Source organism: Equus przewalskii, chromosome 4, assembly GCF_037783145.1.
Source record: "Equus przewalskii isolate Varuska chromosome 4, EquPr2, whole genome shotgun sequence".
Classification (NCBI taxonomy): domain Eukaryota; kingdom Metazoa; phylum Chordata; class Mammalia; order Perissodactyla; family Equidae; genus Equus; species Equus przewalskii.
Window position 1 is genome coordinate 37669975 of NC_091834.1, and position 72089 is coordinate 37742063.

General features: G+C 38.9%; 1 pseudogene; it reads right to left on the reverse strand.

Annotated features, from left to right (window-relative positions):
• Window positions 1–13889: 13889 nt before the first annotated feature.
• LOC103542027 (S-formylglutathione hydrolase pseudogene) lies at window positions 13890–15094 on the reverse strand (annotated as a pseudogene).
• Between the last annotated feature and the right edge of the window lie 56995 nt (window positions 15095–72089).

Here is a 72089-nt window from a genome sequence, read left to right on the forward strand (position 1 = left end):
TGGAGATGCTGTTAAGATCATCTACTGTTGGAGAAGGGAGGAACTGAGAACACAAAGAAAGTTGCGCTGTGATACGGTCACCCTGCTGATAGAGTAAGCTCTGAAACTGACATGACCCTTTAAAGTTATCCCAAATTGACCATTAATTGGATATGGCTGGCTTGGGAAGCGGATATGACCATAGGCTACATGACTCTGCAGCTAAAGACAATTCCCCAAGCGGCCTGACAGAAGAAGGCTGTGAAGCATGCAACACTCCCAGTGGGTGGGGGATTAAGTCCTTCAATCCTGGAGCAGCATGGTGTCCACCACAGCCTTCTCTCTGTGGACTAGGCTAGCCCATCAGGACAAAAATGTGAACGCCATTTGCCACAGAGTGTTTTTGGAAACTATAACTCAAGTTGAAGAACCGCAATGGAACAGGTATCCCTGAAGAAAACACTACTATTGACTAAATGAAAGGCTGCCTTTATGAAAGAAATTATTTGCCATAACGAAGAAGGATGACTAAGGGTTCCATAAGTGGGACACAGCTGGAGGTCTACAATGTTTCCTCCTGGAGATATGAGTACACGATTGAAATCAGATCTCAAGAGATGCAAAAAAAATAAGAGCATAAAAACAAGGGAACCTCAAAGGGAAGGAGGTATAAGATAGCAGATTTTTTTTGTGTTTGTTTGTAAGTGTGAAGATGAAAGTGTGCAATTTGGAAGGTGTAGACAGTAAAGGGGGCTTATTTGGGTATGCAGGTCTATGGTAATCGTCAAAGCTCATTAATCATTATCATATCTAGTGAAACAGGACTAAATTTTATTTATCTCAACTGTTTCTCTTGCGAAGAGTCAAATTCTTCTCACAGAGATAGTGATCAGGCTCTAAGTAGAGTTTAGGACGTACTGCTTTTGGACAAATAATTCAAAAATCAACAAAATTTTCCCAGAATATGTGAGCGAGTTAGTGGAAACATGTGGAATCTATTATCTGGAGACTGGAAGGGACTTTCAATATCAGTTCACCCAACCCTCTTGTGTTAAAGATGAGAAAGCCTATGAGTGGGGGCAAATGGCTCTTCCAGCTCCATGGAAAATGCCTACTATGCATGGGTGCTACAATCCAAATGTCATTTCAGGCCTGGCGTTCTTCATGTGACACCACACCAGCTAAGCAGCCCTTGAAACCTTAAGGGAAGTTTTAAGAGTGTCATAGGCCTTAGAATCTCTTATTTTTGGAGGCTTCATCTGCCTCAAAAATATTCAAATTCAATGTTAATTCCAATATTAAAATGCAAAAAAATTTTGCATTAAATAAACATTTTATATGTATAAAAGTTTCAAACAGATTTTGTAATTTATTTTAACATGAGTTACTCAGGCTGAGAGTAACACATGTAATTGACTATAAATAATTGACAATTGTTCATGCTCAGAAATACTCTGGAAATCAGAGTAACTCACAAATTACCTTACAAGATAATTTTTAAATGAACACTAAAGTTAACAATGAGTCAAGTTGGCATAATGTTATGTTTTTTTTGCAGAGCTTTGTAGTTTTTTGCGTTTGAAGCAGACAAGTAGATAGATATAGATGATAGAAAGAAAGAGAGGGAATTTCAAGGTAGACATTGTGGAACCCAATCGCACAAAATAAAGCCCAGCTTCTTTGTGGAAAGCCTCAAGCAGCTAATATTGTCTCTGTGGGGCTATGTGATGTCTCCCCTCTGCATCTCTCATCTAATTTATTCTCTCTGAAGATTAGATTCCCATGACTGTCCCCGAATGAAAGCCTCAGCCCTATGTATCTCTGACTCTCCAGTTTGATCCCTGTAGCAATCTGTCTCAGGCAGTGTCCCAATTCCAGCTTCCTGGAAGAGAAAACCTGATTGGTCAAACGTGAGTAAGGTGTCCATCCCTGGCAGGTCCAATCAGTTGACACTGAGTGATGGGGGTTCCAGGACTTTGGGCACAGCAGATCTCTAAGAAGTGGTGGCAGGGGTAGAGGAAAATATTATTTATTGGTACATTAAAGCATGTGTACGGTTTGAGTATTTGCATAAAAGCTCCTGTCTCTGTTTTGAGCAATAAACAGATTTCATGGAATCACTTAGAAAAGTAAAGGCTATGCGCTGACTCACATCACTGGGGACTTTATCTCTATCATAAACTGGCCATGAAAGTTCTGGTTTGTTAGTAAAGGCAGTGATTAAGGCTCCTAACCCAGGTGAGTTTGGCCCTGTACCTTCACTCCTGTTTATTTTATGTTATTGAATTTTCTTTATTGGGATTAGAAGCCCATCTCTCAGGAGGCAAGGATGAAGACCTGATCTTGTTTGAAGCACACTGAGTTCTCTGACAGTCCCTGTAGTGGAGGTGGAGACGGTTGTGACTTCCACACAGACTGTCTACAGAGGGACGGTCCCCATTCCCTCATACCTCTTTAGGAGCCCATTCATTATCAACAGGAATTCTGAAATCAAACCAAATGCCCACATTTTAATGAAGTAAAGCATTTCATTAATTTTAAATTCTTCTGTAGCAAGTTTTTGGGTTCTTTTCTATAGGAAGACTTTCTGGCATAAAAAATGAAGTCATAATTTACACTCTTTGAAGTTATAAAGTAAATGTCATCTTTGCTTCATTGTCTACACACCTATAAAAGCTGTTTATTGCTAGATGGGACACTATGAATTTGATTTCTTCTCTTGCCAAAGTACTTGTTTTTTCCCTAAAATTCTCTTAAATAGGCCTCAAGTTCAAAAAGGTGCTTTGATCAGTGACTATTAGCAAGGAGTTATACAGAAATAAGACTTCTTACAGAGAAAATTAGAAAATTGATTTCCTAGGAGTGGGGGATAGAGAATTTTCCCCACAGTCCCATCCCCCCAAGCTTTATTACAGCGTTAATGCGGCTCTTTGGGCACTTAGCATGTGTGCCTAATTCTAGGCTAGCATGAATTTTTATAGCTCAATTAGAAAGCTTTGAAAAGAGAAAAAAATGTTTTTAAATGATAATGTTTTCTATAAATATTCATGATTATGCACTCCTCTGAAATCTGGATCATTTAAAACTTCATTCCATTAAAGAATGACTTTTTTTTTTGCATCCAGGTGCAATCCATTAGAGGGATGGTGGCCAATGACATCCATCATGCATGGCTGTGAATATTTATCTGGTGCCTTATGCCTGCACTAGAGAGAATAGGAAAAGAGGAGTTATGAAGAGGATTTTCTTCTAGACCAGATGATTGGTGTCCTCCTTTAGCCCAACTGACGAAGTTAAGTCAATTGGTCCTGAGGTGTGGCATCATACCCTACTAATATTCTAGTGAGTGAGAGTTAACTTCACTAAGAAAGAAAGTGCCTAACAGATTATAATGCTAGTGAAACAATAGAGTGGCTTGCCAGAGTCTATTGAAACACCTCTTTATCTAGAAGATCCTAAGACAAGGTTAGTTCAAAATTTTGCTCAAAATTCTGTGTGATTTAAGAATTACTCACAGGCAGCCCTCAGCAGTTGTCAGTCTCTGTTAATATCAGCACTTGTCCTTTCCCCTCTGTTCCAAAACCAGCCCAGTGATCTGCTTATGCAGATGACAGCACAATTGTAACTCTATGAATGGATGTGAGAGAATTGGGACAGACAGTGAGCGGCTATGTGCATCCACAGACACTACTGACATCATACACCATCACTCTAGGCCTGGCCCTTTCTTTGCTTCCAATGACTTATTTCTACCATTTTTTTAGTATTTCTGTTTGGATATGCCACCATCATCTCAAACACAATAATTCTCTCTCCCAAAGCAGCTTGCCTTCCTGATTTTCTATCCTTGTTAATGATATCATTAGGGCTCAAAACCTCTGGGTCATTTTGACTTTTCCCCTCTTTGTCCAGAATATCAACCCAGCTGCCAAGCCCTTTTGAAAGATCTTTTTGATTTGCCCCTTTATTTCCATTCTAAAACTAAAAATATTATTATACATTTCAAAAAAACCTCAGATCTTGCTGGACTTTTGAACTTTCTTGCTTTCAGGTCCACTCCCCTCAAGTACACTGGATGAAAATTTCCAGATTTCTAATCTTATCTCCTCAGTATTTAATGGCATTTAATGAATTCTCTATGATTTACTGGGGGGAGGTGTGAAGAGTTGAGTTTTAGCTTCCCTGAAGTCATCTAGCTGGTGATACCCCACACGTGGTGGCTGTTTATAATCTTCACTAGTCACACTTTTGAGGAACAATGTAGTAGATATCTGAATCTTTCCAGCACTCTGAATTATTAGTGCTCTGTCATTCACATTTATATCTATACATTAACTGTAATTAATTTTGTGTATGGTATGAGATAGGAACAAAGTGGCATTTTTTTCCTGCATTTTTCCCAATTTTTCCATTATCATTATTATTGGAAATACTGTCCTTTCCCCTAATCCTTTCTCATAAATCAATACCTCTATATCTGTTACCTTTCCATAAGCTCTCTACTTAATCCATTGGTCTATTCTTGTATCCTTGCACCAGCAACACACTGTCTTAAATAGCTTTATGATAAGACTTAATATTCAGTAGAACAAGTCCTCTTACAATGCTCTTTTTCTTCAAGAATGTCATAACTAGCCCCCTTTTCATTTCCATATAACTTTTAGAAACAATTTGTCAAGTTTCACTTTAAAAATCCTATTGGTGTTTTGACAGATATTGCATTAGGGGTGCAATGATATCTTTGCAACATGGAGCTTTCCAATTCTTAAATACTATGTATTTCTCTAATTATGTTGGGTTTCCTCAGTTTCTCACAATAATATTCTATAGTTTGTGTAGAAATCTTACAAAATGTTTGCTAGATGTATCCCTATGTAACGATATTTTTGACGTTATTATAAATGATATCTTTCTTAAGAATTTCATTTTCCAACTGTCGCTGGTATATAAAAATGAAATTAATGTAAATTTTTATAGATTATTCACTGATTCAAGCAAAGTTGTCTAGAAAAAGTGGACAGTTTTATTTCTTCATCTACAATCCCTAGTCTTCTTATTTCTTTTCCTGTTTTTTTTTTTTTTTATCTTTACTGTACTGGCTAGGACTTGTTGAACAGTGGTGAACTTATTTCCAAAATCAAGGTGAAAGCTTTCAGTATTATAAAATCAAGTATAATGTTTTCTTAGATACTTTTTATAAAACTTTGTCAGACAAAGAAGTTTATATTCTTAGTTTGCCAAGAGGGTTTTTTTTTTTTTTAATCATTAATGGCTGCGGGATTTTATCAAATTCTTTTCTCTGAATCTATTGAGATGATCAACTTTTAAAATCTTATTTTATGTGGTGAATTAACTGTTTTCAAATGTTAAACCAACTCTGCAATCCCAGAATAAACTCAATTTGATCATGATAGTATTAGTATTATTTTTATATACTATTTACATTGATTTGATATTTGTGAAAGGTTTAGATATCTTTATTCATGAGAAAAATTTGCCTATAATTTTCCTTTCTTCTAATGGCTTGTCAGGTTTTAGAATCAAAGTTATGTTGGGCTAATTCTTTACCATTTGAAAGAATTCATTGGTGAAGCCATTGGGTTCTGGTGATATTTCACCTATTTTCTTGAAAATATTCATTATGGATTATTAATGTATGAGTTCGATATCTGAATCACCTGTGGGTCTACTTATATTATCTTTTTTCTCTTTGTTTTCCAACATTGGTCTTATTTCTTAACATCTCTATTAACTCTTAATTGAATTGTAGGGTATATGTAATGCCACTTCATAAAATTTGAATTGTTTTTATTGAAAAAACAAAAATTCATCATTTGCCATCTCAGTATAAAGAATGTTGCATTTTCTGGTCTGTTCAATGCTTTTAAAGCACAAAATGAGCTCTACTTTGAAATATGCATGGGCCTGAAGCATCGAAGATTTAGGTAAACAGATGAGAGTCTCATTAAAAATTAAAATAGAATAAGTTAGTATGAAGACAGAGCAAATCTAGTATACACTTGAAAAGTAAAATAGTCATAAAATTGAAATCTGTACAGATAAAATGAAACTATTCTGAAACTGATCCACCACAAGTTTCTGAAATAGTTCTGTTATTTTTGTATCAGAATGAAGTTAGCAAACTAGGCTTAACTTTTAAAATCCAAATATCAGAAATCCAGCGTTTAAAATGTATCTATTTTCTCTACTTTATGGTGAGTCTAAGTTCTTTTAGGACCAATTATGAAATGTTTCAAATAACTACAAAATAAAAAAAACTATTTCATGAATATCCTTAAGGCAAAAACATAGAACAAAAGTAGTTGTTTTCTCCCCCATGTCCCATAGGATTTAGTCCACTTTTAAACATGTTTGTAATGTTTATATAAATGCCCAGCTAATTTTAGCTGGATGAATGGATGCTCTAATTTCTGTGTGTGTGTGTTGGGGTTGGGGGGAGTGGATTCTATTCCAGACCAGAGAACTTGTTTTGATGCCACTAAGGAGCCTAAATTTTAAATTAGACCCTTGCTTTCTGCACACTCACTCACACATACACACACAATTTAATTATAACATGCCGCACACAAGCTGAAATACGATAGGATGGCAATACAATGGTAGAAAGGACTTATACTATTTTTGCTTCACCCTCCATTTCTAGAATCTCACATTATATTTCTTAAAAATCCATTTTGCTTGAGAAATAAAGTTGATTTACTAATATATAATGAGAAGTTTATTTTTTTCCCTACAAAACACCTTCTACAGGCAGGCTCAGTCCCTTCTAGAAGCATAAAAAGTTTTAGCGTTTTTGGCCTTTTCCCTCTTTAGATGTTTCCTAAAAAATTTAAACAGAAGTTATTCACAGAGAGTAACAAAAATGAGTTTTTTAAGTTAAAAATGTGATCTAAAGGGGCTGGCCCCGTGGCCGAGTGGTTAAGTTCGCGCACTCCGCAGCAGGCGGCCCAGTGTTTCGTTAGTTCGAATCCTGGGCGCGGACATGGCACTGCTCATCAGACCACTCTGAGGCAGCGTCCCACATGCCACAACTAGAAGAACCCACAACGAAGAATACACAACTATGTACCGGGGGGCTTTGGGGAGAAAAAGGAAAATATAAAATCTTTAAAAAAAAAAAAAATGTGATCTAAAAACAAGGAAGTTAGCACATTTAGTGTTAATGACAGAAAGCAAGTATGGAGCATGTACAGCTGAGAAGTAGAATGTATTTTTGCCCCCAGTTATATTTACATTAAAATAAAGGAATGGGACTATATTTTCATATTAAATACTTAAATTAATTTCTTGTTCTACAATTTGTTTTTAAATGGCAATAGTAAATTCTTCATTTGTAAAAATTCCAGCTTGTAACCAAAGCCAAGTCAAATGCAAACCACCGACTATTCCAGAATTGTAGGATTTCCATGACTCACAAAAGATAAAAAGAAAGAAAGAAAAACATTTTTCTAACATCCCACAGAGGCTGATTAACTCATGGCAGTACAAACAAATCGTACTCTCTGAAAAAAAGTTTATTTAATTAATAAAAAACAATCTTACAACTCCAAGGCAGTGAGCCAGCCTTTTTTCAGTGTTCCAAGCAAAACTAAAAGATGAAAGGAGGAGAGGAAGAAATATTGAATCATTCCAGGTTTCCTGTAACTGGTTTATCACTCTAGTCATAAACAGATACAGAGAGCTTTTAAGTGGAATTGCCAGATACAATTTTTTTCCAGAGATTTACTTTTATTCTGGTAGGCAGTTATATCCAGTTGTACTATTCTATTTTTGATCTGCCCTTAGTCCTGGAGCATAGCTCCTTCAGGCTCTCATTTCTCCTGGGCCTGGGTCATTCCTCCTTGGTGAGCTCAAAATTCTGTCTTCCTGGCACCGTCTAATCACTACATTCTCTGCTTAAATGTTTAGCTTTTGAGAAGCTGCTTTCTGCATGGTTTCTCAGAGCTTCTCACCACACTTGCCCTGGTTAGGGGTCAGCAAACGCATTGAGGGCAGATTATATTCAGAAGATTGGCTCTTTTCTCTGCAGGTCTCTTTTTTCTGGGATCTTGGTCCTGCAAGTCCTGGTTCCCTTGGAAGCTCTGAATTCCAATCTCTGTCTCCACAGCCTAATGAGAAGATTGTTACAAGTTCTAGGCTACTGCTTTCTGCTCAGTCTCCGTGCCCCTCAGCCAGTGAATCAAAAAGTATTTTGCAAGGAAAAAGAATGATGGATTTAACTTCATAAAACTTAAAAACCTTTGCCTGCCCAAACATCTCAAACAACTTATGTCAGAAAATGTACCTGTCCCCTGAATTTTGTTCATCCTTTCTATAGTAGACAGTTGTAGATGGGAAGTAACAACCCAGCCAGGGAGTAAATTTCCCTGTCCCATTTACTACTAGGTATAGCCAGTGAACTATGAGTGAAAGTAATGTATGTTAACTTCTGGGCCAAGGCTTATAAAAGGCAGGCCTGATTCCTCCATGCTGTATGTAAACTCTTCCCACTTCCAGCTGGATGTAGATGATGATAAAGTGGGAGTAGAAAGTAAAGTTACAAGAGCAAAGGTATCTGGGCCTCAAAACTACTTCATTGAGGGGCCGGCCAGGTGGTGCAGCAGTTAAGTGCACACGTTCTGCTTCAGCAGCCAGGGGTTCGCTGGTTCGGATCCCGGGTCCTGGGTGCGGGCATAGCACTGCTTGGTAAGCCATGCTGTGGTAGGTGTCCAACATATAAAGTAGAGGAAGATGGGCATGGATGTTAGCTCAGGGCCAGTCTTCCTCAGCAAAAAAAAAAAAAAAAAAAAACCGGAGGATTGGCAGCAGATGTTAGCTCAGGGCTAATCTTCCTCAAAACTACTTCATTGAATTGGGCCATTATAAATTCAGGGGTCTAGTTGTTACAATAATTTAGTGTATACTAGATAATACCCAAGGTTAAAAATTATAAACTGAAAATATATATTGCCAAAATATATAAATTCTAATCTGAAATGTTTTAAAATTCAATAAATAAGAGAAATATTTCAACAAATATTAGGATAAAAGCCATTCTCTAAAGAACGTATTATAAATTAATAATAGTGTTCAGACTAATTACTGATGTTCAAATTAACTACTGATTTTAATATCATCTATTAACAATGGGGCATAATATATAGCCTGCAAGATTAGCAAAAGAAATTTCAAATGAAAGTGTCTAGGGCTGACTGATGAGAGAAATGTACTGTTGATGGAAATGTAAATCAATAAAACCTGTATGACGAACAGTTGGGCAATATTCATCAAAATTTTAAGTGATTGATTATATGCTTTGAGGCAGAAATAACACCCTGATACTCTTCCCAAGGAGAAAATGAGTGTAAAAGGATGTAAGCACCATAATGTTCATTTCATCATTATAAAAAAAACCAAAAGAAAAAGAATATCAATGAGATTAACCATTATATAAATTGTCCTAGTATCACAAAATTATATGTTTATAACACATTTTGAGTATTATTCTTTTTTATGAAAATTATTCATTCATATATAAATATATACTTTATATATATGCATTGTGTGTCTGTGTGTACACATGTGTGTTTAGAGACAGAAAGAATCTGGAAAGATATTTATCAAAATGTGAACAGTGATTTTCAGTCATGAGGGTATTCCTGCTTTCATTTTCATGTCTCTTTGAACCTGTCATCACCTAACATCTATAATTAGATTAGGGCTCACTCTTGGTGAGGTACATTCTACAGGTTGGACAAATGTATAATCATCTGCTTCTGCCATTATAGCGTCACACAGGATAGTTTCACTGCCCGGAAAATCTCATTCTTTTTTAAGTCAGATAATTCTTTGATTAAAGCCACAATCTCCTTTTCCCCCAACAAAGAACACGGGAAATGGACTTACATGGATAACTTTGCAGGTAACGTAGGGAGTTTCAGGCTGCTTCAGCAGAGAGATCTGCATTTAGACTCAGAGCAGTAGTCGTTTCCAGGGGCCTTCCCAAGAGTGAAACAGACGAATTATCTTATGTACTAATGATCTTCCTGAGTGTCTCTCAGGACATTTTACATACCAGAAAGAAAGTAATATTTCTGCACTGCAAATTCCAAGTAACATTTGCTAATAACGATAAATTATCCTTTAATAATTATTATCATATCAAATAGAGATAAACACTAGTTTGCATGGGTAAGAAAGATAACATGGAAACCTTTCTTTCTCCTACTAAAAGTTCTCTATCTGTTATGTAGCTTTCAAGAACAGACCTTTCTTCTGTAGATATTTCTGGCAGAAATCTTGGAAACCCAAGTATAAGTTTAAGCACTCCCAGAAACACAGGAATCATTACTACAAAGCAAAACATTCACTTTAAAATGGAGGGTTGGATATGTCTGCACCTTACTTGGATAAAAGTTTTGGGAAACATTTGCTTTCGTATGACTCTACCATATTTCTGGTGACTTAGTTTTGCTTTTGTTCATCTCCTTTGCCAAAATCATATTTTTAATTAATTTGTTTGCAAATGTGTTTCTTCTGGGGACCCTACCTCCTAATCACCATCCTCCTCTGTTACTGTATTGTCTCTCACCTTCTCATTCAGGTCACATTGGAGTTTGTTCACCTTTTTAAATGTCAGGCTCCTGTCATTCCCTGTTCTCCACATACAGTGTTTATGGAACCACACGTGTTCAGAATGTTCTTTCTCTTCTTTTAACTCTGCTAAATTCACATCATCTACAGTAAGCAGAATGCTATCTATTAAATATGTCAGTGTCCTAATCTCCAGAACCTATGAATGTGGACATGCTAAGGGGTAATCAGGTTGCAGATACTTACAGTTGCTAATCAGCTGATTTTAATAAGCCTGGCTTATCCAGGTGGGCCCAATGTAATCAGAAATGTCCTCAAGAGTGGAAGAGGGCGGAAGAAGAGGAGAGTCAGTCAGAGGATGATGTGACTCTGATGGAGGGCATAGAGAGATACAGTGTTGCTGGCACTGATGGAGGAAGGGGACCATGAGCCAAGGATGAGAGCAGCCTCTGGAAACCGGAAAGGTCCAGAAAACAGATTCTCTCTTAGAGAGTCCAAGGAAGAATAGAGCCCTGCTGATGCTTTGATTTTATCCTGTGGAATCAGCGTCGGATTTTTCCTGCAGAATTGTAAGACCACACATTTGTGTTGTTGAAGCCACTGCGTTTGTGTAATTTGTTACGGCAGCAATAGAAAACTAATGCATCACCCTTCAGATTGCAAGCTGAAAATCACTACCTGATTTCCACAGAAAGTCAGGTTCCCCTCTTAGATACATTTTTTTTACTGCAGCACTTTTTTTCCCTAGCACTTTAAATCTTGTAAAACAACCATAACTAAAATTGTTTATTGTTTTCTCCTTCTGTTAAGTAAACTCCAAGGGTATGGTCCTTGTCTTTCTCTTGCCTGCCATGGAGTAGATGCCAATAAACGTGTGTTCAGGGATTGACTCTCCCCTTTTCTTCCCTACATACACATACATCCAGAAAAGGAAACCAGATAAATTCCCCCCAAGAAAATCATAGAACAAAGATAGTCACGTTCCATTTAGTAACCCATTTAGTTCACATGGTGTTTCATTTTTCTAGGTCATTGGTTCTCAAAGTGTAATGGCCTGCCTAGCAGCATCAGCATCACCTGGAACTGCTGAATTACAGCTCACCCCAGCAATGGGCGTCCAGGTGAATCTGATGCACACAAGCGTTTGAGAACGACCACGTTAGGTCAGATTGCTTTAGGCCCCACTGACAGAATTTCTGACTTAGTGGGTTTGGCGTGGGGCCTAAGAATTTGCATTTCCAGCAAATTCTTAAGTGATTTTGCTGCTGATGGTGATAGGACCTTACTTTGAGAATAACTGACCTAGCGAATGGGTAGGCCCGGGAATTTTTGTCAGTGGAATTTGACCAGTAGAGATCTCAAAATGTCAAGAGTCATCACTTACTGCTTTGTGGTCTATGTGCCATTCTTAACCAGAGGCTGTCATTGTCTTTAGAGCAAGATAATATGGCCCTTTATAAAATCCAGCTTAGATCTATATTTTAGCAAGTGGCAGGTGTCTTGAGCAATACAATTAATATATTTAAGAGTCTAGTTTTCAATTGTACATATTTAGGATTGCCTGATTTTTTCTAAAACAACAATAGTCCTTTCAAAAATAAATAGTGACTGTAAACCAGTTTGCTTTGCTCTACAATCTAGTGCATAATTATTTTCCTCAGAATGAATATAAAAATCCCTGATGTTATTGTATTTCTGACATAGTGACAGTAATTGCCTATAAAATATTTAATAATGTGCTTTAACAACCGGGAAAAACAACTTACTGAACATAAATTACATTTTAAGAAATGTTTTAGTTTAATGTGAGATTAATAATGTATAGAGTTTGTAGATTGTTTTGAAATCAGCCTTCACTTCAGAATGTTTTTGTGACTGAGAATGACTGTGGCACCAGTCTTTGGAGGGAGGGTCCTCATGGAAAGTCATTGTCTTAAATCAATATGCCAGTGCTTATGAGACTGATGAGGCAACTTCCCAACACACACAGTGACACATGTTGGCCTCTTAGGCTGATTTCAGGGTGCAGATTGGATCTCTCTGTCCTTTATTCACCTGCCTTCTTCAGGGAGCAAGATCTAATATTTCATGGTCAAGGGTTCCAGCACTCAGTCTCTGTGACCTGGGACAGGTATCAGGCTGCTTTCTATCCCCTAGAATAGGTTCCTCTGAAAGAGGATGGGGCCAGAGCCTACGAGAAGAGCGAACCTCCAGAGGAAACCGGAAGACAGAAAATGGATGGAGGGAGAGTAAAAACATAAGTAGGCATGAAAATTCTGGGAAATGGGAGGGCTTAAGTAACAAATTGGAGCATTTGAAACAACTAGTTATTGGCTCATGGTGACTCTAAGGAAGTAATTAGGGTGGAAAATTAAGAATACCTGTACAAAAAAGCATGCAAGTTAAAACAAGGCAATTATTAACTCAAGAAAAAATATAAACATAATGCAACATCTGTCTCTGAACAATATTTACAAAGTTACATTAATGTATAACATGATTTCCTATAACTGAAATCATGATATAATTATATTGGCTAGGAAGAGAAGGGGGGGTATGTGTGTGTAATTGGGCTATATCTACTCTAACAGGAAGTGCACGGTTAGTATCCAAAAAATTCAGAAACAGTAATATAAGCATATTATTTGGAAATATGAAAATAAATCCAACATAACCAGGAGCAACCACACAGCTGAAAAGGTTCAAAGTGATTGCAGAGTAGAAATGGGGTGAGGATGGGGCAGGGTGCAGGTGCTTTTATAATAATCTTTTTTTTTAAACCAGATTTTATTTATGTTTCAAAAGTTGGTCAATTATGTTCTTAAAGGAACACAGTTTGGTATTTACAAATTTCTTTCTTGTAATGATTACTTTTGTAATGGTTACTCTTCTTGGCGTGGTCATCGAGCTAAATTTCTGTGCGTAACTAAAGGAAAAAAATCTTTGTTTATAGTAACATATGAAAGGTTTTCTTATCTAGCTATAATCAGATTGAATCTTATTATTTAATTTTTAATTCTTGTCTCTTGAGAGATGCTCATAAAACAATGTCCACAAATTTATTTGGCTCAATATATAAGACCCAAGTAGATAAGAAGAGAAACATCACTGGATTGGGTTTAAGAGATCTGGCTTCTAATCTTAGCTGTCCCACAAACAACTATATTTACCATATATTGATGGGGAATTCACTTAACCTTCCTGAGCCTACCTCCTTATTCAAGAAATAAGAAATAGTTAATTAAATGCCTACTAGAAGCCAAGCAGTTGCTAGACACTAGAGATATACACAAGAAGAACACGATGGAGATAGTCTATGCCTTCATAGTATGAAGTCTGGCAAGGTGAGGAGTTTAGGCTAAATTACTTTTAAACCCTCTGCTCCAGAGTTTGTGTTCTATGATTTGAATGGGATTACATTCATATTCTTTGACCTGAGGTCAATATAACAATGATTTCCAAATGACCTCAAAAAAGCTGTGAAGTATTAAATATTTTATGAACACCGGTAAAATAACTTTTTAAATCAGAATCAGGTTTCATATATCAGAAGATGATTCAACTGCTGAATGAAGCATTTTTAGCATTATGAAATCTAATGTTTTGAAATCTTTTCCCCCTGCAATTATGTTTATTACAATTTTATAATCTCGAAAAGACTCTGGTATCTGATGTTTTCATGAGTTCAGGTACTTTGCATGACGTCTGATGTGGTCAGCAATAAAGGTTTCGATGAAGTAGTTGCTGTGATCATAACCCTCTTGTAATCTAAAAACAACAGGGAGTTTTTCTGTACAGGCAGCTATGAAGTTACCAGGTAGTAACTGTCCATCTGAAAGAAACTGGTCCTCTTTTCCTTGATCAATTAGTATGTCCAGCTGAGAATCTGGATAGGCCTTCACAAGATGGGTAGCATCATAAGCCTTCAATTTGTTTTGATCTGTTCCCAAATATCCACTAAAGGCTTTTTTGCCCCAAGCACAGAGCACTGGGTTGCAAATTGGAGCAAATGCCAACACAGATTTGTATTTTCCAGGATTCTTCAAAGCACAAATCACAGCCTCATGGCCTCCCAGGGAGTGGCCAAAAATAGACATCCTTTGGGGGTCCACTGGAAAATTGGCGTTTATGAGTTGGGGAAGCTCCTCTGTTACATAAGAGTACATCCTATAGTTAGTTTCCCAAGGATCTTCAGTGGCATCCACATAAAACCCAGCACCAGTGTCAAAGTCCCAGCTCTCATCTTCTCCTTTAATATTGCAGCCACAAGGGCTGGTATCTGAAGCAATGATAACAAGGCCATGTTCTGAGGCAGCCTGATGATAACCAGATTTTGATATAAAATTTTGCTCTGTGCAAGTTAAACCAGACAGCCAGTATAATGCAGGGCATTTTCCAGTTTCTGCCTTTGGTGGTAAATAGACTGCAAATTTCATTTGCACTTCAGTTCAACACTGTCATGTCCAAAAACTTTCTGCAATCCCCCAAAGCACTTGTCGCTGGAAATCTGTTTCAATGCCATTCTTCTCCACTGTGGTGCTCTTCTCAGCGAAATGTTCCAGCCTATGCTGATCAGTTGCAGTGTTAGGGTTACTCTCGACAGCCGCGGCAGAAAGAGAACACTTGTATAATAATCTTTTAAGAATACATTCATGTATTGATAAAATGAAACAGGACATCTTAAAATAAAGACTATGGTGCTTCATTTCCTTGTTTTGAATATTTCAAAAGCGACGTGTAAATTTATTCCACTTTCGTGTTTGGAAAGAACCATTTCATCTTTAGTTAAAAAAAAAATCATCAACAACAAAACTCAAGCAGATATCCTTAACATCGGGTGTTGAGTTCTAGCTCTGCTGCCGCACAGAATTGCATGAGCTTGGGCAGGTCAGTTCGTCTGTCTTCTCTGAACTTTAGTTTCTTCATCTGTAAGAGGAACTGTGAGGATTAATAAGACTATGTCTGTAAAGCACTTGGAAGTTGCCTGGCGTGTTGGTACTTGAGCCACTCCACTCTTCATCTGTCCCTTCTAGATTTCTGAAACTTATGTCACAAAAAAACAGTGTTTAAGTCCAAGTCCATAAATATAAAAAGGTCTTATGTGACTTCTCAGTATCATTAGCCACATTTTCCTTTCTTCTTTTATATTTATAGTGTCTGTTTTTTTGTAATCTCCCCAGATGCCTGCTAGCTCTATGGTCATTTCTCCTCAGTCTCTTTTGATACTTTCTCCTCCTGGAAACACTTTCCGAGGGACTCATCATTCTACAGCTTCACACTAGATGACCACAATTATTTTCGTGATGTCAACAGCTATACACTGACAGCTCCTGTGTTTGTTTTTCCAGCACAGACCACTCCTCTGTCTTCCAGACCTGTATATCTAACTGCCTACCTGATATCTCCTCTGGGATAATTCGGGTGTGCCTCAAACTCAATTGTCTAAAACCAAATTCATGATCTACTTCCCCTACATGTTCTCTTCCACTGTTTTTTAATTTCATGATTTCTAATTTCTAATTTCATCCATCCGGTTAACACATCCAGAAACCTAGGAGTTCTTTGACACCTCACATTTTGGAAATTATATCCTGCCCAAACCCCAAATCCAATCCATTAACATAGACTATTGATTTTACATCCTAAATATCTCTCAAATCTGCCTCTCCTCTCTTCCTCCACCACTACTGCTAATACCACCCCACAATCATTTCACAGCTACACCATAACAGCTTTCTAACTTCTACCCATAGCCCCTCTTGCACCCTATGATCTGTTTTCCATAGAGCATCACAAATTGTTGGCCTTTTATCACTGTCCCTTCTTCTGGCCTATCAGGAGTTATCAGTGCATATTTTGTTGAACAAAGGAATATTTGTCTTGGGTCTGTGTAAGTAGTTATGAATATCAAATGAAATAATGTATATAAGCCATAAAGCAGGATTTACAATGTTTGGTAACAGTGACTGTAATAGCTTAGAATTAAATTCCACTAAGTGTGAAAAGCTCCACCACTTTTTGAAAGAAAACAAACTGGATTCAAATATATGGGGAATATAAGAAAGGGTCAACATTTTGATCCTTGCATTGCTATTCGTAACAGTGTTTCTGGGTTTTTTGTTGGTTGTTTGGTTGGTTTTGGCTTAGGTTTTTACCTCTATCCCTTTGGGTTTCTGAAGTAGCTATTGATTTAAGACATTTGACGCTAAGGCAAAAATAATTTATCTTCTGTGATAAAAGACAGATCATGTCCATTGGTTTCACTCTGGAGAGGCTTAGAATTCAACCAAGCGTGATAAGCTGGCAAATGATCAGAACACACAGCATAAGAAGCAATCGGAAAGTACAAGAAAGGAGAAAGAAGAGCCATACATGGTAGAGGCCAGCGCCTGGACACCCGGCTGTGTAAAAAGACGGCAAGAATCTCAGAGTCTGGTTGGACCACAGGAGAGCAGAAAGTACTACACGGTTGAGAGGTAGAGTCTGGAGGACTCACTTGAAAGCAGAGTTTGTGGCAACTGTGAAACAATTATTCCATTATGCTCCACACTGAGCAGACCTAGAGTATTCTACTTCTCAAGAGAAGCAGGATGTGGGAAACGTGTGTGGGTGTTGGAAGGAAATCCACAAATATGAGTAAATGCTGAGAACATTAAATCTATATGGATTATTTCCACAGGAAAATTCTGAGAAGGTTTACAAAAAGGAAGGCAAAGTCTTTTGGAGCTAAGCCCTCCTGTTTTCAGAAGAAATCTCCCCTAAAATCACTTGTAGTGAATCCCTAAAAAAGCATTCCTTCAATGCCATAGTCTAGTAGATTTTATGGGTGGTAAGGGCCTGTGGTTTTGCTGAGGGACCTCACTGGAAAGAGTGAATGCCATAGTTTGGCACTGTGTCTGAAGAGCTCATGGGAGAAGGCAGCTGTTCAACATGGGACCGATCTTTATACAGGGAGCTGAGCTGCAATGAACAGGTAGAAGGTGGGATTATTATTGCTCATTTTGCTAGTTCTGTTTGAAAGATAAGGCTGAGAGACTCAGCGTTTTGGTTAGTTATTCTGTGGATCCAGAGGATCCAAGAAAATATGTGAATGAGAGAAAAAAATTTGGGGCCAAAATCTGACTTATAATAATGTCCCTTTTTGTGTCAGTATATTATACTAACTTGGATTGCCTAGAGGATAGAAAAGCTTTGACTTCCTTACTGTGGCTACGCAGGGACCTTCTGGGCAGGGACATGGACAAATTTGAAAAGGATGAGACAGGGCATAATCTGTAATGAGAAGTTGGTCACTCCATGAAGTGAGATTCCTCATTTTCCTTTATCTTTAATTTCTATCTTGAGAATATTTTTCAGTTTTTCTGCCAGGACAGAATAGAATATGACTTTCCCCCTCCAGATTATACAGCTATTTTTATGTTTTTTCTGGTTTCTTGTTCTGTTAAATTTCTGACAAGTATAATCCAACCCATCCCCCATTCACAGGACATTGTGTCTTGTGATGTTACATTAGGACATTGGGAAAGATGTGCTGGAATGGAAGGCCATGCTGTGATGCAGGGTATGTGGGGCAGGGGGCAGGAGGCAAGAGGCAGTGACCCATCCCTGGGACCCAGATGCCATTCTATGCCTTTCAGAACCCCTATTTTCATTCTTAATTAGCAAAAGAACTATCAAAACAGCTTTGCTTGCTAAACATGCAGCCTCAGCTCTCATGTAGTAAATATCCGTGAAATCACAGGTTCACTGATTTGTCAGAGGTTAGCAGAGGCCTATGTTCACAGGGCGTCTTGACAGTGCCTGAGGGTTTTTTTGCCTCTGATCATATTTTGCGTTTTATCTCTCATCACACTTTGAAGAGGATCTGTGTTGCTCTTTTAGAGCTCTTGTAGGGAAGAGCCTTACTGGAAATCTAGTTAGTATTTTGTGTCCTAGAACTGCTACTTGGCATGGAATGATCCTGTGTCATTCCTCTTGTAGTTTGAATGTAGTATCCATTGACTTACGGCTTTTAAATGTCTATAATTCAGGCAAAGTTAGTTACAGACTTAGCCTTCCTACGATCCTATGACTTACTCTCAGGAGGGTCATCTGTCCTAACATTGCCTTCCCACTGTTCTCCAGGATGGTTCAGCTAGAAGGTGAAGTATCCTAATCCTCTTTCACGGCTCTAATGATCCCTCCGCAAAGCTGTACACTTGGTCAACGAGGACAATATACCCAAATAACAGACACTCTTCAGTATCCAGGTAGGACCATCAATAAAAAGAACGATTATTTAACATAGGAGCGTAGTTTGTATTAGAGCTCTCTTGGTTAGAATCCAAATGAACAAACAGAAAGTCCAGGAATGAAAACTTCAGGCACAACTGGATCTAGAGTTTCAAATCTTCCCTTTAACAGTCTCTCCTACCCTCCGCATCATGTTTCTGTTTGTCTCTTCCTCTCTGCATGATGGTCTCGTTACTTTTTGTTACAGACAGCTTCCTCCATGTGGCTGGAGATGGCCACTTGCAACCACAACTTCACACCATCCTAGTTTGACAACACCCTTCCCCAGAGCTGTGTATCAATCCCATTGGCCCTGCTTGCATCATGTGCTGTCTCTTTCTACTCAGTGTGTCCAGGGAATGGCATACTGGGATTGCTGAAGCATGACTCATATCCCATCAGAAACATACAATGAGTGTTTTCCAAAGAATCAGAGTATGGGAGAAGGGAAGTACGCCACACAATAGAAATTACAGATGCTACAATTTGACGTACAAATTGCCTCCTATTAGAACTCTTCTGAGTCTGAATACCAAGGTAGCTTGTAAGCTATCCGATGACAACACCCTATCATGATTTGATTAGTGTGATGGTTAATTTTATAAGTCAAATTGACTGGACCATGTGGTGCCCAGATATCTGATTAAACATTATTCTGGGTCTGTCTGTGAGGCTGTTTCTGGATGAGATTAATATTTGACTCCCTAGACTGAGTGAAGCAGATTGCCTTCCTCAATGTGGGTGGGCCTCATCCAATCTGTTGAAGGCCTAAATAGAACAAAAAGCAGAGTAAGGGAGAATTCGTTCCCTCTGCTTGACTGTCTTTGAGCTGGGACATCCACTTCTCCTGCCTTCAGCTCTCCTGGTTCACTGGATCTCTTGAGTCTCCAGCTTGCCACCTGCAGATCTTGGGACTTCTCAGACTCCATAAGCATGTGAGCCATTTTCTTATTCTCTCTCCCTCCGTATGTGTGTATAATGTTCTGTGTTTTCTGGAGAACCCTGACTAATATAATGAGGGATATTTGGGTGGCAGAGGGGAGAAGGAATGTCTGGACTACAAAATCAAGGTTGATGTCTTATGGTTTAGCTTCAATTTTCTGTCACTGGAATAATTTTTCCCACCTTCAGCTTCCAGAAGGTACACTGTTGCCTTTTGTAGCATGACTATTAAAAATCAAAGTGAGAGATTTTTGTTGTGAGTTTATGTCTTCCAAATGCAATTTTAGATATTATACCAGGCAAAAGAATAAACTCTACCAAATAGCATAAAATGTTGAAAATTTTTCATACCTCCTCTATGATGAGGTCTGCTTAAAATTCGTATTGCTTTTCCTAAGAACTCAAGAGAAACACAGAGGAGAAAAATCCAATGCATTAATATTCTGTGAATACTGGGGATAGGTAAATCCAGCAATTTCCTTTCAACTATGTGCTAGGATTAGAATAATATCATGTAGGAAAGACAATTCTAGTTTAAACTTATAACCCATGAAAACAAGTAAATTATAAACTTCGCAAACACATTTTCCAATTTCTAAAAGATGTTTAGAAGTGAATTCAAAAGAGCACAGAGGAAAAATAGAGGAACCACTCTTACTTTGTGACAAAAGAGGAGATAAATGACAATTCTAAAATGTCATACTGCCACATTACCAACACCTCTTTCATGACTTTTATTAACATGCCCCTACTGAATGCATCTGTATAAAGTTTCTTGGAAGCTTGAGATATGAGGATCAGATTTGGTGTTATTCCCAGACTTATCCAGGAACTGGTTAGAATTGGCTAAAACTCTTAGGTTTTTTTTTTTTTTTCAGACAGGCTGACTTGATTTTTTTTTATTGCCTCCCTAAGGAAAAAAGAAAAAAACATGCCTTTTGGAGCTGTGGTTACAAAATTAACCATATACAGAAACATAGGGTGTTAAATTTCCCATTCCAATTTTTAGAACATGGATATGCAATTTAATATTTATGGTTTTTAGTTCCTCAGACTAATTAAAATTTACATCAGTATACATTGTTTTGCAGTTCTAATTAATTGATAAAATACGAGGTAAAACAGTTTTTACCATACTGATTTTGGTCATCAACTGAAAATAAAGAGAAAAACAGGCAAACCTTGAACTTCCTGAATGATTATGGAAATAGTATCGGAGTAATAAATGTCAGCTCAAGCGATTAAGCTAATCCAATCCATAAATGGGGGATTATCTAAATAATTCAAACTGGCCTGCCTTTCATTATGTAAATGGATTTGAAGGTGGAATTTCTCACCTGAGAGTTGCACTCTGATCTTTACTGCCTGAAGTCATCCCATTGAATGCACTTCACCTTGTGCTTTATAAGCTTGACAGCAGTGGGCCCCTGAAGGGCACAGATTCCCATTCAGTGTTTCAGACTCTGTTACAACTGTCTTATCAAAGTAATAAATTGAAAGAAAAGGCACTTAGAATGCATGCCAGTCCTCTGGATTGCTAAATGGACTGAATTTGATATATTGAAAAAGGTTCTTCCTATCTCCATATGGGGAAAAGACAGGGGATGAGAGAACAAACAAAAAAAGCAGGGAATTTAAAAAGGGAAAGTCCTCAGGAATTATCTGGGATGAAAACTTCCCCGACTGAAGGATTCTGTGGCTGGAAAAGTGAGAGTAGCATTCCACATGCTCAAGACTCACATGCACAAGCAGTAGTGATTGGTCTTCACTCAGGTGGTAGAGATCTTGAGCAAATTGCATCAATGCTATTAGGCCAGGAACTCCATCCATCTGAGATTACAGTCCACCCCTCTCCGCGAACCCTTCATCAAATTTCATAGCGGTGTGTCAAGGATTAAATGATACGCTGGATCAACATGGTATAATCAGCTAATTTTTTCTTTTCCTGAGGAAGTTTTGCCCTGAGCTAACATCCATGCCAATCTTCCTCTCTTACGTATGTGAGTTGCCACCACAGCATGGCCACCGACAAGTGGTGTAGGTCCAAGCCCAGGAACAAAACCTGGCCACTGAAGCAGAGTGGCAAACTTAACAACTAGGGGCTGGCCCCAAAGCTAATATATTTTTAAGTAATGAGAGCATCTGTTTTTGTTTTTGAAGCAACTGTTTTATAAGAACTTTGGGGAAACAGTTTGATAAGTAAATAATATCAAACATAAAGTATTACATGAATTTTTGAAGTTAAACCTGAGACTGTCTAGATAGTTTCTACCCATAGGTGTGTTGCTTCTGGCAAACCTCCACATGCTCTGGAGTGCACCTTAACTCTCTGGCCATAAGGGATATATTGATGGATAAATTGAGAAGCACTGGAATAAACCTAAGATCCTGCCAGTTCTACTTTCACCGAGAATTATATGCTTTTGCCTCCAAATCTCATAGCAGAGTGGTACATTTCACATTTGAAAGAGCCACTGGAAGTCCACATTTCTGTACTCTTACTTAGGAAAAAATAAGTCCTGATAATGCCTTATCTATTTAGCCAATTTCAGATGCTCCTATTTGAGTTCTCTTACATCTATACTAAGATGTGAGAAAAGCTAAATAGCTTTGAACTATGACTTGGGACATGCATTATTCTTTAGTAGTTTTGTTTTAAAATAATTTTAGATTTACCAAGGAGTTGCAAAAATAGAACCAAGAGTTCCCATATACTCTGCCATCCAGCCTCCCCAATGTTAATGTTTTATATAACCATGGTATGTTTATTAAAACTAAGAAATTAACATTGGTACAATGCTATTAATTAAACTACAGACTTCATTCAAATTTCCTTAGTTATTTCACTAATGACCTTTTTCTGTTCCAAGATCCAATTGCATTTAGGGGCTGTAGAATTTTGCTTTTCACTTTTTATCTTTAAATAACACAATAGACACAACATTACTATTTTTAAAAGCTTTGATCTTTCAAAATTATCAAAGGTCATTAACAGCTCCATATTCTTTTTAAAAAATAGTGTTAAACTCTTACATTAAATAGGCTGAACTACTTAAAATCAATAAGATTTAAAATTTTTCTGTTTAAAATTTTAAAACTTGAGTGTAACAGGAAGATGAGTTTAAAAAGCTACAACCATTGCAAGACAGCATACAAAATCTTTCCTTCTAGCAAAATCCTTTTCACCTAGGAAATGATTTTCTGACGGGCTAGATTTTATTTACCAGAGAAAAGCTCTGAATAATTTTTGTTAGGGCTTTTCTAGCCCACCAAGCTCAAACTAACACTCTCTTATGACAGAAATATAATTCGAGGTATTGGAGGCAAGGACATGTTCGTACTCATTTTTGTATCCTTAACATTCCTTAAAATTGACAAATATTTGTTGAATTAATGAACATATGAAATTTCCTAGAATCCTCAGGCTGGAGTAAATTTGAAAATTGACAGTTGCAGGTTAATTAGACCTCAGAGCCTTCACCTCTGACCACCTTTGGGATGTTTTGGTGTAGATATTGTCAAAGAAATTGATAGGTGATGTGTTATAGACAGCTTCATGGAAATGTCATGAACCCTTATGGAATACGTACTGTTCGAAAACTTGCCAAGTTTTAAACGTCTGTTTCTTTTTTCTGAGAGAACTCACAAGAGCCCTTATCTTCTCATAAATGTGCAATCAAAACATTATAGAGAAATGTTTTCATAGCACAATGACAAATATCAAATGAAGTATTGATCATATCCTGCTTAGGTGTAATCAATTTCCTGGTAACAAAGGTATCATTCAAAAAGCAAGCTTTCTGGGGCTCTAAATACTGATGCGTGCGGTGGACGAGGGCAGAAACGTGCCCGATGATCACCCTATTGATCTTAATGTGCCTGGGCTTTTTGTCATCTTCCTCTTTCAGTTCCGGACCTTTACTGATAGACTGGGCCAAACATGTTTGCATGCCCTCTTGATATCACACATAATTAGTAATTTATGTATCTTGTATATTTTTATTACTAACTTATACTACCAGAAGAATTTAAGTAGGAATGGCTTCACATAACTGTAAACAAAGATGCCCTGCCGAAATCTAAATAGGTTGTTGTCAAGGCTAATTCTGAACTTTAAATCTTCTGGGTGTTAGTTTCTTATAAGTCTTTTTTATCCAGGCAGAATGTCAGCTGTGTCATAGCATGATCTGGACCTCACATGTCCCCTCTTACCCAAAACACTGACAGCCATGGGAGAGGGGCCATGAGGTCATATTTGCTGCTTGAAAGATTGTGATCTTGGCCACGCCCCTGAAACTCTGGGCTGTGCAAGCAGCCAGCTTTGTTATTTCTACTCTTTTGGTTGATATTCCTGGGAAAGGTTCTACCTGGGATTACGCAGGAAGTGGTGAGTTTGCCAGCTTACCCATCATAGGCTCTTAATGAGGATTGTTGACGTGATTGGGTTTATGTGATAGAATTTAAACGAGAATTGGGCATAGTTTAGGGCACAAGTGGACAAACTTTTTCCATAAAGCACTAAATAGTAAAAATATTCAGCATTGTAGGTCTCTCTTGAAACTACTCAACTCTGCCCTTGTAGCTTGAAAGCAGACATAGATACCACATGAACAAGTGGATGTCATTGTGTTCCAATAAAGCTTTATTTATAAAAGCAGGTGAAGGAGGCTACATTTGGCCCTTGGGACATAGTTCACCAACTTGGTTTAAAATCACAAAATTTTCTGAGTCTTTCCTAAGGGAAACCCACATTTGGAACAAACTTAAATGGATTTAGACTCCTTAAAATAACAGCTATGCTAATCAGATCTTGCTGCTTTGCTCTGCGCTAACTGCCTCCAGGATCTTGTTTCTCAGGATGAGACTGAGGTCAGATATTTGTGTATGGTCTCCCAGCGTACAACTAGCAGATTGAATATGAAGGAAGAGTTTATTCTGACTTATAAGTAACTATGTACCAGTTATTTTAATTATAGGCAGATGATTTATGGGAATGACTAACTCAAAAATTAATTTTATTTGATTCAAACAGAGAAACAGTGTGAAAAGTCAATCTTCAGTTTAGCCAGGAATATTTGAGAAATTGATTTCTACCTTCCCAAATTTTGGGTGCATGTTGGGCTAATCAGACACCCATTTATGTCTCATTTTACACCTTACTGGTAAAAATCTTTCTCTCCTGTCTTTGTGAGATGCGCTTCCCTCTGCCTCCGGAGGCAGAATAGGGTGAACCGGTTGCACTCTCATTGCTTACTTGCATTTCATTCTCTCTTTGCTTCAATATTTATTACGTACCTATTGTGTGAGAAGGAGGAAAAGACTAAGAAGCATATGTAATCAACCACCTTCAAGTGCAGTAATTAAAAACAATAGTTAAATATATTTAATAGAGTCACAAAATCTGTTCTTCCTTTTCAGGTGCCGAGAAATGCTTGGGCTGAGTGGAACTGAGACTTCCTTACGCACATTCCAGTGCCTCTCGGGCAGCTGCTATTAGTAGGCAATTACAGGCTGGTTTCTATTAATCAGTCTGGTCAGGTTTAACCTGAGGTCACTTGCTCTTGTGCTCTGTCTCATAACAGTCGGCGTTTGGCATCAATTGCTGAAATGTCTTTTTTTCCTCTGGCAGCAACTGAAATTAATTTGGTTTTCTTCTTGCTGTGCTTACCCTTGTGGAACATTATTTCTTCTTAGTTCTTGACATATTGGTTGCTTGATGCATACCTTGTGCTCAGTCTTCCTCCAGCAGGGTGGCCAGCCTAATCCCCATGAAGAAACCCACCCAGCAGGTAACCCACGAGGTAACCTTGTGTGATGCCGACACAGACACGGAGCCCAAACCCAGGTCTGCCAGCCCTTTGCCCTCTTTGCGCTACTCCGTTGGCCTAGTTTTGGATGAAACTCTCAAAGGGGTTTTTGTGTAAACCGTAATTTATGTTCAGAGGCTACACATTTTGGTAGGAGGAAGAGAGGCTCCAGATTAGATAGACCAGGTTTTGCATCTTTTTGAATATTGACTTGTAGGACCTTGGGCAAGTCATTAATCTCTCTATACCTTAGTGACTTTGTAAGACAAGGAGCTCACATCTACCTCATAAATTATTGTGGGTAATAAGAGAACATGCACACACCCTCGCATTTTTGCACGTGGGCCGGCGTATATACATCACCTACCATGCTGGGCACACTGTAGGTTAGTAGATGCTTCATGATTTTTTACTTTGAATGGAGTGTCTTTTCTGCGGTCTCAGTCCAAAATGAATGGCTGTGACTTTTTGGAGGGATGTCCTCTTAAAGTCCCCTCACTCAAATAACCTGTGTTGAGTGAGAGGACAGCCCTCTCAGGGCCCTGTGGGCCCGTCCCTAGCAATGACTCGCTTGTTACAGCGAGTGTTCACATTTGGCACCACAGCTTGCTGAGGCTAGGCGAGTTTCTGAGGCTTTTGTGTAATGTTAATATGAGCTTTGTGTAATGCTAATAAACACAAAAACTTCTTTATAAACAGGGTCCATGTGGCCTCCTGAGGCTTAGTGCTGATGAAATTTTTTTAATGAAAAATAAGGTGAACCTGCAAGCCCCCAATTAGAGAGGCGCAGTCAGATCACTAGAAAGTTTCAAGTATGGACACAGTAGAAGAGGTTTTAAGGGGCTCAAGCAGGGGAAACCATAATGAGAGAAAATGGAACTTGCTTCAATTCTTAGCAGCAGCTTTGTCTGTCCTCTCTCTCAGCTCAGGGCTGTGCTGCTTGGGACCAAACTCATTTCCCAAAAGCTATTTTTGTTTCTCACTTGCAATGCTCTGCATATGGATTCTCTGAAATGAAGGCACCTTAGCTCCCATGAGTACAAAGGATCGGACAAAATGAGTAGCAGGTCCTATTCCTATTGCAAAAGACAACCCCAAACCTAGGATGGTTCTGATCCAGGAACCTCACCCTTAGCATGTTAATGAAGAGGATGAGACTGGAGAAGTGATGCTTTTTAGGTGCTGCTCTTGCCCTGGGTTGCAGCTCAGAGACCGCCATATGTGCATCTGTTAAGATCAGTTTATGGGTGACGGGGTTGCAGGCAGATGATAGAGCAAAACATCAGAATAAAACTTCCAAGAATAATGAGCCTCCTACCTGAAGAGCCACCCTGAGGCACAGATATGTTCTAAAGTTTCAGAACCCAGGCTGTTCCAGTTTCATGCGATTAAAATTAGGACTGCATCTCTTTAATGACCTAGCCGGATCCGCGACCCAGCAGCTGAATCCTGATTAAATGTACCCCTTTCTTGTCTTCCTCTAATCGTGCTTCCCCTGCTGCATCCTCATCATTGGTATATCCCATTTTATGCAGATTTATGGTAAGTTTTTCTTTTGGTCTCTATTTAAAATTAGAGATAAAGATATATTTTCTTACCTCTTTTAACTTGGGTCTCAAGGCAGAAGTATCTGTTCTATCGATTCATCTTTTCCTACTAATCTATTTAGTACAGATATATTTACTGCACACTAACACCAGCCAAACCCTGTGTCACAAACTAGGATTCAATGCTGAACAAAATAGACACAGACTCTTACAGCCATAACCAAATAATCAGATGAGTAAGTAATTGTAAACTGTGATTAGCTCCATAGATGAGAAGTACAGACTATAACAAGAACTTGTAGCTGGGGAGCTGATGAAGGCTAATGAGTCAGAAAAGCTCTCCTGAGGAAGTATCCTTTGGACCAAGAAGTGAATGATGAATAAGTGAAAGCATGAGGAAAATCATTCTGGGCTATAGGAACAGCATGTGCAAAGGCCCTGAACCAAAAGGCATTTGGAATAGCGGAGGAACTGAAAGCAAGAACTTGTGTCCAGAGGACAGAGAGTTGGGGAAAAACAGATGATATTGAAGGGGCTGGGGGGAACTGGCTACATCAAGTAGGACCAAAGATGCTTGGTTTTTTATCTTCACATCAATGAGATACCATTGAAAGGTTAATAAGAATAGAGATGTAAACAGATTTCTTTGTAAAAGATTGTGACTGCAGTATATAGAATCTATTAAAGAAGGGAGTGTTGTAGTATTAAAGTATGTCTACAAATTCTTTGCTACTCCTTGCTTCGTGAAATGGAGCTTAATTCTTCTTCCCTTGAGTGTGGAATGGGCTTAGCGATTCACTCCTTATGAATAAGACGTGATGGAAGCGACAGCGTATAACTTCTAAGGCTAGGTCAAAGAAAAAATGTGACCTCCACCACACTCTCTTTAATTATTTGCTCTGAAGGAAGCCAGCTGCCATGTTGTGAGGAACTAAGACCTTCTGGCAAGAAACTGGGACGCCCTGCCAACAGCCATATGAGGGAGCCAAACTAGGAACAAATCCTTCAGTCCCGCACAAGCCTTCAGATGATTATGGCCCCTGACAGCATCCTGACGACTCAAAACCAGAACAAGCCAGCTTAATGGCTCCCAGACTCCTGACCCTCAGAAACGGTGTGAGATAGCATTTGTCATTTTAAGCAACTAAAATTTGGGATGATTTGTTCTGCAGTAATAGGTAGCTAATGTAGGAGGTAAAAACAGAAATAGTAGTCAGAGGTTCCTATAGTATTCCAGGCAGATGATGATGATGACGTCTTGACTTAAAGTGGTTGCAACTCAAGGCCAACTTCGCTTCCTCTTCCTAGGAATATACCCTGGAGATTAGAGCATGACCACTGGAAAGCTGTAGATATGTCTTTGAATCCAGGCTTTGCTATTTAGTTATAGGTGACCTTGCAAAGTCTCTCTATGCCAACGATTTCTTTATTTGTCTGATGGAGCTAATAATATCACTTCCCTTTTAGCTTACATGGAGGCGATACATGTAAAATCCATAGTGGAGGTTTTGCAACATAGTAACTACTCAAAGAGAACTATCTGCCAGTTTTTATTACATAGGTAGTAATTTCTCTCTCCAATCTCCTTCTTTGCTACAAGACTAATCCTCATGAAACACTGCTAGATCACTCTCCTTATCAAATTGCATTCAGGGATTGTCATTACTTTCAAAATAAACATGCAAGTGTATCGTCTCTTCAATTAGTTTCTTTTTTTTGTGGCTTGTGATGTTTGGTTGAGTCACTTGATTTCCCTTACCCTCAGTTTTCTCATCTGTATATTGTGCATAATGATAGAGACCTGCCCCTCCTCACTCTTCAGGGAAAGCATAATAAAAATTGTTGCATTGTGACATCATTTGCAAACTTATTCTACTTACAAAAAACCCTCGTATGCCTGTTACATTCCTGCATACACATGCATAAAGTGAAAGAGCCACCAAAGGGCATCTCTTGGGACATTTCACCAGCCAGGAGGAGGCACTGCAGACCTCCAGTCTCAACAGGTATTAACTCAGCTTCAGGACCTCAAGCCCATCAGGCTTGCCTCTCGTTTCCCAGCACGTGTGAGATGTGATTAGCCACTGCCGATGAGCTCTCAGTCATGTCTCACCGCCTAATGAACCTCAGGCATTCTCTTGCCATTTGCAGAACAATCCCAAGCCCCTGCTGCGCCACACTTAGACACAGAAAGGATGACGAGGAAGGTTCCTTTACAGACTGGGCAGCCGCACCTCTGCTGACAGCTACAGAGATGACCTCAAGTCCCCAAACTGGTCTGGATCTCACTGGCCAATGGAGCCTGAGAAACGGGTATGTTTGACCCACACTGAATGCGTTCTAGATCATAATTTTAAATTGTGCCTACTTAGTAGTAACTTCCGATTTGTATAGTTCACCCAAATGGCTTCAAAAGAATGTGGGCATTATTTTCCACTGCCCATGTTCCCTACAGATAATGACAGGAGCTATCACTCATGGTAGAATGCCCTTCAGAGGCCAGAAGCAGTGCCTCGACATTACTGATGGGTCTTTTTCCCCTCTCCAAGCCTTCTTAAAAAAAGAAAGAAGCTGCCCAACAGAGAGGCTCTTTAATTTGCCAAGGACTCTGCCCAAAGTGTTTGAAACTTTTAATATTTTCTTGTTTGAGTTAGTACCAAAACATAATCATTTTAGTTAAGCTAAAGTATGGCAGGGCTTTTGCAATATGGTCTATAATGAGAATTTTTTGTGGAAATCTTTGCCATTTTTTTTTTTTTTTGGTGAGGAAGATTCACTCTCAGCTAACATCCATTGCCAATTTTCCTCTTTTTTTGCTAGAGAGGGGTTGGCCCTGAGGTAACCTCTGTGCCAATCTTCCTCTACTTTGTATGTGGGATGCCTCTGCAGCATGGCTGACGAGTGGAGTAGATCCACACTCGAGAGCTGAACCCTCCAACCTCAGGCTGCCGAAGCAGAGTGCAGGGAAATTTAACCACTCAGCTGGCGCCCTGCAATTTTTTTATGTTTACCTTTCTGATAAAGACCCCCTAAGTTTCTCTGCATAATTCTGTAAATGAAACATAATTACCAATTGCAAGTGAGTAATTTCATTGCTCTATTGCATTATCTATAGCCTTCTCATATCTATCTAAATAGGAATGTCACAAACTCTTTCTATAATATGATTTTGTGATGCCATTGATATTTCAATGGCCTCTGAACAGAAATCTTATAACTGATCAATGTAATTGAGATGCAGTCTGAGTTCCAGCTTTTAAAAAAATGTTTAAACTTTTTCTTGAAATAGGAATATAAATCTGAAGTATATATCTCATCAAATTTTAAGAAAATGAACACACCCACATCCAGCTTTTATTTTTATTTGGTTATTTCTTTGTGAATCATCAAAACAATCCTGATAATTTTAGCTTTCCCTTCAAAGGGTAGATATATAATTTGAAGAATGCTAATTATACTATTGTGTATTAATTTTCTTCTTAGTCATATTTTTAGTTAAACCGCTTATACATTGGGACCCTTTAATACTAATACAGTATAATCCAGTCATGATTATTACTGATATAGATCTTATGTTTTATTGTGTGTATGTGCATTTTTCCGTGAATGAGTACACATGCATGCACATGTGTCTGTTGGGCATGGAGATGGGCTTGATTTGGCCTAGTATGAAATGAGAAAATTTTAGATATTTATGCTTTAAAAAAACCTCACTAGGCTATTATTCTTAGTCCTTGACATAGTATCTGAAAAATGAATTCCACTCAAAATACATATATCGTATATACAAATTCAAGTTTTGAATGGGAAAAGTTACAGCTGGAAGGGACCTCAGAGACCTCATTTGAACGTGAAGAAAGCACAGTGTAGTTGAGTGAGTGGCCCAGGTCACCTTGATCAGTGGATCACCTACTGGTTACTCTTTACTCTCCGGTACATTCGGCCCAAGTGTCCTATTATGCTTGTTCTCTGTAGCAAAGAGTGAGAACTGGAACTCTTCCCGACCAGCACATAAAGAGAAATCACTTCCACTAATGGAGAACGTCTCAGAAGTTTCCTCTCTTCCAGCAACTCACCACTCACCCCACATACAGGGCGCTGTCTGGGACTGCCTGTTAGATGGATATATGCTTTGGGGGAAAGTACCAGGAGAAATACATGCAAAAACAAGATAAAAAACTGTTGTTTTGACTATATTTTTTACATAGCCTAAAAACCATTTTCATGTGACTCTCAAACGACAATTTGGGAGTCAGATTGAAACAGAAAATTGGTTTTCTATCTTGGTTATCAATGAGATCATAAAACTGTGATCACAGGCATCGGCTACATACTGGACATGCTAACGTGACATGAGATCAAAGAGTATTTGTTTCCAACCCCCGTTTGGGTACCCCAAGGCTAGGTCTCCACTGGGGAAATATATTGTAATAGCTATGATCTTCTGCCTCACTCCATATGACCTTCTGCCCATCTGGATGTGATGTTTACATAGATATAGACACACAAAAAAGCTTCCTGAAAGGAACAGGAAAGTAATAGATTCTTTTAGATCACAAGCACACACACAACTGGGGAGGATTTAAAGTTAAGGAATAGATAGGAGCTGAAGCTTATGGCTCTTGAAACATCTAAGTTTGAATCAGTATCACCGTGATGGCAGGTATACAAGAAAGGAGAAGGATTCCTCTATTAATTGCCAAGGTGAAGGGGATAATTCCTCTGTTATTGGGTGGATAGGAAGGTATATGAATTTGACAGTGGGAGGATTCTCTCCCAGAAATTTAATCTAGTTAGGGGGTAGTGATCAGAAATGGTTTATGGAAGTTCTTAATTTCCAGTTGTCACGTGGGACATTATTGTCTCAAAGAATTATGATAATATATCCTAAAAGTGGTCTATTAAATTTAAGTTAACTTTAGGTAAAATAAACTTGCCAAGGTCAACATTGTTTATATAGGACAATGGACTCTGAATTTTTAAAAACTCAATTACAGGGCAGCTTTTAGTCTTTATTTTATAATGATCATTCACTGTGATGATTGAAGTCACCTGACTATTCTCAAATAAGATTTTAATTAAATTGATAAATCCTCAGAAAAATCCATGAAATGCTAAAGTTACCCCTGAGGTTTTTCTCTGTCAGAAGACTAGCAATAAATGATAATTTAAAAATAATTCAAGTTTTTACTTGTGTTGCTCTAAGACCATATAAATAAATTTATGGTTTCGGTCATGATGAGTAGCTGGTATTGGACTTACCTTCCCACTTTAAATAACTATAAAACCTGGAGAAAACTTATAAAATCACTGTTTGCAGTGATAGGACTGGAGCCAAAGCAGACTCACAATCCTGGGGGAGGGAGCACACGAGGTGAGTCCCATATTCATTAAGCTTTTTTCTGGAGACAATTTTCAGACTGTGGTGCAGGAAGATAGAGCCTAAGCGGTGAGTTATATAAAAGGCCAAGCACTTTTTAAACATGTTTTATAAAAACATACGCCTCTCAGCTCATATAACTCAATGGCAAAAAACAATCTGATTAAAACTGGGTGGAGAATCTGAATATTTTTACAAAGAAGACATACAGATGGCCGACAGGTGTGTGAAAAGGTGCTCAATATCATTAATCATCAAGGAATTGCAAATCATAACCACAATGAGATATCACCTCACACCTGTTAGAATGGCTATTATCAAAAAGACAAGAAATAACAAGCGTTGGCAACGATGTGGAGAAAAAGGGAACCCTCATGTACTTTTGGTGAGAATGTAAATTGGTACAGTCACTATGGAAAACATTATGGAGGTTCCTCAAAAAAATAAAAATTGAATTACCATATGATCCAGCATTTCCACTTCTGGATATTTATCTGAAGGAAATGAAAACAGTAACTCGAAAAGATATCTGCATCCCCATGTTCACCACAGAAAAAAGACACAAAAAAATACCGTTTATTTAAAAGTAATGTTCTACTTAGAAATTGAGACCTGAAAACTCATAAGCAAAATGAAAATAAAACATTTGCTTTTGCTATTGTGATATAATATCTTATTAAGCATTTCATAAGCTAAATCTTGTCCTCTTCCACTTTCTACCTTGAACTTCAGGAAGTCTAGAGCTGATGGGTGGGTGGAGGCATTGCAGTATATACTTCTCATTATCTAAGATAACCTTTTTCTCAACAGCAGTCTCTAAGAAGAGTTTATTGCATTGAACTTTGAATCAAGGAGTGACTTAATGGACAACATCTGAGTGTAATGGCAGACAAGGCACATCCAAAGACAACTGGATGAATTGACCTGTTGAGTTGGATGCTGAGCATGTCTACCAAAGCGAGGATTTTATGTTGACATAGGGAAGTGGAGTTATTTCTCCCTGATACTTAGTGGCCCAAAGTTTCAGTTTCAACTTGAGACCACTTCTAGGTTGGGATAGTAAGGCAAATTCAGCAGCACCGGAGGCAAGCTTCAGCCTTGAGTGACACACACCTCTAATCAGCTAGAGGTCTCAAAACCAAGGGGCAAGAGTGGTTCATCTTCCTAGAGTGTCATCTTACTTGAAGGTCTCAGGAAATAATTTCTTTTACCTTCAGTCACACAGATATATTGTGAAAATGCAAAATACGCATGAATTTACAACACAAAACTTAAGACAGGGAGCCTCTTTGGTGCATATCGCCGACATCCTACAGTCAGCTATTCATTCTTCTCTGCCACTAGGGAGGAAATGTTTGAGGATGGAGCGCATGTGCTGTCATATCGGGCTGGGATTCAAATTCTCCTCTGCCTCTCACTACTAGTGTCATTTTGGGAAAGTTGTCTAAATGCTCAGAGATTTAGTTTACTGATATTTAAGAAGACACTAATATTTACCTCGTGTTGCCACAAATTAAAGAGAAGATGGGCAGTGAAAACCTTCTTGTACATGCCTAGCTAGATGGTACCCTTTCCTCTCTACTCCTACCCCCTAAAATTACGTGAAATTATTTAGGTATAAGTTAAGAGGAGGAAGAATAGGAAACCATCATGTTTTATCACAAATGTGCACTCAGAGTAGCTTCTCAGGAGTGAATTCCTTCACCACTCCTTTCATTATGATGCCCTCCTAAAGGCTGGGGAGAAGTCTACCCTGAGAACACAGTCTGTCCCATGTTTCAGCTCTGGCTTAGGGAACCAGGCTTGGAAAGAGTCTTCAGTTGCTTCTGTTTTCTTGATTCGGTGAAGCGAGTAAAAGCAACGTTAAATAGGAAGGCTATCCTGAGAGCTAATTCAAGTAACTGCACAAGGAGGGGGACAAGAAGGTCCACGAGGGGGCCAGCCAGGGCCTCCCAACAGTTCTGGTGGAGTAAGGGGAAGGCTTTGGAGGACAAACAGGAGGACTGTAGGAGAACCTCTGGAAATATGTGGAGAGAGTTTGAGGTTAGGGGCTTAGTTGCTGTTCTGTTGTCTGGGGCTGTTTGGTGTCTGAGGGTAGCTGTGAAGTGGAACTAAATGGCGGTGACAGGAAGGCCATCTCTAAGCAGTGGTAATGGGCTGTCTTCTACCCGGGTGATTCATCCATCAGGGTATTCGCAAGCTGGGAGTTTGTAATTTGGGGACTATTTAAAGAGTAGTTTGTTCCTCCATTTATACTGTTTGTGCAGATATGAAATCCCTCTGTTAATGATTATTTACTGAATGCAAAGCAAACCTAGGACACCAAAACAAGGCACGGCCCTAAGCTTACTATTTATCCATCCTTCATTCATTTAGCAATGTCACTCCCCATGTACCGGGCACTGGAGATATAAAATGAAAAGTCCAGTGCTTACCTCTAGAAATATACAGTCTGCCTAAGACTGTGTATATAATAGTCATTCACTTCAAAAGAGTATATGTGAAACTCATATTCTAACTACCCACTTTTATTAATGTAAAAACATTATGTCAACCATTTTTTTTCATCTTCCAATTTCTCCAAGGCCCAGAAACACCTCTGGCACTATTTTTAAAAAATAACAAATGTATATATATACACACACACACACATATAATCTTTGGCTTGATTCTAAACCTATTGAATCAGAATTTCTGCTCCTGAGACCCTGGAAGCTGCTTTTTAGCAGACTCCCAGTGTGATCTTATGTAATTAAAAACTGAGAACTATAGTCAACTCTCTCTCTTAACATTCTCCCTTATCGTAAGATAGATGACACAAACGACTTTAAAAGCAAAAGCAAAAGAGATCACATCTTCCATGAAATTTCCAAATACAATCTTTCTGAGTATGTGTTGGTGCATAAACTGATTTGTTTTGACTGATTTTTATCAGTGGGGCCAATCCACCAAACAGCCATGTCAGTCAAAAAGTCATTTCCTTTTGTGTGTGTTTTAACATTCACAGCCCGGGGGCTTGTCACAGACAAAGGTTACCCGATTACATTACTGTAGCAGGCAGTTGGGTGGCTTCTGGAGGAGCCACGCCAGAGACATCCGTCAGAGGACCTTTCAGTGGGCAGGTCAGTCCTTAATGAAAGTGTCAATGGCTTTCACAGGAAAGTTTATCTTGATTCCTAACACTCTTGATAATAAACTTCGCACTTTCTCTCTCGATAAATGGTCTTTTTAAATTTTTCAGTAGGCAAAGGTAATCAAGTCTAAGAGGACCAAGTGTACTTTTGGGAGCGTGGGGTGGGAGGGATCCAGAAGCCTTGTTCCCTGGTTTTTTAAAGAAAGTAAAGGGAAGCTGGAGTGCTCTGGGATTAACAACATGGCTCCCAGAATCAGAGGCTCAAATCTCGCGTTCACACTTACCATGCCACCTTAGGCAACTTTGTTCAGTGTAGCCAAGCCATGTTTTCTCATCTGTAGAAGGGAGGAAATAATAATAACTAATATTTATTGAGTGTGTATTATGTACTGGGTCTACTCCTGAGCATTTGACATCTCATTAGTCCTCACAATAACACTGTAAAGGAGATGATAATATTATACCCATCTTGTAGAAGATATAACTGGGAAACAGAAAACAACTTCAACGAGTTTTTGAGAGCATTAACTATGATAATATTTGGAATGCTTAGCATGGGGCCTGATACTTATAGATGCTAAATAAAGATTACTATCAATATGAATTTATTATACTAGCCTTTTTAAGCCCCCTCCAATAGTTATTTCAAATTCACAGCCTCTTTGGTCTGGACCCTTGAGCCAGCCAGTTAATTAGGATGTGTTGTCTGAAGGCGTACGTGGTGCTCAGTCTTCACACTTCAGAAGAAGAGTACCTTGAGCTTCTAAAGTTTTTTCCAGGAGCTAATATTCTTTGTTTCCCCAGTATGTGTTTCTGACTCATTACCCAGGGGCGGAGCAGGAAACATACAGCACCAAGGAGAAGTTTTATCTGAAACATTACTAATCAGTCATTTTGTTCACTTCCAAGGGGCACATAGTAGATGCTTTGGCTGAATTGATGCACCTCGGACAATTGATCCAAATGTGAGTTCTGTTGGTTGGTTGCCTCCACCCGGAGCAAGGGGCAGTGTCGCATAGGAAAGGAGCCTAATCTCCGTCAGGTACTGGGGAGAGGAGACAGAGCTGGAGCTGAATCCTGGTGCCTTTCCCTCCAACTAAAAGTTGTGTCATCTTGGGCAGGCTGCTTCAAGTACTTAAACTAGAAGTATCTTATATGGCTATTTTGAGAAAGTAAACAAGAGAAACTATAGAAATCTCCTAGTACACTATCTGCCACACAGCAGATGCTCAATAAATAAAACTGAAGTATGAAGATTATTTTTATTAAGACCACCTACCAATGATGTTTTAGATGCCTTAAGTAGGATGAAAAGCCTAATCCTATGACTGGGAAGCCAGCAAAGAGAGAGTTTACAAAGGTATGAACTCTAGTCACACTAGTGTCTGACTGAGTAACATATAGAAACAACTGGTTTGAGAGGCCATAATCACTTTTTTTTCTTTTTTATTGAACCAATAAATGCTGAGACTTTTGTAACTTAGAAATCAGGGGCTGTGTCTAAAGACAACCCCTATTTCAGTTTTCTTTGAAAGCTCGGGGTCACTGATGCAATGCTGCCATATGCCTTGGTAGAGAATGTTTTGAGGGTGCCTGAATAGAGAAAGCAATCCCTTCAGAATGGAAAGGGAATGGAAACTGTGGTCCCCAAAGTTGTGGGAACTTGTTCTCAGCCTCCTGAAATCTCCTAGAGTGTTAACAAGACCTCAAAGGTATGATTGCATGGTATTCCTGGAGATGCTAGGCTCTAGAACAAACGTTCCTAGTCTCGGCAGTCTTAGCCTGCAGCAAAATGGCAGAATTGCCAGACCTATTGGGCCTCCTGGCTGATACAGCGGATCTCAGTGGAAATCAGTGTGGACTGAAAACCTAAGAGGATTTCCTGATACTTCCCAGCTTTATAGGCTTAACCCTCACCCATGATGCCATCAAAGACCCTCTTTCACAACAGTGGGGAGAGGAGGCTCTAAGGTGGCCTCTGATTGGATTCCCTGCCAACTTAGTGAGATGTGGAATGAGCAAAGATATATAATATTCCTTGCACACCCAAGTATAGAGCAAGATTAATATTTGCTCCTTATGTTAATTAGACAGTTGTTGAGATCCCTTGTTGAAATCAGAAGGAGATATTGAAATCAAAGCTACACTATTCAGAGATCTTTCTACCTTCATGAAAAGTTCCATTGGGTCTTATCGGACAGCAGGGACTTCTGTGCTTCTGCCTGAAATCCAGGATCTAGAACCCAGTTTGTACCTCCAGCAGTGGCTCTCAAACTTGAGCATGCATCAGAATCACCTGGAGGTCTTGTTAAAATAAAGGTTTCTGGGCTCCACTCCCAGAGTTTCTAATCCAATAAGTCTAGTGTTGCCAGAGAATTTTCATTTCTAACAAGTTCCCAGATGATGCTGATCCTGCCGGTCCAGGAACTCGTCCCTGAAAGCCATACCTGTAGAAGACAACCTAACAGAGGCTGGGTTTGAATTTTCATTCACCTTAATCGTTAGAGGACATCTCTTTCTTATATAGCATGAGTTTACATTCGCTTTTCATAACACTGTTCCCTATACCCACTCACCATATTCTGCACTAAGCAAAATTGTGCAAACTAGTTTCCAGAAATTTCTATTTTTAATGCCCATTTTTCACATCAGGATTTGTGACAGCACTAAATAAAAATATGACACTTTTCCTTCACTTTTTAATGCTTAAAGTTTTTCATTCGTTTGTGTTTTTCAAGTTTTACTTTTGGATCGCTGAACTTGTCTCCTTACTAGCCATAAGTAATATACATTCAACTTGAGAGTTCTAGGTTTCTCAGTAGATTAAGAAAGCAGAGATTGGAATTTGTGATATATATATATATATATATATATATAAACTTTTACAAAGCTATCATTTTATTTTCTTCAAATACAAACTACCCAAGTCTCTTATCTGAGTTGGTTTTACAAAGCTATTTTGTGTGACAAATTGTATCCAATTTTTCCCTTGCACCCTGTAGATATTCTTTCATGGACTGATGAACAGAGTATAAAATGTGTTATAGAAATTAAATAGTGTAGTGGGGAAAAGCATGGACTTTGCTGACAGATAAACCTCAGTTCAAATTTCAGCTCTGTCCCTTCATAAATAAGGAGTGACTCAGGCAAGTCAATTTTTCCTCTTTGAGCCTCAGTTTTTTCACCAAGTAACAGAGATAATGCCTTCTCTTTGTGTTGTTGCAAGGGCTGATTTAGATGAGTAATAATAAGCATTCTAAATAGGAGCTATTATTGTTTCTTAAAGATGAGTCTTTTTCCAAACCTTTTAGTCCCCTCTATAATCTCCTAAATTTATAGTTTAAAAAGAAAAAGCTCTGTGGAAAATTAGAGAAAGAATTTTTATTGCTTATATTGGATATTAGGGGAAGGTGCTATTATCAAACCACACGGTTTTCACTTGTTATGATAAAGTGGGTGTGTTGCTTAGTGTTTACTCTATGTCAGTGGTGTCTGCCTGAATCAACATTAGCTAAGAGAATTCACACCATTCAAATAAATCTCAGAGGGCTGGGGAGGACTTTCTCCAGCCAAGTGGTCATGTTGGAATGCTGGGTTAACATCAATATACGTGAAACTATTTGGATAACATCTCCCACTACTAACACAAGGCATTCATGGTATAAAAGTCTTTGCAGCTTAGATGAGACAAACCTGGAGAATATATGTATTACGATACAGGGAAATCATTTGTGCCAATTTTTATCAGCTTTTATCTTTTTTTTTTTTAAGGTTGGCACCTGAGCTAACAACTGTTGCCAATCTTTTTTTTTTTTTTTCTGCTTTATCTTCCCAAATCCCCCGTACATAGTTGTATATCTTAGTTTCAGGTCCTTCTAGTTGTGGGATGTGGGACGCCGCCTCAACGTGGCCTGACGAGCGGTACCATGTCCGCGCCCAGGATCCAATCCCTGGGCCGCCACAGCGGAGCGCGCGAACTTAACCACTCGGCCACGGAGCCAGCCCCACCTTTTATCTTTTAAATGCAGTTAATAACATTATACTTCTCCTTGGGCTGTAGTTCCATGCCATGTGAACCCAAATGAATTTTTCAGATGGGGTATAGCAAACAAAAGAAAGTGGCTCTGGATAACTCAAGATACAACCAGATGTGTGCGTGTTGGGAGGGGCCAAAAATGAATCGATTGGCAAGGTATAGGATAGCTCACCAAATTAAAGAAAGTTGATGGCCAGGCCAGGAGGGAAGAAAAAGCAGAAGAGCTCAGGCATCCTGAGCAGGCTGACTCTCTCCTGAGCACCAATTACTTTTCCATCTGTAAGTTATTCTGTTCAAGAGATCAGGGTCCATCCACCCTGTCTAGCTCAGGTCAAGTACTCACCTATTATTGGAGGCGGGCAGGTATTGACAGTTCCACCTATGCTGCTGTGTACAATTTCTGGTGGTTGGAGGGACTTCCCCCCTCAAAATAGCCTTATGTCACTACACATAAAATGGACGCAAAAAGAAGTGTAGCTTACTGGTACAAAAAGCACACAAATATATTTGTTTACATTTGTTTATATAGTGTGTTCTTTTAACTTGAAAGAAAAGATGCTGTAGGCTTAGAATAACAGTAAAAAGCATCTTAGTGTAACTTTAGTGGTCAACTTATCCAAATTCTTAAGCTACTATGCCATTCACACTAAATTACCTAAAAGTTAATGTTTAATGTAAATATCCAAGATGGCAAGATAAAACTCATTAAATGGAATAATGTTCATTTGAAAGGTTAATTTGTTCATACCTAATGCAATGGTTATTTTTGGTGTTCACTTTTAATAGCAGCAACAATAAAAACTTCAGCAATACTGTTAATTTATTGAACCTATAGCTAATAAATGTTTAATACAGCCCCAAACATTTTAATGTTCTTTCCATTAATATTTTACCTGTTTTTCCCTCATATAATCAATTTCATATTTTTAATGCTTAATATTTTAATTGGTCTTTAAGTTTGAGAGATGGAATAGCAATTTAAGCTTAAGGTATGAAATTGTGTCTACAAACTAAAGAAAAGGTTAAAAATATGTAAACCCCTTAGGAAATGGAAAATTACTCTATTCTAAAATATATGCCATAAATTTCATATTAAATGAACACTGAATCATAAATGTTTCTTCTCTCAAGTCTTTAATATTCAACAATTATGTCTGTCCTTAATATCCTTTGGCATTAAATTTAATTGACCCTGGTCATGTCAATTACAAGTACTTGTATTATTTATGGATTTTTTATGAATTGTCTTTATCAGGTCTGTAGAGCTTCAGGCCACTTGCTTATTCATTACCTTCTTCATCAAATTCCCATCTTAAAATATGGATTTTATAAGTAGTTCTTAATCTAATAAAATATCCACCAAAACCCTATATTCTAATGTAGGTGGCAAATGTTTTCTGTAAAGGACCAGATCGCAAATATTTTAGGCTTTGTAGGCCACATACTGTCTCTGTCACCTCTTCTTCTCCTTTTAACAATCTTTTAAAAATGTAAAAGCTATTCTTAGCTAAAGGGCTTCACAAAAGCAGGCTGCAGACTGCATTTGGCCCCTTACCTTAGTTTGCCTACTCCTGTAATGTCATTTCATTTGATCAAACCTGATACATACAAATGGCTGTAAGACATATTTGTAAGTTTAAATAATAATTTTGAAGTGATCTACTGTAATAACCACCATTTAATTCAAGAAATGGAATGTCATAAGCAGTGCCTCAAAATCTCCTCATGTGCCACTCCAGAATTAATAGCCTCTTTGGACGTTGTTGTTCACATGCTTATTTTTATCTTTTCAAGAAATTTTTTCTTTTGGCTGAATTTCTTTATAATTTAGCCACTTGTCAAAAGATATTTACTAAGGATATTTCGCATTCCAAGCATTCTTCTAGACACCCAAGGAGCTTATATCCTAGTCATGAAGATAAATAATGCATACATAATGAAAAACACAAATTTAATACTAGCTGAAGGTGGGAAGTGATAGTGGCTGGAAGATGATGTGATAAGAGTTGAGATATAGATATAGATAGATACCTGGATAGATAGATAGATAGATGATAGATAGATCTATATATATTTTGTATGTGTATATGAGGAAGATTAGCCCTGAGCTAAAATTTGCTGCCAAGCCTCCTCTTTTTGCTTGAGGAAGATTGTCACTGAGCTAACATCTGTGTCAATTTTCCTTTATTTCCTGTGGGATGCTGCTACAGCGTGGTTTGACAACTAGTACTAGGTCCACGCCTGGTATCCAAACCTGCGAGCTCAGGGCACCAAAGTGGAGCATGCAAACTTAACCACTATGCCACCGGGCCAGCCCTGAGATGTATTTTTTTAAACAACATCTTGAGACTTACCAATGGATTAAATGTTGGGTATATAAGAAAGAGAGAAATCAAGGATGACTAAAATTTTGACCTGAGCAATTAAGTAGATGGTGATGCCATTTAATACGATGAGGGAGGTTTTGAGAGGGGCATATTTTATAGCAAAACTCAATAGTTATATTTGGGTAATGTTAAGTTTCGTACTTATTAAATACCTCAGTGGAAATTTAAGTAGACACTTGGTTATTCAAGTCTGGAGCCACAGAGATTCATGAAATCACTCAGGGAAAGAGTAGATAATGAAGAGATGAGGATTCAGCAGAAAGCTCTGGAGACTTGAAACAATGGGAAGCTTACTAGAAGAGGAAGAGCCAAAGAGAGATAGGAAAAACATGTCAAGTCATGTCAGGTAAAACACTAGATAGGTGTGGGGGGATCTTGGAAACTTAGAGAAGAAAGGAAAGAGTGGTCAACCAAGATTTAGAAAACAAGAACTCTAGAGTGGAGCAAGCTAAACACATTGGCTTTGGTAAAATATTCCTTATGACCTTGATAATAGCCATTGTGGAAGAGTGGTAAGGATAAAAACTAAAAACCTGCTTGGAATGAGCTGAGCAGGATGGTAGATGCCCCCTTCAAAGGAGTTTGCAGTGAAGGGAGCAAAGAAACAAGGTGATAGCTGACAGAGACATGAGTTAACGGGAATGATTTTTTTTCAAAATCAGTAATATTAAATGAGCATATATGTAATTTAAAAACAAAAAGACTCCAAGAAATGTTTCCATGACATCACTCTAACTGTACCAGTTATCTAATGCTGCATAACAAATTACTGCAAAACTTACTGGTAGAAAACAAGCATTTATTATGCTCAAAGATTCTTTGGGTTGGCAATTTGGAGAGGGCATAATCAGGAGAGTTTGTCTATACTCTATAAGAGGGACTGGCATATGCTTTCTGTAAAGGGCCAAATAGCAAATATTCTAGGCTTTGCAAACCCAATAGGACTGCTACAACTACTCAGCTCTGCCATTATAGCATGAAAACAGCCACAGACATTACGTAAAAGAAAGAGGGTGGCTGTGTTCCAATAAAACCTTGCTTACAAAAATAGGTAGTGGGCTGGTTTTGGCTGGCAGGTTCTAGTTTATAGACTCCTGGCCCAGAATGTCTGAGGCCTCATCTCAAAGACGTGAAGTCTTGGGAGGGACTTGACAGCTGGGGCTAGAAGGCTGCAGTCCCTCAGTCATCTCTTTCTATTTCATTGTGATCTTTCCACGTGGTCACTCAAGTGTGGCAGTTTCAGGTTAGTTACACTCCTAAAATGGTGACTCAGGGCTTAAAAGTGAGTGCCCCAGGAAAAACTGGCAGAATCTGCATGACTTTTTCTAACCTAGGCTTAGAAGTCATGCAGTGTTGATATCGAACCTGAAGTGAGTTGGCTCACCCTTTGCTCAGCAAGCCAATCTCTGACACCAGGGGTAGTGAAAGAAAGTAGGAATTTTATTATTGCACAGTGCTGAGCAAGGAGAGAGGGCAGCTAATACTGAAATCCCAAACTCCCTGAAAAGCTAAAAGGAAGGGTTTTTATTTGGGGTTTTAGGTAGGGGAGGGGGAGCATATGGCCTTGCTGGTCGGAGCTTTCCCACCAACCTGTTTTTGGCCTTGAGACTACTTGCAGAGAGGAGGGAGTCCGTGACCTTGCTGGTCAGCAGCTTTCCCACCAGCCTGTATCTCTTTGTAGGGAGGAGATAGTCAATCCAGGTACTTGTCCTTGGCAGTGTCTATCTGCATGGAGAATAGTGGATTCTGGAGCCAGGAAGCCAGAGAGTAAGCAGGGAATGAATGTTTTGGTTTTAACCCCATATATGCTGGGTTTAATGTAGGGAAACTGATATGAGGGTCAGTATCAGTGTCACTTCTGCCATTTTCTGTTTTTAATGTGGTCACAAGGGTCCACCCAGGTTCAAAGAGATGGAAAGGAGGGAAAGCTTGCTTCTTCCTGGGAGACATGCTAAAGAACTCATGGATATGTTTAAAACCACCATACTTTCTTAGAAATAAGGAAAAGGTCAAGAGACATTTTTTTCCAGAAAGAAATCTTCAAGTTTCATAATCACTCTGGTAATTGCAAAACTTTGGTTGAAGATGGAGAACTGTGGTAACACTGACATTTTAAAATTTTCTTTGGAATGGTACTGAAGAAAAAATGGCTCCTTACATAATTTAGCTATGATGGTGCTTGCTTGTATTCAGACTGCCTTTTTTACTTAAAAGAGGAAACATATTATTGACTTCCTTATCTCTTGAATGTGCAGATTTAAAATCATTTTATACTTTGTGTTTCTGATGCATGAATTGAGCATGAACATGGGTATCTGACTCAGAAACACAAATAAGTTTATTTGGGCATTTATGGTAGGCTGAATAATGGCGCCAAAGATGTCTGCATCCTGGAACTGGTGAATGATACTTTATATGGCCAAAGGAATTTTGCAGATGTGATTAAGGATCTTCAGAAGAAGTTATCTTGGATATCCAAATGGACTTTAAGCAGAAGCACGTGTCCTTAAACGAGGAGGGCAGAGGGAGATTTGACTAGAAGAGGAAATAGGAGATGTGATGACGGAAGGAAGAGGTTGAAAGATTGCAAGAAAGATGTTCCAAGCCAAGGATTGCAGGTAACCCCCTAGAAGCTAGAAAAACCAAGGAAAGAGATTTTCTCCTCAGAGTCTTCAGAAGGAAACTGCCCTGCCTACATTTTGACGTTAGCCAGTAAACCTAACTTCAGACTTCTGCTCTCTAGAATTGTAAGAGAATAAGTTTGTGTTGTTTTAAGCTGCCAAGTTGTGATAATATGTTACAGCAGCCATAGGAAACTAATGTAGCTTCCTATAGAAGTTCCTGGAACATTTGGCTGGCACAATTGTTTGCACACAGTATAAGTTGTGGTGGCCTTAGAAGTTTTCCATAATTCTATGAGGTTAAAATGAAACTGTAAATTTTCATTTACAGTTGTCTGTCTGTGAGGAGTGCCTGCTCATAGTAGTTGCTCAATAACTATAAGTTAAATAAGATATATGTTAAATAAGTAATTAGAAAGTAGAGCACAATAAACATGTGGTGATACCAGAAGGTGGAACTGGTAAAAGCCACAAGAAAGGAAAGGCACAATGAAACAGGGTTGAAACTGGAAAGGCCAGGAGAAATGAGAATGGAATCTTTCCAAGGAGTCTAAAGAATGTATCTCAGGACAACTATTGAGGTGGGTGGAGCAAAATGGCGGGGTGAGCTGACCCGGGATTCTCTCTGCTCCAAAATACAACAAAAGATTGGAAGAACTGAATTTCAGAGAATAAACATAATGCCAGCTTGTTAGAGACCTACAATACCAAGAGGTGGAGATCATAACCTTCCTTACACCTTCGGAGGCACTGGAACGGTAGGAGAGAACATCGCTCCCTCCCCTAGAGTCTGCGATCGCTGCGGCGCAGGTCGGGAAGGAGCGGGGGAGGGGCCGCGCGAACTGGGGGATCATCCGGGACTCCTGCCGCTGATTCAGTGGAGACTCGCTGACGGGGGTAAAGCTTCCATCCGTGGGGCCCCTATAAATCAAGGGCCTTGGGAGACCAGAGAACAGAACTGATCTGAACGCAGACCGGCGCGTGTGAGTAACATCCCCTCCCCCCCAGCAAAGCCAGTGGGCGCAGCCATCTTGCCCCAAGGCGGAGAGCTAACATGCCGCTCTCGACCCCCATCTAGTGGCGACAGGCTGTAACTGCAACTGAATTCTACCACCATGAGAAAAAATCGCTCCTCTACCATCCAGCAATTTATAAAAGCCCCAGACCAGAAGGAAAACAATAAAAACACAGAATTAAGTCCTGAAAACTTGGAATTAGGTAAACTAAGTGATAATGAATTCAGAGCAGCTATAATCAAAAAACTCAATGAGGTAGAGAGAAAGATAGAGAAACAAGCCGAGTTCTGGAGTTACTTCACAAAAGAGATGGAAATCATAAAGAAGAATCAAACAGAATTACTTGAGATGAAAAACACAATGGACCAGATAAAACAGAATACGGATTCCCTGAATGCCCGTGTAGACAACATAGAGGAGCAAATCAGCATAATCGAGGACAGATAGGCTGAATGGCGCCAGACAGAGGAAGAAAGAGAACTAAGAATTTAAAAAAATGAGAAAAATCTCCGAGAGATAATGGATTCAATGAGGAGTAAGAACATAAGGATCATAGGAATTCCCGAGAATATGGAAAAGGAAAATGGAGCAGAAAGTGTGCTTAACGAAATTATTGAAGAGAACTTCCCAAATCTAGGGATCAATGGAGAAATGTGTGTAGAGGAGGGTTTTAGATCTCCTAGATTTGTCAATGTAAAAAGACCCACCACAAGGCACATAATAGTAAAGTTGGCAAATAGGAATGATAAGGAAAGAATACTCAGGGAAGTAAGAAAAAAAAAGAGAATAACCTATAAAGGAGCCCCTATCAGACTGTCAGTGGATTTCTCTACAGAAACCCTACAGGCTAGGAGAGAATGGAGTGATATATTCAAAGCTTTAAAGGATAAAAACCTTCAGCCAAGAATACTCTATCCAGCAAGAATTTCCTTCAGATATGAGGGAGAAATTAAATCTTTTCCAGACAAACAAAAGTTAAGGGAATTTGTAACTAAAAGCCCTCCATTACAAGAAATCCTCAAGAAGGCTCTCATACTTGAAAAAAGAAAAAAGGGAGAAAGGGGACACAATCCACAGACTAGGGAGACCGATGGATAGAACCAGAACAGGATAGCAAATATTCAACTATAGCATTAGGGTAAAAATAAGGAAACTACCAAAACAAGGACGATCTTAGCACTCTAACTACAAATTAATAAGACGAGTTGGAATAAAAAATGAAAATAATTATTTAGGAGGGGAAGAGCAAAGGGTCTAAATCAGTATTGGTCGAGTAAGTAAGAGACCACCAGAGAATAGACTATATTTTACACGAGATTCTAAATACAAACTTCAAGGTAGACACTAAAATAAAGTACAGAACAGAGTCACAAATCATAAATAAGGAAAAATCTAAGAAACCCAGCATAAGAAATTGCAGTATTAAATGCGTAGTCTAAAGCACACAGGAAAAGAAACACAGGAAAACAAGATAATGAGTGACAAATTGACAGCATTAAGTCCACGTGCATCAATAATCACTCTCAATGTGAACGGATTGAACTCTCCAATAAAAAGACACAGAGTGGCATAATGGATTAAAGAACACGATCCAACAATTTGTTGCCTCCAGGAAACACACCTCAGCCCCAAGGACAAACACAGACTCAGGGTGAAGGGGTGGAGGACAATACTTCAAACAAATAGCAAGGAAAAAAAGGCAGGTGTTGCAATTCTCATATCAGACCAAGTGGATTTCAAAATAAGACAGGTAAAGAGAGACACAGAGGGACAATATATAATGATCAAAGGGACGCTTCATCTAGAAGAAAGAATGCTTATAAATATCTATGCACCCAACACAGGAGCACGAAGATTCATAAAGCAACTATTAACAGACCTAAAGGAAGATGTTACAAACAACACAATAATAGTAGGGGACCTCAACACCCCACTCACATCAATGGACAGATCATCCAGACAGAAAATCAACAAGGAAATAGTGGAGCTGAATGAAAAACTAAAACAATTGGACTTAATAGACATATATAGATCACTCCACCCTGAAGGAGCTGAATACACATTCTTCTCAAGTGCACATGGAACATTCTCTAGGATAGACCATATGTTGGGAAACAAGGCAAGCCTCTACAAATTTAAAAAAATTGAAATAATAACAAGCATCTTCTCAGATCATAGTGCTATAAGGCTAGAAATTAATTACAAGAAAAAAGCTGAGAAAGGCACAAAGATGTGGAGACTAAACAACACACTACTGAACAAGCAATGGATCATTGAAGAAATTAAAGAAGAAATAAAAAAATACCTGGAAACAAATGAAAATGATAGCATGCCATACCAACTCATATGGGATACAGCAAAAGCTGTATTAAGAGGAAAATTCATCGCAATACAGGCACATCTTAACAAACAAGAAAAATCCCAAATAAGCAACCTTAAAGCACACCTAACTGAACTAGAGAAAAAAGAACAAATGAAGCCCAAAGTCAGCAGAAGGAGAGAAATAATAAAAATCAGAGCAGAAATAAATGCTATTGAAATGAAAAAGGCAGTAGAAAGGATCAATGAGACAAAGAGCTGGTTTTTTGAGAAGATAAATAAAATTGACAAACCACTAGCCAGACTTACAAAGAAAAAAAGGGAGAAAGCTCAAATACACAAAATCAGAAATGAGCAAGGAGAAATAACAACAGACTCTGCAGAAATACAAGAGATTATAAGAGAATACTACAAAAAACTATATGCCAACAGAATGGATAACCTAGAGGAAATGGATAAATTCTTGGACTCCTACAATCTCCCAAAGCTCACGCAAGAAGAGGCAGACAATTTGAACAGACCAATCACAAGGAAAGAGATTGAAACAGCAATCAAAAACATCCCAAAGAATATAACCCCAGGACCAGATGGCTTTCCTGGGGAATTCTACCAAACTTTCAGAGAGGATTTAATACCTATCCTTTTCAAGCTATTCCAAAAAATTAGGGAAGATGGAACACTTCCTAACACATTCTATGAGGCCAACATCACGCTGATCCCAAAACCTGACAAGGACACCACGAAAAAAGAGAACTACAGGCCAGTATCACTGATGAACATAGCTGCAAAAATTCTAAACAAAATTTTGGCAAGCAGAATTCAGCAATTCATGAAAAGAATCATACATCGGGATCAGGTGGGATTCATACCAGGGACACAGGGATGGTTCAACATCCGCAAATCAATCAACGTGATACACCACATCAACAAACTGAGGAATAAAAACCACATGATCATCTCAATAGATGCAGAGAAGGCATTTGACAAGATCCAACAGCCACTTATGATAAAAACTCTGAACAAAATGGGCATAGAAGGAAACTACCTCAACATAATAAAGGCCATATATGACAAACCCATAGCCAACATCATACTCAATGGGCAAAAGCTGAAACCCATCCCCCTGAAAACAGGAACGAGACAAGGATGCCCTCTATCACCACTCTTATTTAACATAGTACTGGAGGTCCTGGCCAGAGCAATCAGGCAAGAAAAAGGAATAAAAGGAATCCAAATAGGGAGGGAAGAAGTGAAACTCTCACTGTTTGCAGACGACATGATCTTATATATAGAAAACCCCAAAGAATCCATTGGAAAACTGTTAGAAGTAATCAACAACTACAGCAAAGTTGCAGGGTATAAAATCAATTTGCATAAATCAGTAGCATTTCTATACTCCAGTAATGAACCAACAGAAAAAGAACTCAAGAATACAATACCATTCACAATCGCAACAAAGAGAATAAAATACCTTGGGGTAAATTTAACTAAGGAAGTGAAGGACCTATCTAATGGAAATTACAAGGCCTTTCTGAGAGAATTGGATGACGACATAAGGAGATAGAAAGACATTCCATGTACATGGATTGGAAGAATAAACATAGTTAAAATGTCCATTCTACCTAAAGCAATCTACAGATTCAATGCCATCCCAATCAGAATCCCAATGACATTCTTTACAGACTTAGAACAAAGAATCCTAAAATTCATATGGGGCAACAAAAGACCCCGAATTTCTAAAGCAATCCTGAGAAAAAAGAACAAAACGGGAGGCATCACAATCCCTGACTTCAAAACATACTACAAAGCTACAATAATCAAAACAGCATGGTACTGGTACAAAAACAGGTGCACAGATCAATGGAACAGAATTGAAAGCCCAGAAATAAAACCACACATCTATGGACAGCTTATCTTTGACAAAGGAGCTGAGGGCATACAATGGAGAAAAGAAAGTCTTTTCAACAAATGGTGCTGGGAAAACTGGAAAGCCACATGTAAAAGAATGAAAATTGACCATTCTTTTTCACCATTCACCAAAATAAACTCAAAATGGATTAAAGACCTAAAGGTGAGACCTGAAACCATAAGGCTTCTGGAAGAAAACGTAGGCAGTCCACTCTTTGACATCAGTATTAAAAGGATCTTTTCGGACACCATGCCTTCTCAGAGAAGGGAAACAATAGAAAGAATAAACAAATGGGACTTCATCAGATTAAAGAGCTTCTTCAAGGCAAATGAAAACAGGATTGAAACAAAAAAACAACCCACTAACTGGGAAAAAATATTTGCAAGTCATATATCTGACAAAGGCTTAATATCCTTAATATATAAAGAACTCTCGCAACTCAACCACAAAATATCAAACAACCCAATCAAAAAATGGGCTGGAGACATGAACAGACATTTCTCCAAAGAAGATATACTGATGGCCAATAGGCACATGAAAAGATGCTCATCATCGCTGATCATCAGGGAAATGCAAATCAAAACTACACTAAGATATCACCTTACACCCGTTAGAATGACAAAAATATCTAAAACTAATAGCAACAAATGTTGGAGAGGTTGCGGAGAAAAAGGAACCCTCATACACTGCTGGTGGGAATGCAAACTGGTGCAGCCACTATGGAAAACAGTATGGAGATTCCTCAAAAAACTAAAAATAGAACTAGCATACGATCCAGCCATCCCACTACTGGGTATTTATCCAAAGAGCCTGAAGTCAGCAATCCCAAAAGTCTTGTGCACCCCAATGTTTATTGCAGCACTGTTTACAATAGCCAAGATGTGGAAGCAACCTAAGTGCCTATCAACAGACGAATGGATAAAGAAGATGTGGTACATATATACAATGGAATACTACTCAGCTGCAAAACAGAACAAAATCATTCCATTTGCAATAACATGGATGGACCTTGAGAGAATTATGTTAAGTGAAATAAGCCAGCGAGAGAAAGATAATCTGTGTATGACTCCACTCATATGAGGAATTTAAAACTATGGACCAAGAACAGTTTAGTGGATACCAGGGGAAAGGTGGGGTGGGGGGTGGGCACAAAGGGTGAAGTGGTGCACCTACAACATGACTGACAAACATTAATGTACAATTGAAATTTCACAAGATTGTAACCTATCAATAACTCAATAAAAAAAAAATAATAATAATAATAAAAAGAATGTATCTCAGGATGCACTGGAGGCGGGATGAAGCTGTCTTCCCTTAGCACTTGAGTCAAGCCCCCATTGTGGGGTGGAAGGGTAAGGTGTGGCATTTATTCATTCAACCCTGAGAGCCCACCAAGTCCCAAGCACGCGCCACTCCTGGAGACACATACTGAGTTGGCCTGTCTCCAGGCCCCTGAGCACAGAGTGAGGCAGGGCTGGCCCCAACAAATACACATGGAAGGCAGAGTCCTTTTGAGTATCCTCATTAATTGAAAATTGTTTCAATTTCTTTTTAAATAGGAATATGTTAAATATCATACTTCTAACTTTAATGCTTTAAAGATATTTTTACATGGTAGCTAATAAAAAGCTGAAGATTAAAGGGGAAAACATTCAGGTTCATAATATTTAGGTACCTTACTGAACCTTTGTTTATATCACATCTACACCCAGTGTCTCCTGGAACAAGCAAGGCAGAAGACTCAAGAGCATAAATTCTGGAGCATGAATGCCTGGATTGGAATCTTAGATTTGCCATTAATTAGATTCCTGACTTTGGACAGAAATCACTTACCCTCTGTGTGCCTCAACTCTCTCATCTGCAAAATGGAGAAAATAATAGTATCTGCCTCTCAGGTTCTATAAGAATTGAAAGGGTTAATAGTTGTAAAACACTAACAGTATCAGTCCACAGTAAGGGCTACATATTTGTTGAGTAAAGGTATTAAAAACTTCTTTAAAAAAAGACCCTGGAGTTCTTAAGAAAGTACATTCGTACTCTGTAAATTGCTTAACTTCTTCACAGGACAACATTTGCCTGCTTGCTACGTTCCACGCTTACTTTCCAAGACTCCCCATGACGAATTTCCTCTTACCGTTCAACAAACACAGCCAGAACTCCGTCTGTGAAACCCAAGCGAACCCATATGTTGCAAGTGAGGGTCAGTAATGGCGACAGTAAAGGTTTCACAATCTGTGAGTGAGAAGGAAGCTCATAAATGCAGTTGGAAATGAGGTACTCCTTCTGCCACTTCTAAATCACCTCAAACGCTTTCAGACTAAAATAAATGCCAGGGATGTGAAACATAGACATTGCCTCAGGGTGGAGAGGTGAAAAACTTACTGGCTCTGCCAGTTTGACAGAGCTGCATTCAAATCCTCACCTGATCTTTATTACCTACATAAGGGAAGTTAATTAAACTTTCTTCATCTAAAAGGGAAAACTTTGCCACTTTGGCTGAGTCCTAAAATACACGTATATATGCAACACAATCATTTAGCAAATCGTACCTATCCTCGGCCAAGCAGCAAACAGCCTGCATGTAGATCGGGTGTTCAGAAATTGTCACCGAGGGATGAGATACACACATTTGTATACTTCAGTGGGGAAAGGAGAGCAGTGCTTCCTCAAGCCTGTCTTTTGTGAGCTTTTATTGGCCAAACTTTCTGCTGTTACATTGGGTTAGGCGTTTAGAAACTGAGAACATTTGGGCATTTCCTTTGGCAAATGTGGCACATACTTAAGAGAAAGGACATAAATATGTTCCAATCTCCCCAGTGAAAGTGGATTTGTAACATAATGAAAAGACAGTGGCTAGGCAGAAAGCCCTTTCCAGTAACAAGGTCCCAGGTGCCCATCTCAGAAGATTTCAATCCCCACCATTGACCCCAAAGGAGGAACTGACTCTGCAAACAGTGAAAATCATAGTCATTCTCTTCATTTCATGTGTGCCCCTCCCCAGGCCTCTAAATAATCCCACAGCCACATTAGTCAGTGTCAGGGTGCCCAGAAAGTGATGCCTGAAAGAAAGAGCATTTTATTTGTCTTTAAAATTTTGGCTGCTTCTTCCGAGATTTTCACAGTTTCGAGTTAGTTATCTAAACACTCTGTGACTTCACCCTGGCTCTAAAGCAACAGGGAAGAGGGTTAGGATGACTTCCTATGGTACATCTTATTTTTTATTTAGTTTATATTTTCAGTGATATGAGCTATACATAAACTGGTGGTACAAATCAGTGTAGGACAAGCATTATTATCTATATTTTACAGATGAGAAAAGAGAGAGAAAGGGCACAGAGAAGTTAAATGATTTGCCTGTGGCCACAAAGATTATTAGTTAGCCAACCCAGAACAAGAACCTAGGACTTGTGACTGCAAGTCCTGGACTGTTTTTCTTTGTTATGTACCTTAGGTTACCAACATAATCAAAATTTATTTGGAGGTAAGTGGATACAACAAAATAAATTAGTGTTCCTTTTGTTGGGTGAGTTTGATTTGACCTGGATATTAAATTTCATCAAGTCCCATTATCTCATTTAGTTATGTTTATTCTGATTGTAAATTTTTAACGATGCTTATGGCTTTTAGACTGTTGATTTGTATTAAGGGAGATTGCTTTGGTAGCTACCGAAGAGAAAGTTACCCAGGTGAACCTGGGACACCTGAAATTCAGAAGCAAGGCCAGATAAGCGCTTCAAATATGCAAAGAATAGAGAGAGCTGAAGGGAGACCAAGGGATTTGGTTTACTCTTGGTTTCTCCCAGAGGAAGAGGAATCCTTCCCGTTTTGGACCCAATATGAATCTCAAGGTCAGAGATCCATCCTGCCTGCCTCTCTCAGCCTGCTGCTTTCCAACAGCATCCTCTCCCCACCAAAATTCACTCTCTTCTGTATCTCATTTTTGTCTTATTCTATTGAATAAGCAACATTTTCTCTTGTATTATTCTAATATCCTGGGACCAACTCACAGTGATATAAACTGGTGAGTGACCCCTGGCCCAGAGGTCTGGTGGCTCGTTCTCTAAGACTAAAGCCAGAGGATAACATTGATGTGGCCATTAATCTCTTCCACTCTCTAGGTCAGAGGCTAATGACACCTCAGAATAGTAGGTAAATAGTAAAGCAAATGAGGAATCTTGGAGAATTCTGGATTCCCAAAGCCACATCACTATGTTCTTCCATGTCTTATTTCCTTGAGTCTTCTCCAGGAAAAGTACATCCTTATCAGCATTACAACAACACTTTCCATCCCATGAAAGTAAAACTTGGAAGACAGAACATTGCTACACTGTTTGGGGACACTTTGCCTAGTAGTTAATTGTTTTTTGTTTTGTTTTGTTTTGAAGTCTGGGGTGGGTTATGAGGGGGTGAATGAATGAATGATAACGTCATAAATTATCCTGCGATTGTAATTGATTATGATAAGCCTTTTAAGGGATTCTGAATTCCCCAGGGAACTTTGTCCAAGATTTCTCAACCATTTTGAGACACCATCCAAAAGTGATGACTTACATAAGAGCACACGAGAGCTGCATGCAACTCTGTATGATCTTCTGGATGCAGCTCTATTTACATTCTGCTAGAGCTGGTTGATATTAAAAAATGCCCCAGGCCCACGATAAGGGTTTTAAGCTTTTTTTCACTATTCGTATCTCATAATATGGTATGGAAATTGGGGGATAATCATTTAATTATGAGGCAGACCATGACTAATGGAAACCCACTCTAGAGCCTGATGAGTGGAACCAGAGAGAAAGGTCATTTCCTAAGCAATAGACAATGAGAGGGTTTTAGGAAGCAGTTGCGGAGTGAAGAGCAGAGAAGTGACGATGATGATTCAGGAAGAGGGACATTCGGACTAGAGTCATAGAGGAAGATCTGGACAGTGATTATAGACCTCTAATAACAAGGAAAGGGGGTCCAGTGGTTGAGAAGGAAGGAATAGTTTAGACTTGATCTGTTTGTGCCCACAGACCAGTTAGGAAGGACCCAGCATTCCCAGGGACCAGATTTGACAGAGATATATCATTGGTTTGGAAGGAAAGAAATCTGACTTCTTATTGCCCAGCTAAATTATGTAACTAAGCTTACTATTTTTAACTCATTTATTTGAGTATATATTTTATAGATAATGTATGAGAGTATAATAAAAAAGATCTTGTGCTATAAACTGTGGTTGATATTTGAATGACTTGCCTGAGAAGAATGTGAAAAAGGATCCCATATCTCTTGATAGCGGTCCCCAAGTCAGCCTAAAATGAAAGAAAACATCTTAAATCTTGGTTCCCAGTAATGGAAGGGATTCAAGGTAAACAGAGTCTCCTATCTGAGTGGAGTATCGTTAATTTAGTATCAACGCCTTCTCCTAAAGATGCTATAAATTGAGGACCCTCTAATGGATATTTTTTAACTTGTAAGTGTTAAAGAATAACCTGTTACAAATCAAGCTCAATCCTGAGCTATAAACTAATTTTTTCAGGTAGAGTAGAGTACAGCTCACCATATTTTCTTCCTCATAACTTGGATTAATTCTTTAAAACAATAGCAAGAAAAATCATGAAAAGTAGCCCAACCAAATACACATCTTTTTGTAGTTAATGTCTCATTGCTTGGCAATTTTCTTTAGCGTCCTTTTTCAGTGAAATAATATCTGAAATTCACCTACTGAAATTCAGTTGAACAGGGTAATTTAAAAAGAATCAATAGGCGTGCTAATAATAAGGAAAAACATTCAAATACAATACAGCATTTGTTTCTAATTACCACTTCATCAAGTCCCAGTTACAAATGAACTCTTTTTTATTTCAATTAACATTTTAATGATGCTTTAGAGAGATAAAGGATGTTTTAAAAGGAAACCAGACCTCTGGTAAAGCACACCCAATTTTCTCCCAAAAGAAAACATGATGAAGCCTTCAAGCTATGAGAAAAAACCTGGGATAGATGATTTGTGGACCGTACTGTCCACCACAGGTAAGAGATGCAGATCATGTGTTTGTTTGTTTGTTTTTTAATGCTCCCTTTCCTAGGATTTCCTCTCCTGTTCTACTGCAGATACGCATGTCTCTTCTGACATCCTATCACGGAGGAAAGGCCAACTAGCCAGCCGTGCGTCTATCCAACAAATATTTGTTGAGCACTACTTTGTGCCAGGCACTTAAATGCTAGGTTATAGGGATTCAGTGATGAATAAGATCCAGTACCTTCTCTCAGGAGGATTGTTGTTTAGCGGTAGAGACAGATATATAAACTAATAGTTATAGTGTAATGTGTCTAAGATAATAACCAAATGAGAAGAGCTATAATGAAGATAGATCAATTCGTTTACTGTAATGTGTTATATCATTTCATCCAGAAGTTTTTAAAAGGGCAGAAGAATATTTCACACACACACTCCTATGGTGAAATTCCAGGCATATATGATGAAGTAGTGAGATATCTGATACTCATGTAGGTTACCACAAACTCTAACTGTCCATAATACTGAGCTTCTTACAAATTTTAATTCCAACTCTGGGCTGAGTAAAACCAAAGAATGTTAGGGCTTCAAGGAATTGCTGAGTGTATCTAAATGACTCATTTTACAGATGAGGAAACAGCCATAGAGAAGCTAGGTCATTTACTCAAGGAGACATAGATAATCATTAGAAATCAACATTAGAGTTCGGCTCTCCTAATCCTTAGAACACCATGTTGGAGAAGATATTTTGTCTTTACTCACAATGCAGGTGTTTGCCTGGTATTGTCTAACTTAACCTCTCTACAGACTCAGGACCCATATCTCTTGTTCTTTCTCTTCAGTGGTGCTGATGAAACCTTCCATGTCTGCAGCCACATCTGCTAAATGAAGTTAATACTCTGAATTTTTTAAATAAGAGAATTAGAAGGAACAGAGAGACCCAAGATGGAAAGCCACTCTGAAATTTCTTGAGTAGTGTCTTGCAGCTTTTTGGGAAGGGTGTCATCAACCTGAAATAAATGCCTGCTAGGCATGGATCAGTAATGCACATTTTGTCTGATTCATGGATGGTGTAATAGTTTCCTGTGGTTATTGTAACGAACCACAAGCTTGGTGGCTTAAAACAATGAAATTTATTCGCTCACAGTTCTGGAGGCCAAAAATTTGAAATCAGTTGCTGGGCTGAAATGAAGATGTTGGCAGTGCCCACTAGCGACTCAGGGGAGAATCTGGTCCTTGCCTCTTCCAGCTTTTGATGACTGCTGGCGTTCCTTGGCCTGTGGCCACACCATTCCAATCTCTTCCTCTGTGGTAATGTCACCTTCGCCTCTTCTCTAGTGTCTGCCTCCCTCTTATAAGGACATATGTGATTATCTTTGGGGCCCACCTGGATAATGCAGGATAATCTCCCCATTTCAGGATCCTTAACCACATCTTCAAAGTCGTTTTTTGCCAATAAGATAACATTCACAAGTTCCAGGTTTTAGGGTATGGCTGTCTTTAGGGGGCCATTATTCAGCCCATCAAAGGTAGATAATTGATTATCTATTCTTTAGTCAGAGACCATGACACACAGTTTCTTCTTGATTTTGCCCCATTCATTTTGCACGTGATTACTGTGTTCAAAATTTTCAGGGACTTTTATAAGAATATTTTGTCGTTGTTAGTTCATCTCTCAAAAATGATTTTTCTCACAGTCTGTAATTTATTTTTTCTAAGTGTTTGACTATCTATCTTGGTCAGTGCTCTGAAGTAATCAAAATCACTTTGGAACTGAATAAAAAATCAGGAGGAAGAATCAAAGGATCTGTGTTTTACATCTTAGGAGAACTTTGTTCTTCCTTGTATCTATTTTTAGAGTTGGGGGTAATCTGCCAACAATGACTGCTGTGTTCAAAGAATCAAGTATTCTTATTCCCAACCACATAGTCAGGTAAGATGGCTGGGTGCTTTAATAATCACCATTGATTCACTGTCAGGTGGATCTGTGCACTATGACAACTTTTCAATATTACGGACTTCACCGAGGAAAAAGATATCCCCTTGTCCTGTGTACAGAAAAAAAATTGTTGAATGGGGATGGTAGCCAGAAACCCCGTGGCAGGAAAATACACATGAATGTGCCCTTTCATGCCTCCTGAGAACTCTTGTGCTAGACAGGAACTCTTCAATGTGTCTTGTCTGGTTTTCTGATTCTAGATGATATCTAGGCATACAAGGAAGTTTTGTGGTGGGGCTAGAGAGTACCAAAAATTTTTATGCATGAAGCATAGAGTTCAGCAAACAGTTCACGCAGGAATAAGACTTAGTATTGGTCAAGGATGTTGACTGAGAACCACTGTGAGATGCGAGATGCAACCATTTCTGAGACTGATTTTCCTGAGCAGAGTGATTTGGTTCCATCCTCACAGGTGACGTCTGGCCCAACTCAGAACAGAGCTAGCTGCAGATGGCAACTGCAGAGAGGAGTTGGTGGGAAGAAGAGAGAACCACCCTTTTATCAACTGCATTAATCCCTACAGCTGTTTCCCAATTCCCTACTGACTTTTTCTGCATAGCAAGCAAGTTCCACTCCTCTAAGAGAGAATCCATAGTAAATTCATTTTCATTCACAGCAACTCAGCTCATGATGTAAAAACTTGATGGTGCTGTTTGAACTTCTTAATTCCTTGTCAAATGTGCCTTCAAGTTCATTGAGTGTATGGAAAGAATAGCCAAGGACTTTAGTTAATATTTTGAGAGATGATGGAGAATAAGCACATAAATTATTTTTGATATATCCACTATGCCCTCCAAAGATGATTATGGATATCTTTCCTATATAAATTCCTTTTTATATAAATGGTACGTAACCTTTTCTTGAAAAGTAAAGAAAGAATCATACATTCTCTTTTCTCCAGCCCAAAGACTACTGTATTTCCCTCAAATTATACGTAATTTATATTTAATGTTCTTCCAAGAGAATTTCAAGAATGACAAGTGGTAAGGTACTGCTACTGTTTTTATTTTGGAACATGACAAGCCACCAAACCAAGGGAGAAGAAAAGTTGAACATGATCTCTGAAAAGAGAGCTTTAGTCTATAGCAAAAAGCATGTTAGAATGACTGGAAGCCTTGATTACCTTCATGACCACAAGGCTTATCTGATCATCCATGTCCTAATAGGTTAAATGTAAAATAATATTGAACTTGCTGTGTTGTAAGGATAACATCTGTTTGTAACCTGGAAAATCCATGTTAGATGTTACTGTCCACTTGGCTTAGTTATAACGGAGAAATGTTCTTCAGCTGCATGATGATTCTTTAATAAATGAGTAGACTAGATCAACATTTACATTCAGGTTCTGGCTTGCCCATAATTTTCTTGACTCCTTTTCCAAATCACATGTGGCAGCAGTTGTGACTGAATTAGTCTAACTGCTCAGACACCTGCACTTCTGTTTGGTCATCCTGGTCTCTTTCCCAGGGCCAAACACCATGATCATTTATTCTCATCAGTATTGGCTGCTGTTACTGAGCACTCATAGGGTGAGCATCCCTCAGAGAGCAGGTCCAGGGCCAGCACCCTGTCATAAACCTACCGAGCCAGGAGCACCTTCCAGGCCCTCTTCTCTCAGAGGCTAGAAGGAGAAAACAGGATGCTGAGGACTGGGAATGAGGGGCTTCAGCCCTGCACATTCTCTACCCTTTGCTTTATCTCCCAAAGGGAGGAGGAATGTTGTTGCTACTGCTCTGACCACTCCTCTCTTATGTTGGTCTGAGGGCAGATTGGATGCAGTATACATGTCTCTATTGTTGAAATGCAGACATTCTTCTATAATGGTTTGTAAATAACTGCTGCCCACAGCTCTGAGTAACACACACTACCCAGGCGTCAACCCCAGACTTCCCAAGTCCCTCCCTCATTTCCAGCAATGAAAAGGTCAGCCTGGCACAGTGGAAGGTCTCCAGACCTTTCTGGCGCCCTGTCTGATTGTGAATGGTGATTTGAAGACCTCTCCTAGCTGCGTCCTCTTTGGCTTTCAGGATAACGCAGAAAATTTCAGGATAACATAGAGGATATATTGCTTTCCATTTGAAAATGTTTAATTTCCATTCAAGAATAAATATTATTCGAGAGTTTACCATGTCCTAGGCATTATTCCAAGTACTAGTGATTTTTCAGCTGTGCGTGTCCTAGGCTCAGTCTACCTTTAACCAAAGAAGAAAACTTTCACAGATATTTATAGATCTGCTATTCTCTACTGATTTTGATAACCTCCTGTCAGCATGCCAAACCACGTTCACTAACAAATGAGGTCAGAGGACAACTTCTCTTGGGCACTTAACTCCTTTATCCATGAAATCATACTTTATGTGAATTTATTTTTTGAAAAGTCTAAGTAGTTTAAAATTTACATATTATATAGAATGGGAGGAGACAGGAACTTAAAAACCACTTTCCTGGGAAAATGCAGAATTTAGTAGATGTATTCCAAAGCAACTTGGGAGAAAAAAAAGATAGCCATCGTGCATCCACTGGTCAACACAGTATTAATTGCTTTCTTCAGGAAACAGGTCAGACCCTTTGTTCAAACTCAGAAAGCTAGAAGTATGGTGATAAACAGATTTAAGAAGTTTCCCACCCGTCCTCATATTTCCCTCTAATTTTCTTATAGTGTTAGATTTCTGCAAAATTAATAGTCCATAACACTCTGTCACATGCGGGAGGATACTGTGAATTCTCAGATGCCACACAAATTCCAGGCATATTGTGAGGTCTCTGAGTTACTTGATAAGATTTGTATACAGTTCACACCTAGTCAATATATGATGAAACGAATATCCAGTAAAATACAAATTAAATTGGATTTCTATCCACAAACAACAGGGTTGCAAGTGTGACTTAGTAAAACCTACACACAGGAAAAAGCTTTGTCACAATGAACGTGTTTGTCAACCTCACAATGAGTCATAGATTTTTTTTTTGTTCTAAGATTGGAAATATCTCAGTAAAAGAAACAGTTTGGAAAGTTATAGAAAATAATTCTGTCTCAAGTCCTCAGAGATAACATCATGATTCAAATCCTTAGGTTCTTATAATGGGACGTATGTGTGCATGTGTGTGTATGTGTGAGAGAGAAAAGGAGAGAGAGGAAGAGAAAAAGAAACAGCAACAGAAAGAGAGCATGCACGCTCAACAGTCTCCTTCGGATGAGTCTGGCTTCCTGAGAGTCTGGGAGCACTAACATGGATGACAAACACTACGTGATATTCATTGCACTTTAGTCAAGAAATTACCAAATGGCTCTGAATATTTTCATTTCTTTCTGTTTGACCACTCAGGATGTGTCTTCACAACACAAACAATTTTCAGCATGTTTATCCAATGTGTTTCTTTTTCTCACAGAGAATACCGTGCTCTAGCATTTACACGGTGCTCTCACACTCCCTATTGCATACAACCCTCATCTCATAGTTACCGGTAGGTCTGTTTGGGCTGGTAATAAAGCCACCAGTAGGCACAGGTGACTTTTGGGTTTCAGATGCAATGTAACAGTTGAGCTTATCCTGGAGCTGAAGGCTAGAGCAGGACAAAGCAGGGCAGCTCACTTTCTGGGGTTTCGTCAACCACAGCATCCTTGGCTGATTGGATTGGCATTAGAAACCTTCTGATTCAGACATATAACATCATCGTCCAAAGCCCCTCAAAATGAAACGTGGTATAAAGTTTTCTCTTTGGAGCTAGAGCATGTCTGCTGTAACAGTGTTAAGGAATAGACACATTTGTTATTTCAAAGTGCCATTCTAGTGGGACCCAGAAAAACTGAGAAAAATTGCAGTAAAATCGAGTTATGCCTCAGACTCTCCCAAATACTCTGTGCAGCCAAGGGCTTGGTTGCCTCAGTTGCAGCAGTGTGACTGCTCTCCTCACAGAGGACTATCAAAACTAAAGAATCCTCAAGAATTTGCAAACACAGGCTCACGGAAATGTCTAGCAGCTATGTCAAATGTAAATGTTCTTTTCCTGATAGAAGAATGGGAAAGAAACATATTTTATTGTGTTCTTATGACAGCTGAGAGTGTGAGCAGATTGTGATTGGTTGACTTCCCTTCACTGAATCGCTGAGTCTCACAACTGGCAGTGTGTACCTTGAGAGCATCTGGTCCAAATAACTTACATTGCAGATGAGAAAAGAGAGGTTCTGATATATTACATTACTTGCCTAGGGTCATACAGCTTGTTTATGGCAGTGTCAGCACTAGATGCCTAAGTTTTATGATACCATAACTAGTTTCTTTCCTGGAAGTCCAGATGGACCTATAATCTGGAATTAGTATCTAGGAGAAGGATGGTAAAGATGTCACCCTGAGACTTAATTGATGGGTAGGGAACCCTGATTGACTGGCAGGGAATCCTGGAGTATGTGTTAAGAAGGGCTTTGGAGTCATATTCAGGCTTACCAGAACAGAGTTCTCAAGGTCAAATATAATTTCCGTGATGGGAACAAAAGGAAGAATGGCCAGATGCCACATATTCCTGTTGTAGGAGCACCCAATTTTCTCATAGTCTTTATCAGATGTGTTTCAATTGTAGATGATGATTGTAGGAATTGATTTTATAAGATTTTAATGAGAGGGGACCACAAAGAATTTACAAATGGTGATAAAATATTGTCAACAAGTGCCTACCATTTGCCTCAGCCTGTGCTGGGAGCCATGAGCGTTGCAAAGAGAGAAGAAGACAAACCCTTATTTTCCAGTAGCCTATACTATAGTAGAGAAAATATCATTTAGCCATCCTAATGGTATCACAGTAATTTTATAGGAACACAGTGCTTTACATTTTCAAAGTGCTTTCAAAGCATTTTCTTATTTTATATATAAAGGGCAAAGGAATACATGATCATGTGCTAAATTTTGTGGCACTCACTTGTAGATGTTTTGGGAAAAAAGCCCATGGAAGGGGAGAGAGGGAGGAAGGGAAGTTTGTTTAATAAAAAATCCTCTAAAAATAAAGGGAATATATAGTACTCTAAATGATCTATTAATGAATATTTCATTCAGATAGTCAAATGAAAGCTGTTCTGTCAATAAAAAGTGACTAAATGGAACTGACAAATTTATTGTTCACCTTTCATTTCTCAAAAAGTTGTTTTGAAATTCTCTTCATATTTCCTGGTTGGTTGCTTGGCAGTCCAAGCTGTGGAGTGGCACAATGCCTTTAGAGCTCTCAGCACGCCTAAATGAGAAGCCAGAGTTCCGATCAAGCTGCCCAAGCATTATGTGAATCATTCCAAATGTCCTCAACCAATTCTCTGTGCTGCTGCTGTCTGTCTGTCATTCAGTGAACAGAGAAAAAGAAAACTCAATCGAATCTACATTTTATTTATTTTTCAGTTGGACGAGAAAACTTTCTGCTGCCTGAAAAGCACTCAAATACTGAAATACACCACACAATGCATTTCACCAAGAGTGATTATCACTGTGATCTTCTCAATGGCCAGAATGCCACAAGGAAGGCAAGTGCCGCTTGTCGGTACCTCCTCAAGCGGGACCAGTAGAGTCATGTTTCTCAAGGTGTTGTCCCCAAGCACCACTAGCGGGATCGCTCGGAGTGCTTTTCCTGCTGAAAATGCCAAAATTAAATTCACTGAATCAGAGCCAGGAAGAAGGGCTTCCTGGGAATTTAATATACTCCTAGGTGATTCGTATGTCCACTGAAGTCTGAGAACCATTATACTAATTTCTCTATAGATCAAAGTGATAGAGTTTGAGAAATCCCAAAGATACTACCCAGAGCTCTCGTCTTCCCTAATGATATGTTAAATCAGAAAAACGGCCAGTTTTCTGTGTGTTCTAAGCCTATAGATGTGAGGATGGGCATCAGTTGACTCAGAGAACCAGAGGTATCATATTTTCTTCCTTAGGATCATCTCCTCAGATGAGGAGAAGCATGCCTTTACCCTGCAGCAAGGCATGACTAGCAAATCACAGTCTCTTGCAATACCCGTGATCATAACTTTCTCTCTTTTCATTGAACCCTGGCCTCTAAACTTTCTTGATGAGATAGATGGATGGATGGATGGATGGACGGATGGACAGATAGACAGAGACAGACAGACAGACAGACAGACAGACTACCATCACCAATGACAAGACTTGCTTGGCAACCCAAAAGCCATTCGTTAGTTTTGTTTTGTAAAGGTTAATTTAAATTTCCCATTACTTTCAAAGGGAAGCCATCACACTTGGAATACCCTGAATTGTAGGGCCGTTGCTTTTTTCACTTTTTTTTTCTGTTTTTTAAACAAATTATTTTATTGAGATCATATTGGTTTATAACATTGTGTAAATTTCAGGTGTACATTATTATATGTCAGTTTCTGTATAGACTGCATCATTCTCCCCACCAATAGTCTAGTTTTTATCTGTCACCATACTTATGTGCCCCTTTACCTCTTTTGTCCGCTGCCCCACCCCCTTCCTCTCTGGTAACCACTAATCTGTTCTCTTTGTCCGTGTATTTGTTTATCTTCCACATATGAGTGAAATCATATGATGTTTGTCTTTCTCTGTCAGGCTTATTTTGCTTAACATGAAACCCTCAAGTTCCATCCATGTTGTTGCAAATGGAACAATTTTGTCATCTTTTATGGCTGAGTAGTATTCCTTTGTAATATATATACACCACATCGTCTTTATCCATTCATCAGTTGATGGGCACTTGGGTTGTTTCCATGTCTTGGTTCTTGTGAATAAGCTGCAGTGAACATAGATGTGCATAAATCTGTTTGTATTGTTGATTTCAGGTTCTTTGGATGAGTACCCAATAGTGGGATAGCTGGACTGTATGGTATTTCTATTTTTAATTTTTTGAGAAATCTCCATACTGTTTTCCATAGTGGCTGTACCAATTTGCATTTCCACCAGTAGGGTATGAGGGTTCCCCTTTCTCCACATCCTTTCCAATATTTGTTAGTTTTTGTCTTGTTGATTATAGCTAGTCTGACAGGTATAAGGTGACATCTCATTGTAGTTTTGACTTTCATTTTCTCAATAATTAGTGATGTTGAACATCTTTTCATATGCCTGTTGGCCATGTGTATATCTTCTTTGGAAAAATATCTGTTCATATCCTTTGCCCATTTTTTGATTGGGCTGTTTGTTTTCTTTTTTGTTAAGTTGTACGAGTTCCTTATATATTTTAAAAATTAACCCCTTTAAGATATGCGATTTGCAAATATTTTCTCCCAGTTTCTGGATTGTCTTTTCGTTTTGTTCCTGGTTTCCTTTGCCTTGCAGGTGCTTTTTAGTCTGGTATAGTCCTATTTGTTTATTTTTTCTTTTGATTCCCTTGCCTGAGTAGACACAGTATTCCAAAAGATGCTGCTAAGACCAATGTCAAAGAAGGTATTGCCTGTATATTCTTCTAGGAGTTTTATGGTTCCAGGTCTTACCTTCAAGTCTTTAATCCATTTTGAGTTAATTTTTGTGTGTGGTGTAAGATAATGGTCTACTTTCATTCTTTTGCATGTGACTGTTCAGTTTTCCCAGCACCATTTATTGAAGAGACTCTCCTTTCTCCATTCTATGTTCTTGGCTCCTTTGTCAAAGATTAGCTGTCCATAAATCTGTAGTTTTATTTCTTGGCTTTCAGTTCTGTTCCATTGATCTCTGTGTCTGTTTTTGTGCCAGTACCATGCTGTTTTGATTACTACAGCTTTGTAGTATATTTTGAAGTCAGGGGTTGTGATGTCTCCAGCTTTCTTCTCTTTTCTCAGGATTGCTTTGGCTATTCAGGGTCTTCTGTTGTTCCATATAAATTTTAGGATTCACTTTTTTTACTTCTTTCTTCATTTGTCTTCTTCTTCTTCGTTACTTTATTTTTCTTTCAGTTTTTATAAAGTCATAAGTTCCTAGGTGAAATGGATCCCTCTAAAATCTCTTCCTGATTGATCTGTTAAAAAATACCTGCTTCCCCTCTCATGAAAATTCAGAAGTTGAGAATCTTGCTAACAAAAAATAAGCAGATCCTGCTGTTCCTGATTCTATCAGCCACAAATTGTGACAATCTGCCCAGAGGTGGCTATCATACCTACGAAATTGTAATGTCAAGCAAGCCCAGCAGAAAACAATTGCAAGATAGAAGTAGTGCATCCTCAATTAAGTAAAAGCCAGGCTAGGAGACACAAGCTTCCCAGGGAGGTAGCCCAGATCCCCATGATCCACCACTGTTGCACCCACACTTTCCCCCTCAGCTCACATCTATAGTTGCATAAAGGCTTCCTTACAACCAGTTGACAGAGGAAGAAAAAGGTTGAATTTTGTCCACAGTTGTCCACCCAATATATGTGTGAAAGATTACAATGAACTACTGTTACACTACAGCTTTCCACAGAGAGGAAATCCCACCACTAGGTAAAACCTGGTTATGTGCACTTGCTCATCCATTTTTCATGGACAAAAAATGGCCCAAGATAAGAATATATAGAGACTGAGGTCCAGTGGCAAATGGCTGGGCTGGTTGGTTAGGGCCTAGGAGAGAGATTAGAAGATTGGAGATAAAACAGTCTGGAAAATAGGCCTATAGACATATATACATCTGTACAGGAGTGGTTACGAAGTTAATATCATTGTATTGCATTATAATGCCTACTAGAGGCCATTCTGCATGGAAAAACACTAAAAAGAAATGTAGACTACCTTGGCTGGTTGACATAGCCAGTCTCTGCCATTAGCCACTCTAGTGCTGACACAACAGCCACGTGAACAGACTAGCCATGTTTGCAGAGATGGAACCTGTGCATGCCCAACAGCATGGGTTCATATTCACCAAGTTTTATCTAGCTACTGCTGACTACTCAACCTGCCAGCAACAGAGACCAACGCTGAGTTCCCAATAGAGCACCATGCTTTGGGGAGGACTACTAGCCATTGACAGCAAGTTGATTATATTGGACCCCCTGCCTAGGAAGGGTCAACAATTCATCTTTCCTGAAAATCACTGATATTTGGGGTATGAGATTGCCTTTCTTGCTTGTATGGCCCCAGGCAGTACTACTATCATATGGAATTCTGAATAACATTGGGTTGAACCAAGGAACCCACTTTGTATAGTCAGGGTTCTCCAGAGAAACAGAACGAGTATATATATATATGAAGAGATTTATTATAAAGAATCGGCTCATGCAATTGCAATGGCTAGCAAGTCCAAAGTCTGCAGAGCCAATGTCCTAGTTTGAGTACGGAGGCGAGCAGGCAGCTGTAGAACTGGGAAGAGCTTGATGTCTCAGTTTGTACAACTTCAGCAAAGAAGAACCAGTGTTTCAGTTTGAAGACCGTTAGGCAGGAGAATTATCTCTTACTCAGGCGAGGGCCATCCTTTTGTTCTCTTCAAGCCTTCAATTGATTGGATGAGGTCCACTCACATTAGGGAGGGGATTCGGCTTTACTCAGTCTACCAATTAAAATGTTAATTTCACCCAAAACCACCCTCCCTACAGAACACAGAAATGACCAGAACAATGTTTGACCAACTATCTGGGTGCCCTGTGGCCCAGTCAAGTTGATGCACAAAATTAATCATCACATAAAGTATAGCAGTGGGTATATGACCACAGGATCCACATACACACAGAAGCTGTCAGCTGGATAGAGTGATAGATGATATTTTGACAGAATAGATGATGCACCAGCTTAAAGATGGTACTCTGTGAGAACAGGATAGAACTTTAAATCAATGATCTCTATCTAGTGCTATGTTTCCAATAGGTAGACTATCTGGGTATAGTGACAAGTGGTGTTCCAGGGGACACACTTCAAGAATCTGTTTTTTCTGTCTCTGCAACTCTGAGCCTTTTTGCTTTAGAAGTCCTAGTTCCTATAGGAGTAATATGTCCTCGAGGGATACTGAAAGACTCCTATTAAACTGAAAATCAGGGCTGCCTTCTGGTCATTTCAGACTCCCTGTACCAAAAGATCAGCAAGCTAGAAAAGGAGTCACCTGGAAGAAGTAATTGACCCTGGTAATCAGGGTAGAATGCATTGACAACCTGGTAATCCACTGGAGCAGCTCTTGGTACTACCCTGTCCAATTTTTATGGTAAATGGATGAGTGCAACAGTCACAATCTGAAAAGGCACAGTGACCAGGGGCTCAGACCCTTCATGGATGAGTGTTTGGTTGCCTTAGTAATTGAGCCACATAGACTTGCAAAGGTGGTAGCTGAGGGGGGTTGGTGGAGGAGGGCAGTGGTGATTGTCAGTTGATTTCCTCAGGCAAACTGCATAAGCAATTTTATCCCAGTAATCTTCTTCTTTCAAATTTTGCCAGTAAAAGAGACTAACTAGAATCCTGGGGAAGCTATTCCCTGATAGGGTGAACTTTTTTATGAGCATGTGGATCTGAGCAGCACAAGGGGTGGACTGTAGTGGATGCTGGGGTTTCCAAATGCTACATTCTCCCTTCAAGACTGGGACACTTATTTCCCCATATGATAGATCTATTGCCTACTATCAGCTCACAGCTGAGTTGCTTACCAGAAATTTCCCTTGGCCAAGAGTTCTCTATCCTCTTTACCCAAGAGCAGTCCTCATCCAATTTGAGGGAAATGGAGTACAAAGGGCTTGCTCCCTTCCCTCAATTCAGGAACAATCTGAAAGGCCATCCCAGCTCTACAGCTGAGGCCTTTGTTATGGTTATGTAATAGTTCAATTTCTCCCTCTGCTCAATCTTGCCTCCTTCACCCATCAAATATACTGTTCCTGAGAGTACCCCCCAGTAAACTTCCTGATAACAAATATCTGTCCCAGAATCTGTTTCCCAGGAACTTGACCTAAGACAATAGGAGCTATCAGTGACCCTCCAAAACGGCCTTAACTTACTTTCAAACAAAGTCATTTCAAAACAAAAAGAAATAGATCTATCTCCATTATGGCCTACTTATTGGAGTAAGTCTATCTTAGATATATGTGGGGGCACCATTGGCAACATAAGGTGATGTAATAAATGAAACAACCCTTCCCATGTCTATAATCCAGAGTTCTCAATGTAAATGTCACATATTAAGCAAAATAGGGAAATAGCCATCCTCTAACTAGATCCCACATGATTCGTACAGTACTCAGGGTTTTCCCCTAGGCCACTCTGAACTAAGAATTCTCTTAGTTTTGTCCAAAAGATGGATTTTGGAGCTGTTTCTGGGTTCAATTTATGTGTCCAAAATAGAGCAAGCTCTCTTGCCACAATCATTTAGAAATATGGATATGGCTTACTCTTTCCTAGGGGCCAATTTATTGGCTCTTTATCAAAACATGTGCAATTATTTTGTAGTCTCAAAACAGGAGATGGGTAATTCTCACTGTGTTCAAAGTTTAACAGATATCTCAAGCTATTTTTCAAATTGACTGCAAACGTAGAGTCACGAAACCTTAAGGCAAATGTAAGCTGAATCTTGCTGACTCTTTTTAAAATACAATACATCCAAATACTGCTATTTTTTAAAATGTCTGGGACAGCTGGTGATATTTCAAGAGGAAAATTGGAAAGATTTTTTATATACCTTTAGGCAAGAGTGAATTATTTCAAACACCAAGTGGTTCAAAATCCCATTGAGCTTACGAGGCTGGATTTCTTAAGATTTCTAGTGGGCACTGTATCTGGCATAATAAACTTCCTCTCCCGCTTCATTTCCTCCACCTCAAATAGCCACATGCCCTCTAACCAGCCCTTGGGACAGACCTCAGTGTCGAATGATGGATAATCGTTGTTTTCACCAATTCACTTTAAGAACTATGTTTAGTTTCCAAATACTAAAGCTATGTGAAGGGCTCCCTTAGGAAAACAGTAAAAACACAATCAAAACAGTTTAAATTTCAAAGGTCAAATTCATAATTCTACACTGCAGCCTAGTTTTCTCCCCAAAGGCAGTGTGGTATTACATACACTGTGAAGCACTGCATTCACACGTAAGGATTAGTCACAGGCTGTCAGAGCCCGCAAGGACCTTGGAGATTATCCATTTCTATGCCTTTCTTTTACAGATGAGACAAAGGCTCCAAGGAAATGATAGCAGAATGGAGAGGAAAAGAGACACAAAGTTAGATACACAAAGTTCTTAAGTTTGTTCGCAGACAAGTTGTGACCAGCCTACTTAATGAGAGCATTCTCATACGCAATGATTTATTCCATTTCCTTCACACAGACTCTACTTCTCAGGCCACATTCCCACCCAACCCTGCCCAGCCTCAACCTTGTCACCTCTCTCAGCAAGCTTACATCTCTGTGAAGGCTTAAGGTGTTAAGTTAGAACACCTTTCGGGGGAAATGCCGCTGTATTATGGTCTCTTGCATCGACTTCTTTTACACAAAATAGATGAGAGCAAGGCCCTGCTGATGCTGCCTGGGCCCATAATACAGAAGCAGGAAGCTGATTGTGTCTCATCTTTGTTAATCACCTTGTGTGCAGACCCCAGGCACTAATGCCCTCCTTCTCTTATGCAAGACTGAAAAGGTCTCATCTTTGTTTTCTTACCTAAATCCAAGCACTGTGATGCCTTGGTCTACCTACTCGAACTTACTATAACGTTTCTGTCCTTTCTAAGGCTTCCGAAGGTTTTACATTTACCCCGACCCCTATTGCCTCTGTTCCTCTATCTTTTCAACTATGCTCTTTTCTCAATGACGAAGGTCAAATTTCTTTTTAGTTTAAAGACATTTTAGACAAAAGTCTCTTGTAATCCTGGAAAAGATCTGGAGTCTAGGGGTGGGAGATTGGGATCTGTTCTAAAATGGGGGAATTGAGGGGTCCCTGGAAGACTGAGACTTCTGTGAAAAAGATCAGATCACAAGAGGTCTTTTATGCATGTCTTTCTAACGCTGCAAATCTTAAACACTTCGAAGCTGTGATTTCACTTCAGAAGAGCTTCCATAAGGCATTTTGTATGGTGCCAATAGGGAGATGTAGTGAATAACCAAACAAACAGATTACATATGTTCTCTTTATAATGTAGACTTTGTCAGGTGCAGAGACAGACTATTTGGCATTGGTGTTTGCTGAATAAAGGAGCTGCTGCCGGTGGTCACTGCCATAGCAGATCCATTTAGCAGGCATGATGAAAAACCTGTGCTCTAAAGGCACCGCCAACAGGAAGGAGTAGCATGGATGAAAAGCAGGGACTTTGGAGGCAAACCGTCCCAGGTAGCAAACCTAATTCAGCCACATCTTGCATAACCTTACACAAATCCTGCAACCTCACAGAACCTCAGTTTTATTGTCTGCAAAATGTTTTAACAAAATTTACTTATTGGGTTTGATGTGAGGATTCAATAAGATGATTTTGTGTATATATACATAGACACATGTATATGTATATATTATATACACATATACATCAACATATATATGATGCCTGATCTTTCATATGATAAACAATCAATAAATGGTAGCAATTATTTTTAGTAATCCAAGTCAATTTTTAGAGATTCAAGTTAGCATAGACAATGGCAATACTTTGACAACCTATACACTATACCACAACATAAACTTTTAAGGCATATTCCATTCTTTTTTTCTATCTCTATTAGTGCCAAATAATAATAATAATAATAAAAACTAGTTGTTTTTTCTTTTATTTCCATATCTTCTACTATGGGTAAACAGTTAGTTTAGAAGAGAAGAGCTGAAGTCCAGGGAACTCACAGAGTTGATAACTAGGCAGTGAATAATTGAGAGTCAACAGAAATGAATATGAATTTTTTAAATAACATCACAGGTTGAGATCACATCTACCAATCAGATCATAATATCATTCATTAAGGTGTTTGATTTCCATGAAAATTTGGAAAAAAGTCAGGCAGATGTCCTCATTCATTTTAAAGATGAGAAATTTGAGGCTGGATGAGACTGTGTGATTTGTCCAAAGTAAAAGGCCTTGTTAATAACAAGGCAAGATAACAGGGCAAAACCAGATTTTTTTGGTACTTTTTTTGAGCTAAAACTTATCTGTAGAAAAGTGTACAAACCTTAAGTGTACAATGCAATAGGCTTTCTGAACACATTCATGTATCCAACACCCAGAACAAGAAATCGAATATTAGTAGCATCCAGTGCTACTTACGCTACGCCCAGTCACTACACCTCAAGGTAACCAACATCCTCACTTCTATCT